The 70,823-nt window shown below is 48.5% G+C and overlaps 2 protein-coding genes across 2 annotated transcripts; both read left to right on the forward strand.

Annotated features, from left to right (window-relative positions):
• The first annotated feature begins 1,871 nt into the window (after window positions 1-1,871).
• LOC308059219 (heat shock factor protein 5-like) lies at window positions 1,872-42,130 on the forward strand. Its single transcript, XM_080376209.1, has 8 exons — window positions 1,872-1,910; window positions 2,020-2,212; window positions 4,977-5,351; window positions 8,576-8,673; window positions 13,692-14,210; window positions 18,913-19,072; window positions 24,979-25,156; window positions 42,104-42,130. Exons 2-8 carry the CDS (start codon window positions 2,092-2,094, stop codon window positions 42,105-42,107), a joined length of 1,455 nt encoding a protein of 484 aa, XP_080232335.1. The 5' UTR covers window positions 1,872-1,910; window positions 2,020-2,091; the 3' UTR covers window positions 42,108-42,130.
• A 4,322-nt stretch (window positions 42,131-46,452) lies between these two features.
• Window positions 46,453-54,230, forward strand: LOC308059140 (uncharacterized protein; the record flags this gene model as incomplete). Its single annotated transcript, XM_080376077.1, has 4 exons — window positions 46,453-46,555; window positions 47,346-47,586; window positions 47,704-48,259; window positions 54,180-54,230. 4 exons carry the CDS (start codon window positions 46,453-46,455, stop codon window positions 54,228-54,230), a joined length of 951 nt encoding a protein of 316 aa, XP_080232203.1.
• Between the last annotated feature and the right edge of the window lie 16,593 nt (window positions 54,231-70,823).

Genomic DNA, 70,823 nt, shown 5'->3' on the forward strand with positions numbered 1-70,823 from the left:
GATGCAAGCAGAGAGAGAGATCACCGCGCTCTTCCTTCCCCGGCTCCCTGCTCTTCTTTGCCTGTTGGTTCATAGCAGATTCCTGTTCTGCAGCGGTAAGGATGGTTCTGCTGGTTCCTGCAGTCTGCCTGCAGTCACAGCTGACAGCACAAGGCTGAGGAGAGGGCAGATCTGCACCAGTGCAGCTCAGGCACCGCCTCAGAGCTGTGCCAGCGCACAGTGCAAGCACTCGCAGTGACAAAGGTGCCGCTTAAGAGTTCTGGTCTTTGTGAATATAGCTAATCTTGTTCTTTTTATTCTTTCCTCTCTTTTTTCTTCACACACACGCACACCCCCACACCCTCCCTTAGCCAAGTAACATTGTGGTACCCAAAACATCCTGTGGCAATTAGTTCCCCGGTTTCCCTGTGATTAAGTACCTGATTTGATTTCTCCTATTTGAAAACCTCCATTAGCCGTGCTTGCCTCCTTTACACTAACTACAACTTCACTACCTATCTTTTTATACAATAACCGCCCCTCTGAAGATTCCTTCTTCAGCATTTCCTTCCGCTGAAGCTAGTTCTTATCCTCGCTGCTGATTTTCGCTGCCCCATTTTAACCCCACCTGATCTGTTCTGGTGTGGGGATCAGAACTGCACAGGTCTGGGGGGTTTTAGGGCAAATGTGACACAATTCCCGATTTGTTCCGCGTTCCTCTGCGCTCCTGATAAATTTGCTTTTCCTTTTGTGAACTGGCAGCGGTTTTTAAGCCGACACTTTGCAACACCTGCTCTGCCGGCAGCATTCCTCCCGGCGGGGTAAGCACCAGCCCGGTGCACCCCCGGCACACGGAGCAGCTCCCCAGCCCCCCGCTGCCCGCGTCCCCCTCTGTCCCCCCCGTCCCGTCCGCCCCCGCCGCCCGCACCCCGCGGCAGCCGCGGCGGCCCGGGCAGGTCCGGCTGCTCGGCAGAACCCGCCCCCGCCCCGCCCCCCCCTGGGATTCGATGTTGTGTCACGTGGCGCTGCGCCCCGCCCCCCTTCCGGCGCGCCGTCCCGGGGCGCCGGGCAGCCATGGCGGGGTGCGGGGCCGCGGAGCGCGTGTTCCCCGCTCTGCCCCGCCTGCAGCCGCTTTCCACGGCCCGGCGCCCACCCGCGCCGTGGTTCAAGGACCTCCAGGCTGCCCCCGGGACGGCTCTGGGCTGGCAGCGGGGCCGCCCCGAGCGGCAGCTTTCGGCCCCGGGCCTCAGCCGCCCGGTCGCTCACAGAAGCTACGGGAGATGCTGGTGGCAGCGGAGCTGAGGGGCCGGCGGGGTGAGGGGGCCGACGGGGCGGAGGGGGTGGCGGAGGGGGATGGGGGGGCTGAGGGACGTGGCCCGGCTGAGGGGCTTGGGGAGCTGAATGGACGGGGGGAGCTGAGGGGGATGGCGGGGCCGCGGGGGAGGGCGGGGCCGCGGGGGATGGCGGGGCCGAGGGCGGGCCGGGCTGCGGCCGTGCCGTGCCGAGGGACCGGGGCGCTGCGCGGACCAGCGCCGCGGCGGGGCTGAGGGCCGGGGGCCGCGCGCGGCAGGCAGCGCCTCGCAGGCGGGGCACGTGCCGTTCGGCGCGTGGCGGGGGAAGCGGAGGCCGCGCGGGCGGCGGTTGAGCGCGGCGTTGGTGCCACCTACCGACACGGACGCGTCGCAGCAGCCCGTCCCCGTCAGTGCTGACACCTTCCCCGCCAGACTGTGGCGGCTGGTCAGCAGCCCGCGCTGCCGCTCCGTTCGCTGGGTGCCTCCGGCCAGGGGCTGCTCATCAACCAGCCGCTCTTTGGGTGCGAGCTGCTGGGCGCCGGGCCGGCCGTCGCCGCGCAGCCGGGTGGCGACGGGGCAGCGGCAGCCGCCGGTTTCAGCAGCTTCATCCGGCAGCTCAGTCTCTATGGCTTCCGCAAGGTGGGGATGTTGCCGGGGAGCAGTGTGGTGGGGCCCGGGCCTGGGCCGGGCCCAGAGGGTGGACAAGGCAACGGTGGCAACTGCACCGGGCCCTGCATCACTTCTGCAGCCCCACTTCTGCCGCGGCCGCCACGACCTCCTCGTCCACCTGAAGCGCCTGACGAAAGGCAACAGGGCGAAGATGGCAGCGGGCCTGGCTGTGACCAGCCGCCCACCCAACCGCTTCCAGCGCTTGCTCGGCACGCCGCTGAACGGGCAGCCGCTGCCTCCGCCCTCGACGCTCAGCAATGCCAACAGGCCTGGTGAGTCGGAGTGGGCCATGTGGGGTCTTGGTGGGTTTTTGAGAAGCGCTGGGTGGCATGGGATTTGAAAATCAATGCTCTCCTGAGGGAGAAGGGTTACCTGTCCTTGCCGGTGGCATCTCAGTTCACCTGGTGTAGGGAAGCTGTTGTTGTTTATGCAGGTAGATCTGCTGCCAGTAAGCATGAGTAGCATGGTTCACATGTATTTCAGGCTGCCTGTAGACTACAGTACAGTCTCTGTTGCGTACTACACTAAGAACACCCTTGCTCGATCTCTGGAGCTGGCACAGCTCTACCAGATGAACGTTACTGCTTCTTGCCCGTCAGTAAGGATGCCCATCAGTAGGGATGCTTAATAAGCTGTCATTAAATGTGTGTGAAACAGTGAGTCATGTGAAGTGGTAACTAGAGCATCCTGTTAGTTTTGTGCAAAGGAGACAAGACCTGGTAGTAAGATTTTTGTCAGTTGTCTCCTGAAAAAGAATTCACAAGCTACGTAGTTTTTAAAAGGGATTGAATGAGTAGGTGAGAGCTAATTAGAAAATAATACTGCTGAAAAGCCCTAGAACGTGTTTTCTTTCTTTCTAACCCTCTTTGAGAGGATCTGAGTTTTCCCAAGACAAGTGTGAGCCCTCAGGATTACTCCACAAAATTTGTATCGGCCCTAAAGCTTTGTAGTTGGCGCTGTGTAAGGAAGATGTGAATATCTTGCTTTGCAGTGCTCTTGGGCTGCTGCCAGAAGAGCACTCCGGCTTCCCATTCCCTTGGTGGCATGTTAACTGTCATCTTCCTTGCAGCTGATACTGCGCTGAACCAACACGTTGCTGTGATCGGAGAAGACTTTAATAGCCTATTTGTGGCTGGCTCTTGGACCCGAGTGATGCACCCCATGGGTGCAGAGCTGTAAGGCGCGGTGTAGGAGAAGCGGCAGGACTGTGCGACCAGGAGAAGGGGAGAAGCAGTTGACGGTACTGCTCTCTGCAGCACCGGCTGGCATTTAGAGCAGAGTAGGGTATCCCCATACTCTTGGTTACTGTGTTTAGGGTAGGAACTGTCATCTAATTCAAGTGGTGTTTTCAGTGATGTGTGTGGAACTGCACATGCAATACCAAGAAGACAAAATGAAGCATCTGAGAAGGGATGGAACTTATTTCAGTAGGGAGGCTAGGAAGCATTTAAACTAATGATTTGATGTTAACCTTGTTAAGGCTAAGATGAGTCATTGCAGACTTCAGTGACATGTGGTTTGTCTGATGTAATGCAGACCATTGGTAAAGGAAATTATGAGAAAGAGATGACTCTCTCATTTTTTGTCCTCTGTTTTTATGGCTGCAGTTTCAGAGTTTTTGCTCTAGGAGTCTCATTTTCTAGAAAGACAGAACAAGGAAAACACTGGGGTTTCTATGCAGTCAAGTTCTGACAGGCTGACAATGCACTGTGCGCTCTGTACTGACTGTTCAGGGGCACGTCTGTTCCCAGTGTCTTGCAGGGTGTAACGCTCTGTTAAACATTAAGGAACAATTCCTGGACAGCAACTGGAGGTTGGTAACTTGGCATCCCGTGGTGTCTTGTTTACGTGTTAGAACTAGATAATCTTCATGTCCCTATCCAAAGGTAAAATATAAACAAAAGAATTTTCATACCCCTGCTCCTTCTCTGTTTATAAATGGTGAAAGTACTGAACAGGAAATAAACGGTCCTATACATTAAGTCTTAGCAAATCTTCAGGGTCAGCTGGTATTTATTTAGCGATTCTTAATGGTTAAATGTGAACTTGCAGAATAATGACTGTATGTTAGTGATTTCTTGAATTAGTTTTCATCAGAGGAGTGCAAGAGGTAAATGTGAGGCTATTTTTAAAAAAAGTCCTTTTGAGTGAGAATTGGAAACTACAGGTCTGAGAAAGCCTGGCTTCTAGATAAACCCCATTGACGTGAACCATCCTGAAACTCGTAATTCTCATGGCTAAATGCAATCCTGCAGGGGAGTCACAAATGCAGTAGTTCTTGCAGAAATCAATGAGCACAGGCGTTTGCGGTGTTACTGTCAGTGTTTCCACAAAGTCACTAAAACAGAAATTGAGCTGTCATGGTATAAAAGCAAATACCATTTCATGAAACAGTAACCGTCTGAGAGAGGAAACTATAAAATAATAGAGAAGAATAAAAGGGCTCTCTAGGAAATAACAAAATGGCAAAGTCTGGGATATTTTAGTCTGCACTGAACTAGTTGAGCTGACTGCGAAAAAATTGGCTTTGAAATTTTTTTCTTGACCAAATAAATGACTTGTCATAAAGTACTTGCAAAGTCCTTTGGAGGATTTTGACATTGCCCTTCCCTTAGCTGTTTGTGAGCTGTCAGTAGTGGAGTTTGGTCAAATCTTGCTTTATGATGTCCCTTTTTTAAAATGTATTGTCTGATTTAACACACCGTACTTTCAAAATTGCTTTTGTTTGGTTTAGTAAGTTACTACACATTTTGATTTATAGCACGTTTCTAAATATGGGTAACTCGTTACTGCCAGTTTAAGGAGATTTTGAATGCTACGCAGACACCTCTGTGTTGGCGCTTCGCTCGTGTGCCACACAGCAGTTACTGCATGCTTGGGTCTAAGAGTACAGTCTCCTTTCTGATTAAGTACGCTGGAGCAAAGGTCGTCTTCCCAAATCATGTTGTAGAGCCTTGGCTCCTCATATTGCCTTTCTTTGACTGTGAAAACTCCTTTCCTTAACACTTGTTTCGCTTTATTTTGTACCCACTGCAGGACTGCTGACTGTAGGACAGTTTCATCAACTTTACGGTCAAGGTGTTTTCTCTTCTTACTCCTACATGGCAACCTCGTGCCAAGCCCCCAGCACTTTACCAGCACAAAGATTAGATGCGACTCCAGTCCCTTCCACTTGGATCCAGCAGGGACCACTTGGGTTGCTGCCAGGGCAAGGGGCTTCCTCAGCTTTTCCAGATAAAGGGGCTGCCTTTCCTGTACTCCAGACACTTCCAACAGGAGCCACGTACACACTCCAGCCTGCGGCTTCTCTTCCGCCACTTCAGCAAGGGACCCAAAGCGTTGCCACATCCATTGCAAATTGCAGCAGCTCTGCATCTTCAGTGCCATACTCACAAGCCTGCTATCCAAGAGGTATGAAAAAAAATTTCTGCATTTGCTTTTCAAAAACAGATTTTAAAGTGAGACTTTCAAATATTTTTCTACAATACTCTGCCATGTGTATATCTCAAGTGAGAACTAGAAAGTGTCAAGTCTAAAAGGAAGATGGACCTAAAGCAAAAGGAGTTTCTGTTTGGTATTCGTGTCCTTCCTCCAGATTTTGTGTGTCCCCTGGTGATTTTCTGGATAGCCTTTCTGTTGAGGTAAAAGGCAAGGAGAAGAACATTTGTCCAAAACTAGTCGGTGTGAGGCTAACTTTCATTTTTGTTTTTTTAATTAAGCAAAACTTGGACAATGATATTAAAGCACTGAGACCTTGTTAAGAAGTAGTATCCTAGGCCTTGGTCTCATGTTTTTCCAGGTTAAGGTTTTAAACTCAAAGATCAGTCAAAAGTATTGTGCAGAACAGGGGTCCTCAAACCTTTTAAACAGGGGGCCGGCGCGCGGATTAGATGGCAGGAAGTCATCTGCGGCTGCTTGGTTTCCCCTCTCTAACCCCTGGCGGGGGTGGTGGTGGTGTGGGGGTTCTGTAAATACGGGGGGCTGGATTGAGGACCCTGGGGGGCCATATCCGGCCCGTGGGCTGTAGTTTGAGGACTCCTGGTGTAGAATATTTCATTCTGCTCATACTATTTTTGTATCTGAATTTTTTTTCTTGCTTAGCTTCTTTATGTTGTATTTTTTGATGCACTGAAGACTAGAAAGTACAAAAGTCCTGGCTCCTTTCTTTTTTCTAAATTATTTCTGCCACAATTGTCAGTCTCACTTAATCACTCAATTACAAAATAAATCAGTCTCACTTAAGTGTTTTATTCTTCAGAAGAGGAGTTGAAGCAAATTACTGTTCTTTTCCTTGCCCTTACCTTGAATGGGAAAAATCACATGATAGGGTATTTTCTGGGGAGTGGTGGTGTATTTGTTGTGGGTTTGTGGTGTTTTTTTTAATTTCTCTAAAACTTCTGAAATTCAGAACAGTGACTCTTGCCTTGAACAAACTAAAGCTCAGTTATTATTCTTTCCTTCTGCCTGCTTCTCCTTTGGCAGCCGCACCTTCACAAAGACAGCTATCTATCCCTGTTTAGAAATCCTACACAGTGAAATCATTACATCTTTTGTGCATCTCTTCTGAGACCTCTGCTGAGAACATTTCAGACAATAATCACTAGTTTCCGTAACATCATTTTTGTCAAGGAAGGGTTCTGAGGAGCTGGGCATTTCTTGTAGACACACTTAAATGTTTAAGAGACAGGCAACTCCTGCCACGTGCTCCTTATGCAGAGATTACTGTGGTGGCCAGAGTGTGGAGCCTGCCTTACCAGCTGCTAACTATTAAGTCTTCTCCCAGGAGCAGGTGTCCTGAGAATCATAGAATGGTTTGGGTTGGAAGGGGCCTTAAAGATCAGCAAGTTCCCACCCCCCTGCCGTGGGCAGGGACACCTTCTATTAGACCAGGTAGCTCCAAGCCTCATCCAGAATACTTGCTTCATTAAGGTGGGAGGTGGTCCCTGCTTTGCGTCTCTATTGGTACAGAGCATAGGCTGAAACTCATCATGATGAATTGTAGTTGTCTCTGTCTCAGCTAAGGCCCCAGCCCTCTCCCGTAGTCAAGGGAAGGAAAGGGGCGTCTCGGGTGCGATTCACGTAGCTCGGTTTAGAGTTTGTCTTGGGGTAAGATTACTGGTGTCCTGGAAGTGCCTGTTTTGAAGTACTGCCTGCAGGGGAGCTGAGGGAGACCAGCGTAGATTTAGACATGAATATGGAGATCTCTCTCACTGGATGACGCTCCTTTTGCTTTAAGTTTAAAGGACAACTTGGCTATGTTGCTCAGGTAGAATCTTCTGGGGTGGGAGGTGGGTGTGAGAACGCAGTGAAAACATACCAAATTTTGCAAGGTGTAATCAAAACTAAAATACAAAAACTTAGGGAATCTGAGGCGTTTGAAACCTCCAGTGAATTAATTAGCGTTTCTGAGAGTGTAAGTGACATTTCACTGGAGTATGATAAATCTTAATTTTCACTGTCACTCTAGGACTGTCTCAGCGGTTTTACTTCTGTGCCTGTGTATCTCTTAATCTCTCCGCTATCCTTTCTTCTATATATTATAACATACAGAATGCTGAAAGTGTGTTTCTTCATATGTCCACATGAAAAAGTCTGGTTTCCTTCATCATGAGAGCACAGCAGCAAGATTAGTTTGTTTGGAAAGTGATAGTTAACCTTAAGATATGTATTTAGTAAGTGAGAGAACTAAAGAATGTATGTTCAATCTTATGCTTGACTCTATTCATTTCACTTTTGAAGTCCCATTAAATGAAAATAAAGTAGAACTTTGTCAAAAGATTTCTTTTTGTGTGTATTCAAACTTGTTTGTTAACTTCCATGACCAAAAGATTTCCCTGGTTTTTCATTATGATTCTTATTGAAAAGTCAGTAACATAAAATATGCTCATCTAAGTCTTTTTTTCCCCACTAGCCTTAGACCATAATTAGTTTAAGGATTTAGTTCTGTTTACTTTCAACTATCTGCAAAACCTTTGACAGTAGTAGAATCGCGTCAAAGAAATGCATTGAAGCTTTATTATCCGAGAGTGTCTAATAATGAAAAATCAGTCATGGAGACCATGTGAGACATATTAGTTATTGGTGCCACCTGACAGTGCAAGTCCAGTCGCGCCTTTTGAATGCATCTGTGCCTGTAGGGTTCATTTACATATGGTCAGAAGACCTTTCTGGTGAGTGGTAGTTTAGGAGTAGTCATGATATTCTTCGGAATGATACACTCTTGGTTAAGATAATTTATTTTCTTTGTAAGTCTTAAAATTCACATGGTCACAAGTGTGTATGAACACCTAAGCTCAGCTATGTGAATACGTTTTCTGTGGTGTATTGTGACAAGAAACTCGAGCAGCCAAATCAGAGAGGTGATGCTAAGACACAAAAGACTCTGATTATGAAGTTTCTGCATGTATGTGTGTGTGTTACCAATTTTACAATATATATTTTTAATATATCTATACATATCTTAAAAATATTTAAGGTTAAGAAATTGGTCTTAAAATGACTTGGGAGGTAACAATAAATTTCTGGAATGTCGTTTACTGTGTGATTATTCAAATGTTTAATCAAAGTAAGCAATAGAACTCTGCACACCAGACACAAGTTCTTGCAGTCTGATAGCTGTGTTTGAATTCTTGCAGCCACACCACAGAGCTGTTCAGCAGCAGCCCACACAGATCCTCTGGCTGGCTGTGCTGGTCCTGCTGCTTCAGCGTGCACCCACGACAGCTTTGTCCAGGTGAGCGTAGCCTACTGAAAGGAGGTGAAAGCGAAGGAGACTGTATGAATGAACTGCAGGTTTATACACTTGTGAAATTACGGATATAAATTTGAGAATGGATCTGCTTGATAAAGTGAAAGTGATGTGGTTTACAAATACCTATTTCAAAGAACCACTGAATGTTAAACGGGTAGTTTTGTAGTTCAGGTTAGGTTTCAGGGTAGCAGCATAGTGGATGTCCTCATCAGTGGAGTGTTTTTGCTTGACTTCACCAGAATCACTTTTAGTTAATGAGCCTGCATTTGTATTTGAAGAATGTTCTTGCCTGGACAAAAAGAGACTCTTTAATATTATGAAAATACTGAGAAGCAGCTCCCCTTCTTTGTCCCGGACAGCTTCCTACAGTCCTGAGTTTGATTTGATGAACGAGAAAAACTAAGGTGACTTTTTGGAATGGGCCCCACCTCAGAGATCTCTTATTAAAGATAACTCCAGTACTTCCCGTAGATGCTTTATGTAATTTTAGTGGAAACTGCGCCTTATTTGGAGGGCCTGGCTTATCAGATATCAGAAGATCTGAAGTAAAAATGCAAGAGCTTCCTTTTTTATTACAGCATAACGCATATACTTTTTTCCCCTCACAGAGGACAAGCGAAGCAAGTTATGCTTATGTGTGTTGAAAAAGGGTTGACCTACCCAAGCTTGATCATCCAGTTTCCTGTCTTGCAAATATCAACCTTTCTCTTTTATTCGTGACTTCTTTTAAAAAATAAGCTTATCCAAGATGGGCAGGTTATGGCCAGGATAACACGTTAGTGTAAGGCTATAAATAGCCAACAGCCAGTCATGCCGTCGATATTGTAGTATTTGTTTTTCGCACAGTGCATCTTTGTCCTCTCACTTTGATTGTGAGCTGCTTTTTTCATCCAGGACATGAGGATCCGTCTGAGCGATGGGCAGTCACAATTAAATAGCTTATCTCGGAAGGCCGAGATCCATGGGATAGTAAATCATTCCAAAGGAGTTGTCAAAGGTGGTGTTGTGGCTAGATTGAAGGATAATATACAGTGTCCAAAGGGTCTAGTAAAAATCAGTTGTTTGGAGAAGCAAGTCCGTGGGCAGTGTGTGGAGTCAGAAGAGCTTTAGGCCACTTGCTAGTGGTTGCTTTGTTTCCTGGAACCCCCCAGCAAAAAGCTGCCGAGCATCTGGGCAGACTGCGGGAAGGCGATCCTCTGCGTGAGAAGGCCAAAGGCGAGCAGTGCCCTGTATCAGTTCCACCAGGTCAGTAACCAGCTGTCTCTGAGCAGGGTAACACAACTATCGTACCGCGTGGATCAACGGGGCTTCTTGAGATTTCTGAGTCTTAGCATAGCGTAGGTCATTTCTCCTGGAACATGGTGACAGGCTGTGCAGGTGGTACAGAAGACAGCAGTTTGCCTGCGGTTCTTGCTGAGCTGTGGGGAATAATCAGGTTGCCTTTTGTGTGTTCTGGGGCATATACTTCCCCAGACTTCTGCTGGGGGATGTGGCAAGCTGCAGTATTGAGCATCCTGCCCTGCTGGTGTATTGATCATCCATCAGTAACCACTTGCACAAATCCTCAAAAGCGATAAAATTCATCAGCCCTGGCTGACTAAGCATTTTTATTGTTCTTCACAAAAAATAGAACTATTGCGTGGTATATTTCCTATCGTTCCACTCAATACCTTCTACCAGTTACAGGAATTCAGTGCGATGCTGTTGAAGCGTGGTTTGCGGGGCGTTTGAGGCTGTTTGGTCACGCTGTGTGCTGCTAGGTAGGAGTGGCAAAGCCTATACGAAACTGCTGGACCAGTCCCGAAGACAGCGAACCGTATCGGCACGCTAGTAGTCAGCAAGCTGGTTACCAGCCCCGTTTCTGTTGGATCCAGACGGTGCTTTGTGGTCTCAGAAGGAAAAGCGGGCACTCTTGGACAAGGAAGCCTAAACCTTGTGCTGTTCCTTACTGGGTCTTGCAGAGAGCATCACTCTTAAGTTTAGGAGAGATTTAAGACAGGTGGAGTTTCTGGGTCTTGGAGGCCAGCTGCTGGGCTTGTACAGTACACACCTGAGCTGCTGAAAGTGTTAGGTGACCCTGACTGGAACATGGGCAGACCAGGCCCGTAACTAACTGGTTGGTTGGCTGCAGTTTGCTCTCCAGAAAAAGCTACAGAGAATTACTGCGTGGAATGGCAAGGGGACATAGGTGGTTATACCCAGACATGGTGGCTGATGATGGTGTATCTCACCAGGTTTCTGAAATCGGGGTTTCGGAGGTTTGTATTACACTCTCATCACGGTTGGTTACAAAACAGGGAGCTCAGGTACAACTTCTTACCCATTTTTCATTTGGGTTCTCTTAAGTGGGGTTTGGATTAGTGTGATGAATCAGTATCCTTGGGTAGGAATGAGTCTTTTGAGAGACCTCCTGCTATCTTCTGCAACAGCAGTGCTGGCAGCTCACAACCATTAGCTCAATACTTCCCCGCTGCTTTATCATAGATGTGAACTGAGGCTACATATTGGATTTCAGCGATTTTTTAAAATTTTTTTTTCCTGCCCCCACCTCGTTTTGTTTTTTTTTTAATGGCAGCCCTGCTGTTTGATTATTGCTATTACCATGGTTATTAAGCTGTCGGTATTTCCTTGTGGAACTGAAGCAAGAGGTAACAGGAAATGGAAGAAATAAACATGCAAGAAAAAAGAACTTTCTGACCTTAAAAGCAGTCCTAAGTAGTTTGCTTTTATTTGTAATAAGGAATGATAATCAGCCATGTTATTTCAAAAAGAAATCAAGTCTGAACTAATTCCGATTGCCCAAGCACTCAAGCCAGATTTGTGTAGTCCTAGTGGTCCCTGAAAAGGTGTGGTTGTGCTTTAATTCCTGCACACGCTACACTAATCTTATAAGTGAAATGCCCATCTTCTCTTTCACCACTTCTGCTAAGTCAGACCATTTTTCCTCTTGAGCTTGAATGACCAGCAAGCTATTAGTCTTTCAGGCCCTGACTTCTCAATCTTTTATCGGTTTTCCTTGTTTCGTTGCTGCCTCCCCCCATCCTTCTCCAGGTGAACTAAAAAGATTTAAATTGTACCTTTGCGTGGCCCCTTTCTCCTGTTGGAAATACACACGAGATCCTGTAGTGCATCCAAGAGGACAATATGTGCTGTAACAGCTTCAAGCTGAGGTCCCCTAAGAAGAGGCAGAAAAAGATTCAGTATGGGTGGGTTGGTTCATTGGTTTTTGGCAGGGATGATCTTATTCCTGGACGGTTCGGTAACCCAGATCTTACTTAGAATCCTGACTACTTATGACACTAAACAAGCAATGCAACAGAAATGAAACACCTTATTAACATTTAAAAAAAATAGAACTGAAAAAAAATCAAATGAGAGGAATAATGTTTGAACCTATCTCATAAAAACATAAAGGTGGCTTAGCCTTTAATGAAAAGATTTTGCTTAACTTAACCTAAATTTCTCAAATTCCAGGTTTTATTTCCCCCTCCATTTCCCCCCACCCTCCACAGTTTGTGGCTATCTGCAAACTGGCACATCTACACGAATCCACACTAGGACTTGCCTTCACACACCCAGGAGACAGGATCTCATCTCTTTGTGGTATCTCCATCAGGGAGAGACCAAGTCCTTCACTGGCATTTGATCTGATACGGCTTTCCTAGTAGGTGATCCTGTAGCTTCCTGTTCTCTAATTTACTCGTCTCTGGAAGTAGCTTTTCATTAACCATGAGCTCAGCTAAAAGGTCTAAGGATAGTCAGGCACTAAGGACTACTCCTTCATACTGGATCTCTTCCAAAAGAAGGCTGTATTTTAAATAGACCTGAGTTTCTGTTCAACATCATTGTATGACTTGTATTTGTCAGAAGAAATGACCCTTCTAGTGTCCTTCGACTGAGTCACCTCCAGAAGAAGTAGCAGTACAGACACTGGCTGTTAAAATGTCATCTATCATTTCACTTGGGTAGGACTTGCTGCTTTGGAAAAACTCTTTCATTGTCTTCATTCTGTTTTAAAGGTTACTCGATATATATGAATGCTACTAAAAAAATCATCACTGGATTGCTGATTGTGTCCTGTCGTCCTGTGATGTCATTACAGTGAAAAATTTTAGTAGTGTTCAGACCTGATCTGTGATGGCAAAGGCAGAGTCTCTGTAGGTTCTACAAGAAGTGTTTCTGACCTGAAATTCTGTCGGGTTTTTATGCAGATCGATGCAGACTTTGAGTTGTGCCTCTGTGGGACACTGTCATGACAGGAGAGTCCAGATGTGAGGCTGTGACAGGCAGGGCAGTTTTGCAGTATTTGCTTTCACCGGTATTTGAACTCCCACTCATCCTGGGACTGGGGCATCCCTGGGGGGCACCCCTTGTGTAGATGTGCCTATGGACAATCACTTGAGGAGGAAAATGGTATTATTGGTTAAGAAGCGGTGAGTTCCTCAAGTTGTGTTGTCCATATGCACATTTACAGCATATGGACCTTTTTCTTTTGCTTAAAAATGTTGTGGTTTATACTGATTTTTTTTTTTATACAACAACAGGAATGCTTGAGTTTTAGAAGGAACTGAAAGCAGATGGATTTTCTCTCTCATTTTCTATTACGTATGGGCACGTGAAGAGGGTGGTTCTAGTGTACCCCCACAGGTCCTACTAAGACCAGAAGTCTCTGATTTGAGTGCTTGGGTATATTTAACACCTGCGGTGCAAAGGGTGTGCAGACAATGCATCTGCAGGCATACACCAGCTCCTAGTAAGTAACCTTCTCTCCAGGATAGACCATGAATAGAAGAAAGGAAACGTGCCGAGAGTAAGGTGGTTAATGAAAACCAAGACAAAGCAGTAGCTTTTTTCTTTTTTCTTCTGGTTAAACTTGCTATTTTAACTGAGAATAACGGACAATCTTTCAAGCTTTTGGATAAATGGATAAACAGAATCAATACACATCCTGTCACGGTAATTTTTTGATACAAAAGTTCACTGCATTTTGCTTTTTCCAGAATCCTCCAATGCAGTCATCTTACGAAGCTGAACTGATGCCGTCTGACTGGCTATGTAATATATCTGAAGAAAACAGGAAGGCAGAAGTCAGTCTTGAAGCCACGTTTCAGGTTGCCGCTGAGGTGCGTTCATCATGCAAAGCTGAAAAGGTGGGAGTGGCACCTGCAGAGAGCCAGTATTCGATCCTGGAGTTTAATGGAAATCAGGCACTGCCTGTTAATAGTTACGCACCTTCTTCAACTGAGGAAAGCCAGCTGGAATGTCTCACTCCTGTAACTTCAGACACATCATTTCTGGTGGAAGCAGATGGAGCGCTGGATTTGTCTCCATTACAGCCTTCTGACATTCTTTGTGCTGCCAATACCACTCTGTCTATAGAAACTGCTGCTGCTGCTAAAATACTACAAGAACTTCTGACCACCCAGGAAGCAGATGAAAAACGGAGCAAAGAACCAGATCACCGCCCAGCTGAGTTCTCCCTCGTGTTTTTTGAGGAAGAATTGTTCAGTCCAGAGCAGGTAAGGGGTAAGGGGAGGTAAACCAACATCTTTCTTGAGCTAACTATATTTGATAGTAATGCTAGGGTCTGGACCGATAGCTTTTCAATATTCTTGCCTGCTTAAGAACTGAAGGCTTCTTTAATTAAGCTTTTAATGGACAGTGAAGGGTTTGCTTGGTAAAGCAAGATATAAAAAAGAAGACGGAATGAAAAAGTATCCCATGTTTCCCATGTTAATGAGCATGACATGTGTCAGCCTGTTGGCCGAGTTAGGGTGCTCATTTGCATGGGAAACATGCGTAGTGCAGGTGTATTCGGGGTGATGAAGTGGATGCTTTTTTAGGTTGTAACATACCATCTTTAATCTCCAACAAAGAAGAGTATTTTGAGAATTGCCGCTGGAGGCAGATTTTTGCTTAAATTTAGATAAACGGTTAGATTGTTTCTGATAAATAGTTGTTAAGTTCTGTTTTCTGTGGAAAGTATAGTTTATTGACATTTGACTGGTATAAAGCATCTTCATTGGTTTATACTTTGTGGTGTACAACAAGTTGTAATTGTACTTCGGTCTACCTGTACCTGGTCTTCCCGGTATGTAAAATTGTAAGTCTCATGAGGGGTGAGGGGCATTCTAGATGTTACTCTGTTAAGGCAGCAAATGCGTGCTCTGCTTTTTTTTTTGTTTTGTTTTGAAAACAAGGTAAGCTCAGGAGATTGACTGCATCTGTTTCTGCTGCATGAGACCTACCTTGCATGTAGGCACTCAATCTCATTTTTGTGTGTGCATTGAAGCTACTGTTTTATTGTTCTGTCGGTAGCTTGACGCCTTCACTGAAGTTTCTAGATTGGGAATCATCAGCTGGCGCAAACCTCCCATTGTTGCTTTTAGCATTATAAAGATTAGTCCTCTTCCTCTTGGGTATCTTTCTAGAAAGGGATGTGTATTCTGATCAAGCCTCTGCATAGCTCAAGCCTAGACTAGACTGTTCTGCCCAGTACCGTGTAGGGAAGAGCACATCCCTGTGCTAGTGCATAGAGTTGGCAGTACTCCCTAATTGGTGCCCACTCATTATATTAAGTGTTGACCGCACTTTAAATGTTGTCAGTTTTGAGAATTTTTGAACTGCATTTTTAGAATGATAGGTTGTCCCTTGTTGAAGGCCTTTGGAGTCCGTGACCCGAACTTCCTTGTCAAGAACCGGGGGAATTAAGCACACGAACCACGTAGTTGTTTGGGAGGGAGGTTTTGTATATTTGTGAGAATCCTGATGTTGGTCCTGGACTGTAACTGGTTAAATAACTGGCCTCATTTTTTGAGCAATTGAAAAGCAATTCAGGGAATGTTCAGCGTTTTGTTTGACAGATTCCCTCTTTCTGTTAGAACTACTCTTCAACTAGTCTCCTCCTCCCAAACTCGGGAGAGGGAAGGTTAACTTAACACCCTGCTTGTCCAGAGCCTGGGGTCATGGCAGGTGCAGAACTCTCCAGAGGAGGCTTCTGTGCCTGTACTCCTCACATCAGGCTCCAGCACAGTTTTCTTCCTCATCCCCGAATCTGGAAGCACTCAGGCTTTCAGTGCCTGTTGGTACCATGTGTTTTAGGGCAAGCTTATGACAGAATAGTGGACGTGCACAGAAGACCGCTCTATTCCTCTCTATACAAGCAGAGGGGGAGCAAATTCCTCCACCGTTCATACAAGAGCATCAGAACAGCTCTGCTGGGTCAGATCAAAGGTTTGTCTTGCCCAGCGTCAAGTCTCAAAACAACAGCTGTAACCTGATGTGTAGGGAAGAGCAAGAACAAGGAGCGCAAACAGAGCAGGGCATTCCTGCTTACACATTCCAGCTACTTTCAGCCCAAAGACTTGCGATGATACCGTGTACTTCATCTCGGGTTTCTGCTCTGTGGACTGAAGTCAGCCCTTGAAACTGTCGGTTTTAGCATACGGGACCTTTTGACCAAGCTGGTACTGTTTTGTTTTCTGTTTCGTTCACAGTATTTCCCAGCATTTAATTACTTTTGTGACCAGCACTGAGCCTTGAACTGTCTTCCTCATAGAAGTAACAGTTTAGTAGAAACCTGCTTTATTCTGCTTTCCCGATTTCCTAAAAGACAGCAAATTAAAGAGCAGCTCTTTACACGAAAAGAGTTAGTACATTCAACAGTTCAGATGCAGCGTTGTCCTCTTAGCCTCAGTCAATTTCTGTCCTAGACTTCTAGAGGCTTTGGCCTTCAATGGGCATCTCTTATTCCACTCCTACTCCTAAGAAATGTTTTATTTTCTTGTTAAAGTGGAAATAGAACATTTCTGTAATGCTTGATCAAGAGGAATTTGCCTCCGATTTCGTTCAGTCTCCTTGGCAGCATACCTATGTGAAGGCTGAAACGCTTGCTTTCTTTGGGGAAGGTTAATCCAGCAAACCCCATTCCTGCGAGTTGCTAATTTTAGTGCCTCAGCTTCCCATCATGGTTCCAGCTGGGTATAGGTATAGCCCAGTCAGTGTCTCGTAAGTCGTGTAAGTAGTGAGATGCAGCAGTTTTGGCGTTTTTCAGTAACTGAAGTGAAAAGGCAAAACTTTCACGTCTGTCAGCTTTGGTAGCTTTGCTTGATTCTCTGCCAAACAATGCTTCGGACTCTGAAGTTGCAGAAGTATTAGACCTGAGTGGAGGGTCTGTCCACAGGTGCGGTGAATCCATGGTCAGAAACATGCTCGCTTAAAAGACCAAACAATAAAAAAAAGGGATAGCTTGGGAACCAGACTTGTGTGGGCTAGGCTGATGCTGTTAGGATGAAAATGGTATTATTACCTATTACATTAGATTACTGAAGAGTTGGTGTGTAAGATTCTATAAACACAGTGATAAAAAGAAATCTGAAAGGGGTGCTGTGCAGTATGACTGCTCTTCAGTTTCCACACACGCAGCTGTGAGGGTTAAAATTGGACACAGCATTGGAAGTACAGGTTCACCAGTGAGGGGGAATGACATTTCCTCAGTTTGCTGGCCACGCTCGTCCCGGTGTAGCCCAAGGTGTCGTTAGCCTTACTGGGCACTGCAGCACCCCCAGGTCCTTTGCAGAACTGCTAGTTAGAGTGTCTAGACTACTTTCACCACATAGGCTAGTAACAGTGTCTTAATAATGGTGATCCCAATATGCATGTTATTTGTTTTTTCTTTATCAGACACTGCAATTTGGTTTCTACATCCCCTGCCTGGTATTGCTTTTCATTATTCTCTTCTTTTTAAATAATGAAGTTTGCAGAATTGTTTCTAGAGCAGTTGTCCGGTGGAATATCCAGTTTAGAATGCTTACCTGAGAAATCTTCCCTTCTCTCACTACTTGATGAAGGCTGCTCACTAATTTTTCTAGAACTTGCTATTATGTAAATGTCGCCAGGAATAGAGAAGTCATCATCACTCATGAGACTTGGATTCTAGCTGGTGAAGGTAGTGACCTACAGCCTGCCTTCCTTCTTTGTTTTTGTGCCTGGGAAGGGGTTGTGGTTCAGACATCAGACAAAAGGCACTGCTAGCCACGTGTCTTTCACGTGGCCTTGTTAACAGTACTAAAGCAATACATCCAGACAGCACATTTCAAAGAGGAAAAAAAGAGTCAAATGGGTATCCAGCAAGTGCAGGAGGTGTGTGGGAGGGAACTAGTTCTCCCTGGAGTACTCCATTACTGTATTTGCACAGGCCTTTTTGAATGTTATTATACAACTTTGTCAAGCAATGTATGTGTGTTTCTATTGATACGTATACACATAGCCTGTTATATACTCAACATTGAGTAATGACAGACTCAAGGTGGTGAGCGTGATTTTTGGAAAGACTATCTTATTACCAAGTGTGACCTCTTGTCTTCTGTAAACTCACACATAATGGTTTTCAAAAGCTTTTTTTCCCCTTAATAGAAGGAAGCATTGCAGGCTCTGAGCAGTCATTCATCTTTAGGTTATTGATGGATGAGATATTTGCAGAAGAGATGACTATTCTAGAACAGGTGATACTGTGAAATTTTTTCTGTCTAAAGGTAGATTCCAGGTGCTTAACTTTGGGCCTGTACTGCCTCAGTGAAAATGAAACAGAACTTGGTTGTTCGGGCCTTTTTTTTTTTTTTTTTAAGCTACAGGTTTTTGCCACATGATCATGGAAATGTACCGGTTTGCCAAATGGTTGCCTGCAAAATACATGTAGAGCAGCAGCAGAGGGCTCTAAAAAGCAAGCAACACGTTATAACTTAATGTCTTAACGACTGGATGGGGTGGGGTGAGATTCCCAACCAGAAATGTGTGGTTCACATGTGGTTCTGCATCACACAGCTCTGTCAAGTTGTTTGAGCTAGATCTGTCATTATTATTACACGTGCTGGTAAGAATGAGTGCACCTGTATTTCTTGTAGCTAGTTTAATAACTGAGGGAAAAGTTCAGACTGTGGGGGCATGTACCCTAACTTTGTGTATTCTAGTTTTCTGATCTCATGTTTTGCTTAATATGATGTTTTGTAAGAGGTTGTTTCAATTTAGCAACCTTAATTCTGAGTTAAAAACACTTACTATGTCAACTGTCTAGGCAGTGTTCACCACCTGCTAGATGCCCTTTTGGAGTGGAGAAGAATAGCTTTTATTTTGTTTTATTGGTTTTATATTAGTTTTATTATAAGATAACATTGAGTGATCTTTGGTTTTATTTCTTTTGTTGTTGTGTTGTGTTTTTTTAAGGAGAATACTAGTGTTAAAAGTGAATCCAGGACATCGGAGACAGAAGAGAGACAATTCACTTCAGGAGCTGAGCCTATGAACGAATCTGTAGAACAGACAGATTCATCTGTAAAATCTTTCTCCCGGAAAAGACGCAGTTCAGACACAGGCAACTCTCTCGGTAAGAAAGATTCTACGTTTTCTCAGAGATTATGGTGACAGCTGCTCTGAAACTAACTATTACAGAAAGGGGAGAGTAGAAGAATTTACTTGTTGTCTGCCGTGTAAGTACCTCATTGTTCCTTCAGTTAAAATACTAAACTTGTACAACCTCTTAGTGTACTTACCAACACACTTCAATAGAGACACTTATGATGTGGGCAAGGGTATAAATTATGTAAGTAAATAAAACTTGTTCTGGGAGTTGTGCCAGAAACCTGGATGTCACAATGTTGAGATTAAGTCCATAGATGTGTTTGCTGGAGGGCGACAGTGCTGTGAAGGAAACACTGAGTAATGAGGTAACTATGGAAGTTCCAGGGGCAAAAACCACCGAACTGATGAAGCTAGTGTAGAAGTCTGAACTCTTTGTCCCAGATCACTGAATACATTGTACCAGTCTGATAGTGTCCTGAAGCACGTGAGAAAAACAAGCCGCAGAGTATCTGAGGCTAAAAACTTCACAAATCTAGTAACTGAAGGGAAAACCTAAATGTCCACAGATTAGAGAGACATAAGAGGCCACAAAAAGTACTTGGGATCCATTCTAGAGGGGAATTTGGTTCAGCCTGCAAGTCTCTAAGAGGCTGTTTCCCTCACAGCTGTTCATCAAAGAGCCGATGGTAGAGTTTGAAGAGCTGTTGCTCACTTCAAAGGGTAGTTTCTAGATTCCAGATCATGATGCTAGTTAATAGTTCAGCTCATAATGCCCATCAGTTTCAAACATTTAAGTAAGGAATAAAGTCTTTCTGTCAGGAAGCTGAGAAAAAAGGTGGGATGCCACCTTGAAAAAAGACAATTTTTGTTTAAAACATATAATCGAGAGTTCTTGTTCAATTACTTCCTGGTATCACAGATAACTAGCAAACTTCTCAGCTTTCATATCTGAAGCAAAACATTTGCTTAACGTGCCAGTTGTAAAGTTATGTACAGGAACATGTTGGAAAGCATTCCCATGGGATTGTTCCACAGGGACGAAACACTGTTATGCTAACGCTAATTAGCAACAACTGGCATAGTCTGCTCTCTGGGAAATGTGACGGTCATCCAGGCCTGCATCTCCACGGTTGTACCTTTGAGGCTTGGTGTGCGTGTTAAGGGTAGAGATAGACAGCACAGCGGAGCCAAACATGATCAGGCTCAAGCTAGCCCAAAGTCAGTTGGGTGCGTGATAGAAGCCTCCAAGCTGGCGTAGCCTGTCGGCTGCATGTCAGCTGTAAGCCTGAAGCAGGCAGGCTCAAGTGCAAGCTGACTTCTGCTGCTCTGACTACACCTTTGTCTGTCAGCACCTCCTGTCCTCTGTGAGACTTTGGAAACAACTTCTTTTTTAATCTCTCTGTGCTAAAATGCATCACGATGATTTCCAGGTGTTTCTTGGCAACTTGCCCTCTGAGTGTGATGGAGTCCTCTCTGTTTTCCTGTTTTCCTTTGGGCACTCCTTTGCAAGTTTTCTGAGCCTGCAGTTTGATACATACACCCTGCTGTAAAAAAGGCTCTTCTTCCATCTATTTCAGTAGGCTGGTTTTTTCTGTTAACGTCACTTTTCTTTAACATCACTTTTCTTTGTTACGCGGTGACACCAAGTTCTAGATACCACACAGCGAGAGCCAATATAATGTGGTACATTTCAGTGACTGGGAGCAGCTCTGAGCCCAACCCAAGGTGTTAATCTGTAAAAACGCACCAAGAATCAAACCCCCGCCTTTGTGGAGAAGGCATTGCTTCCCTCCAAAGAGCTGGACTGGACTTCTTTGCATTTCACAGCTGTTCTGTAGCAAGAAAAGGCGAGCGTCCTTTCACTAAAACACCGTCCCCAGGGTTTCCCTCCATAGCTGCCAGCCCATCTCTGCAGCACCATAAATCACTGAGATGGGTTATCTGCTTCCTTCAAATGGAAAACCAATGTATTTAACCAGCCTTCTCAGATAAATTCTAGTTTACCAGTTTTAAGAACATTCTGCCCCGCAGAATCTAGATGAAAGGTGTCTCTAGTTCATTGTCCTGTCTCCAACAGTGTCTTCGGCATTTCTGTACCGTTAAGCAGAAAAGGCCTCAGTAACCTTCAGTTGATTTTTAGAGTCCCTTTTTGAAGCTGTGCAAACATTTAGCATCCACTGTGTTTTTTGTAAGTTAATGTCATTAATGCAGATTAACTACACAGCGGGTGAAGAACCCTCCTCTTCAACTACTTCTGAGTCCTCCCGGGAGCCAGAGTCTGCTACAAAGGGTGCAGAGCTTAACTCGGCGCTAAAATACATCATTGCAAATGATTACGGGCTGTGTCATCTGTTCCCTTCCCACTCTTTTTTCTTGAGAGGTGATGGGTATGGTGCTCTAGCTCCTGCCGTGTTTATCACACAGAGGTGCAAGGAATAGTTCACCTTTCAGGGACTGCTTTTTTTCAGCCCCAAGCTCACTCTTAGGACATAGATTTGAAGGTGCTGATGATGCATCTGCTTTTCCCACTACTTTCTAGCTGAGCTCGTCTGTTAAAATGGGAGTTTTGAAATAAATCTGTCCGCTTTTGTTGGCAGCATACGCACTTGCAACAGGAGTCCTTTTGGACTTCACAAAGGATTGAGAGGAACTCTGTAAATACTTTGAGTCTCCTTCCCCATCTCCTCTGCGTTGTGCTCCACAGGTACACTCAGCTAGTGAGCACAGCTGTACTGGACCTAATATCTGTGGCTTGTGCTTCCTCTTCTAAAAGAGCACGGGAGAAGGACCAGATTCTGATGGGAGGAATTTTTGTTTGCAGCCCGTCTTTCTGGAAATAGGCATCTCAGAATGGAGCAGGGGGAATTTGTTACTTCTGGATTGAAGCATTTAAGCTGATGCTGAGACATTAAGGAAAAAAACTTTCTTTCTCGATGGCTGACCATATCTTTTCTGTGAGTCGTCTAGTCCTGCAAATAATCTGATGACTGTCTCTGACTTTTTTTCTTTTTTATGCTGCAAGGTGCCCTAGACATTTACCACCCACTCCCATGCCGCTGCAGTTGTGTCACTGTGTGTTCTCTCTCATTCCCTCCAAGGTAAATAGATATCTAGGTGCAATTGCTAAGGGCAAATCTTCACTCAGGCAAGGTCTCCCATGCTGTCGTCTGTTCCCTTGAACTGTTTCCTGCACCTTCCAGCCAAAAATATTGTTAATGTTCATTTAGTTTTCCTATCCGGTCACAGTGAGATCTCTTCCTACAAAGGTGTTAAGAGTTAATGTGGGGACAGGCCTGGCCCTGAACTCTCGAACATCGGTGTGAAGCCCAAAGCGAAGTTGCTCTCAGGAGTCCGAGCGGCAGCTGCTTGCTCCAGCTCGGTTGCCATTACCTTGACGTCATTATATATTCATTGAAGGCATTTCAAATTGCCTGTCCTGGCAGTCTGCTCTTTGGGATGAGTGGGTGTCATACCCTGTGTCTTAACTTGCCATAATTTAGAGGTGCATTGTTACAAGCCCCCTCATTTCTCCATCCCTATGCGTTTTCAAGATGTGTTCCCAACAGTCTGCTTTGGCAGGAGGCAGGTGTCAGAAAGTGCAAAAGTGGTGCCTATTGGGCAGGAACTCCGTAGTACAGAGAACGAACAGAGGCTGGAAGATGTGAATGTGTTTGTTTAGAGGTTAAATTTCTTGTGGGTGATGTTTGCAGTGGTAGCGCTGTTGTGATTTATCGGGGTACTTGTTTGCTTTCTTGACCTGCAAGATCTGGCCATACGTGGGAAGTATCTCTGTTTTGCTGTGGATCGAGGTAACTGTCAAAAAAGGAGCCTCTTGTCTGTCCTCTCTGTGAGGCCACGAGTTTTTTCTGGGATCCTGGCGCTGGCTGTGGGGTGCTTTGAGGCAATTGTGCCTTTTCTGGGTAAACAAAGGGATATGGCACAAGCAGGTCAGGCCTTTCTGTAGATACTGCCAGGGGCTTATAGTAATTAATGTTTGGCTTTTGGTATCCATGGTGGCAAAGGCATTTCTAAATAATACATACTGAAGAATGGGAGCACTTTTCTTATAATCTGCTTTGGGTTTTTATATTTAAATTTTTGAAAAATTGGAAGAATTCCTGTTTCTTTAAACAGTAGGCCTCAGGTGATCAGGTTATAGTCTGACATTGAAAGCATATTTTATAGTACCTGATAGAAATGAAATTGCTCTGTATGCTGCCAAGGGAAACATATCCGAGCACTGATAGGTGCTCAGTGTTCCCTTTTCTTCCTAGATCTCCGTCTGCCGGTGGATGTACCTCGGAAGCGGGGGTGCTTTCTGGAGGACGAAATAAGAGAGTGAGAAGTGGGTGACAAATGTGCAGCAGCTGCCAGCTGGATTCCCCTGTCAGACTCCAGCAGCAGTGGAGCTTTGCCCACAACGGCCACTTTGGATCATTTCAGCTGTGTTTAAAAAAAAAAAAACCAACCAAAACCAAAACCAAAAAAACCCCAAAAAACCTCCAACAAAACACCAAAGACCACACACAAAAAAGCCCAAAACAAAATAACAAAAAACCAACAACAAAACCAGCCCCACACCACTCTATTTTTTGCTTTCTTTTTAACTTGGTAGGGTATTGTTTAGTAGGCCTCTTTCATTACATTTTCTACCCGTCAAATTATAAAGCACCGAGTGGTCAGAGTAATTAATATGAAGTAATTCCTTAGCTGTTTGTATTCTTTAGATTTGGAAAGTCTGAACTTTACAGGAACCCTTAAACACTTTCTCGAGACATCCTTACTGGGAAGCAAATGGGTTTTAGTGCTCTGTTAGGAATCTGTTTCACTTATTTATCTATTTAACGTTGTTGGGAGCTACAGTATGCTCGGCATAGGTGGTGGTTGGTGCTCTCGCTGTCTTTGCTTGCAGTCGTACCGTGGCCCTTTACTGGGGATCGTGTATGAAACAAAAGCATTGGAAAGTCGCAAGGTTCTGGGTCTGAATGGGTCTGAGATTTCAGGAGAGCAGCTAAAGGAAAGATGAGCTAATTTTCTAAGTGATTAACCGGGAAGCCTTCTTCCTTCCTGAACCAGCTCTCTGTTTCACCGGCAAGTGTATGTATGTCACAGCTGCTGATCTTTTACGTTCCTGGGGAATTCTTCTGGTTTAATAATTTCCTTTTGATGCTAATGGTATCTGTAATGATAACTTATTTATTATTCTAGTACTCTGTTCTAATTATGTCTTGAAAATATTTTTTAAACTTTTAGAGGAAGATTGTATTTATCTTGATAGCAGATCTTAAGTTTTTAATAGCTATACATTTGTGTTCATGTTAAAATACTGTTTGAAGGATAAAGGGGACACATCCTCTACTTGTGGTGTTCAGGAGATCCATGTGGAAGAGCACCTGAACCATCCATGTAATGGCTTCATGTGTGTTCATACGAGCCAGCCCTGAGCGAAACGCACGAGAAGGGAGCAGAGAAGCTGTCAGGACCGCCTCAGCTTGTGTAGCTCCCAGCTGTGGCCGGGATGTGCTACGGGAGCACCGGGCAGTAAGATGAACTGAGGCGAAACCTTTCCTTACAGCTTCTGTAATGAGATCTTTCTTAACCAGTAGTAACTTCTGTAACAAGATGCTACTTTTTTAAAAATAACTTTAGTAATAAGATGTTTTGTAATAAGGTATTTTAAATAAGTAGCACCTTCTGTAATAAAGATGTTTTTACTGACAGTCTTGTTACCGGGAGCAGGGCGGGATGTGGTTTCCCGTGTGTGCCCTGTTGTGCCCCTGCCCAGGCAGGGTCGGCCTCAGGTGATCAGGTTCTAGTCTGCCATTGGAAGCGTATTTTGTAGTGCTCGACAGAAATGCGGTTGCTCTGTATGCTGCCGAGGGAAACATACCCGAGCCCTGCTGTGTACTCAGTGTTCCCTTTTCTTCCTAGATCTCCGTCTGCTGGTGGACGCACCTTGGAAGCGGGGGTGCTTTCTGGCGGTGACAGACGTGCAGCAGCTGCCAGCTGGCTTCCCTTGTCAGACGTGTAGCGGTGCTGCAATAAATGGAGCTTTGGCACGGCAACGGGTGTCGCATCGGTGTTCTCTCCGTGTTCTTGATGACCAAGGGTGAGCGTGTCACAGCTGGAAGAAACAGCTGCTTCCTGTTCCAGCGGTTCTTGCTGACACGTGTATCACCCAGCGGCTGCTGCCCGGCGGAGCAATTCCCAAGCTGGCGGCCGCTCTTCCTCTGCGCCATGTCCCAGTTCCTGTGGGGCAGCCGCGGCAGCGAGGGGGGGGGAGTGCGTGGGGCTCACGCTGCTGCGGACACTCTGCTCTGCTCCACTCGGCTGCGCTGCCTGCGGCGGTGGGTGCTGCCCTTGATGCTGCTGGGGGCTCTGGGCTCCGCTCGCACCTGCCTGCCTGCTGCCTGCGCGCCGCGGGGCTGCCTGCTGGCTTCTAACACTTTGTTATTAGAAATACCGACTGGGGGGGGGGGGGGGGGGAGGGTTTAAAAACAACGACCAGACATCACCAGACCCACGCAGTTTTCTTAAGCTGCAGGAAATAACTTTGGCCCAGGATTTACAGCCCAGTTTCCACCCGCCCTGGCCCTGGGCTTCCCGGGCTGCAAGCACACGTTGCTGGGCCAAGTTGAGCTTCTCATCCACCAACATCCCACAGTCCTTCTCCTCAGGGCTGCTCTCCATCCGTTCTCTGCCCAGCCTGCGCTTGTGCTTGGTATTGCCCCAGCCCACACGCAGAACCTGGCACTTGGTGCTTCTTTCCTACTTTCCGTTAGATCTAAAGATGTGGGTGACTTCCCTTCTACGGAACATGCAGCAAGAGCACTATGTCAAATCAAGGTTCTCTCTCTTTGACTTTCAGATTTTTTTCACAGATTGGTACTTGCGTAATGGCTGCTTAGAAAAGAAATCTTTGCCCAGAGGAGCCTGCTGTGTGGCCCAGCTCTCAACGAGGTGTTCAGGCCTGGACATAACTTTTAATACCAAAGTGCAAACCAGTTCTGTTTTGATGGAGTTCTGAGAGTTCTGCCACCGTTTAGGTAACAGCATGAAACGTTGGCATGTGGCTGAACTTTGTTGATTCAATAGCTGGTAAATATTCCCTGGCCAGCCTTCCAAAAGTAATCTGCCCAGGGGGATGCAGGAGGCTTGGCAGCAAGTAAAGCAGGGCTTTGCAGGGTGGGGGGGTGGTTTCTCATTGAACGCGTCCTCAGGGAGACTGACATGTTTGAAGCAAACGGGAGGCTGGTGGAACAGGTGCACACAGCCAGTGTGCATGTTGTAAATAGATGTTGTGATTGCTAGCCTTAGGCTCTGTGTTAGCAATTACTATATCCAAATATAAAAAAATTGAAAAATATCAGAGCTGCACAACAAAGGACAGCCCTGGGAAGCAGAAAAGCCAGGAAACAAAACCAGTGCATTTACAGGTACCTTAACTCCGCATCTTCACGTTATATGGTTTGCTGTTAGGTGCTGGCGAAACGGAGTGTATTACTTCTGGAAGAACTAAATTCTGCAGCAGAGTAATAATGAGTGCTGCTTATCGTATGGAGCCTTTCCCTCTTTGTAGACAAGTCAGCTAAGAAGTTAATTGTATTTGTGATTGCTTTTGCTAAAAATGGTCTGGCACTGGAGGCTGTCCCAGTGTGCCTCCCCAGCCGAGGGCAGAGCCGTGTCTTTTTGCTACTCTAACGTTGTTCCTTACGTGATAATACCGCTGTAAGGGTACCCAGTAATTCACAAGTGGAGCTGCAACCCTTTGCAGCCTGGGATCAGATGAGAAGATGCCAACAAGTGATGTTGCAAGGTGGGACAAGTGCTTGCCCCTGTGTCTCTATCACTTTCATGCACTCTTCAGCCTTTGCCCTCAAGATCAAAGTCTTTTGGCCAGGAGGCTCCGTGAGGCCATGGCTGCTTCTGGAGTGCCTTGTGCTGCATGGAAGGGGAAGAAACGAGAAGCCCTACGCTCAGTTCCTCCTCCTCCTTGCTCATAGTTCAGGAGAGAGCGCAGAACCCAGCTGGAGTGTGTGCATCCCTGTAGGGACTCTGTAACCGTAAGACTGGTAGACTTCAGAGCTTTTGGAGAGCAACTCTGAATTCATTGGGTCACAGATCTATACAACTTGACACCAAGGGTACCACGTGATCAGTTTTCTATACAAAGTATAATTTAGCTGTTAGGCAAAGCAGAAGTTCAGGTCTCCATCTCTGGGTCCTCAGTGGAGATGTACAGCAGAGATGCAGGAGCCTCCAGGCACAATAGTGAATTGTGTAAAACAGCGCCAAGGATGCAATTAACCATTTAGCTGACTGCAGAGGCAGACGGGCACTGTATGCCAGCCGCTCCTCGTTACTACTCTCTGTCTGCACAGCCACCTTGAGAAGACCTTGGGACTATGTTAGCGAGAGAGCTCCTCACAGACACTCAGCATCACCTTGCCTTGCTCATGCTGCAGTGGCTGTCGGGGCAGCAGTGGGAAACCAGTGGGCGTTGCTCCAGCACCATGGCTGAGCGCTCAGTCTCGGGCTCTTCAGATCACGCCAGAGTGAGCCAGGAGTTTAGTTGAGGCTTGAGAAGCGAAAGCACTTGTAGACGTGCCTCTCAGCTGGGAACCTTTAGGTGACGGCTGTGTAAACCCTCTCTCGGCTTTTTCTTGTTCTTGTTTCAAGCTAAGCTGTTTGGCTTTGCATTGTGGATGAGCACTTTTACGGCCAGAAAATAACAGAGAGGTTACTTGATGCTTCTGGATGATTGCTGTGGGCTAAATGGCATGTGCTGATGGTATCAGATGCACTTTAGCCTTGTGCTCCAAACGAATCTGGGAGTAAAAACTCAACTGATAAACTACAAATGCACCGCATACTCTGGCTTTGGGTTCTTGAGTCATTAAAAGTAAACTGAGGCTCTCTAAAGAATAATTTTGTCCACATATGTTAAAACACGATGGCACCTTCTGCCATTCCACTTTCAAGAAAGGAGCTTTTTCCTTTCCCCCCCTCCTCCCCCTCCTCCCCCTCCTCCTCTGCGGTGCGCGGTGGGCGAGAGGCGCGGGCATCTCCTCTGCCGGGCAGGCTCAGCCGGCAGCCTCTGCACTGCGAGGCCCAGCCAGCTCGGGCGAGTCGCCAGAGCCCCGGCGCGGCAAAGTCCCTTCAGTCCCTTCTGGCCACCCTGTCCGGACTGCGCGGCCGGGCTGAGGAGGGGGGGGCTCCCCCGTCTCTCCCTCCCTCCCTCCCTCCAGCTCCCGGGCAGGACAAGCAAGCCAGCACCAGTGGGAAGCGCGCGAACACCATCATGTCAAAGAAAAAGAAAAATGGACTCCGAGTGCGGGGTGTTCCAAGAAAAGTGGACTTCTGATTATTTTTTCACGGAGTACAAAGAAAGAGCTGTTTGTCTGATATGCCAGAATTCAGTGTCTGCGTTCAAGGAATACAATTTGCATCAACACTACGAAACTCAACATAAAGGTAAATATGATTCTTTGGTCGGAGAAGTGAGAAAAGTTAAAATATTAAGACTGAAACATGGGTTGACAACTCAGCAAAATACTTTTGTGAAGCAAAAGCAGCTCAATATATCATCACTTTGAGCAAGCGATCAAGTTGCCAAGCTCATAGCATGCGCTGGCAGAGCATTCATAGAGGGAGAATTTGTTACGTGTTTCGGTAAAGCACTTAGAAGAAGAATTAAATTATTTAAACTAACCCTGGTACTGAATTGGAAATTATAATTAAAAAACATACCTGCATTGTGGCAAAATACGTAGATACACTATTCATGGTGGGTGGGTGGGTTTTTTTGTTTAGAATGATCTACGCAAGTGAGTAAAGTGCTTCATATGTGAAACTGTATTAGGAGTCATCTGAAAATACTGAGGAAAGATAAAACATTGTGGAGGCAATATTGAGGCAAACCCCATCACTCGGATGCCTGGAAAAGGCAAGAGCACGCCTGCAGTCCAGGCGGTGAGGCTGTAAAGAGGCTGTGTAAGGACACCGGTGATGACTAATACCTTGTCCTCCCTAGATGCAGACTTGTGTGGTTTGCAGCAAAACAAAATAGCACGTCAGCACAGGATACGGATGCATTTCCACAAGTCATGCCAAAACGAGCTGGTTTGCCTTTACAATTCATTTATCAAAGCCGCGGGGGTCCCGGTCCGAGCCCCGTGGTTCCCGGCCCGGTCCGAGCCGCAAGGGTCACTATCCCGGGGTTCCCGGTCCCAGTCTAGGTCTCGACCCCTAGTCCAGTGAGTCCCGGTCCGAGCCCGGGGGTCCTTGTCCCGCTCCCGAGCCGCCGGGGTCCCTGTCCTGGGGGTCGTGGTGCTGGTCCGAGCCGCGGGGGTCCCAGTCCTGGTTTCGAGCCGCGGGAGTTCTGGTCCCGGGAGTCCCGGTCCCGGTCCCTGGTCCGAGCCGCAGGGGTCTCGGTTCCGAGGATCCCGGTCCCGGTCCCAAGCTGAGGGGTCTCCCGGTCCCCGGGGTCCGGTTCGGTCCCGAGCCGCGGGGTCACGCGTCCCAGTCAGTGGTCCAGGTCCCAGTCCTGAGCTGCGAGAATCCCGGTCCCGGTCCGAGCCGCGGGGGTCCCAGTCCCGGTCCCGAGCCGCGGGGTTCCCCGTCCCGAGCCACGGGGGTCCCGGCCCTGTCCCGAGCCGCAGGGTGTCCCGGTCCCCGGGGTCTCGTTCGTCGTCCCGAGCCTCGGGGGTTCCAGTCCTCGGGGTCCCGGTCCTGGTCGCGAGCCGCGGAGGTCCCGGTCCCGAGCCGCGGGGGTCCCGGTCACCGGGTCCCGGTCGCGGTCTCGAGCCACGGAGGTCCCGAGTCGCTGGGGTCCCCGTCCCGAGCCGCGGGGTTCCCCGTCCCGAGCCGCGGGGTCCCGGCCCCGTCCCGAGCCGCAGGGTGCCCCGGTCCCCGGGGTCCCGGTCGCGGTCCCGAGCCGCGGGGGTCCCGGTTCGAGCCACGGGGGTCCTGTTCTCGGTCCCGAGCCTCAGGGTGTCCCAGTCCCCGGGGTCCCGTTCGCGGTCCCGAGCCGCGGGGGTCCCAGTCCCGGTCCTGAGTCGCCGGGTGTCCCGGTCCCGTGGTCCCGGTCTCGGTCCCGAGCCGCCGGGGTCCCAGTCCCGGTCCCGAGCCACGTGGGTCCCGGTCCCGAGCCGCGGGGGTCCCGGTCCCGGTTTCGAGCGTCGAGGGTCCCGGTCCCGGGAGTCCCGGTCCCGGGAGTCCCGGTCCCGGTCCCTGGTCCGAGCCACAGGGGTCCCAGTCCCGGGGGTCTGGGTCCCGGTCCCTGGTCCGAGCCGCAGGGGTCTCGGTTCCGAGGGTCCCGCTCCCGGTCCCGAGCTGAGGGGTGTCCCGGTCCCCGGGGTCCGGTTCGGTCCCGAGCCGCCGGCGTCCCGGTCCCTAACCGCGGGGGTCACGGCTCCCAGTGGTCCCGGTCCCAGTCCTGAGCTGCGAGAATGCCGGTCCCGGTCCCGGTTTCGGTCCGAGCCGCGAGGGTCCCAGTCTCGGTCTCGGTCCAAGCCGTGGGGGTCCCAGTCCTGGTTTCGAGCTTCGAGGGTCCCGGTCCTGGGAGTCCCGGTCCCGGTCCCTGGTCCAAGCCGCAGGGGTCCGCTCCCGGGGTCTTGGCCCCAGTCCCGGTTCGAGCCGCGGGGGGATCCCGGTCTCGATCCCCAGCCGCGGGGGTCCCGGTCCCGGGGTCTTGGCCCCAGTCCCAGTCCGAGCCGCGGGGGGATCCCGGTCTCGATCCCCAGCCGCGGGGGTCCCGGTCCCGGGGTCTTGGCCCCAGTCCCAGTCCGAGCCGCGGGGGGATCCCGGTCTCGATCCCCAGCCGTGGGGGTCCCGGTGCCGGGGTCTTGGCGCCAGTCCCCGTCCGAGCCGCGGGGGTCTCGGTTCCGAGGATCCCGGTCCCGGTCCCGATCCGCGGTGGTCCGGGTCCCCGGAGTCCCGGTCGCGGTCCCGAGCCGCGGGGGTCCCGGTCCCCGGGGTCCGGAGGTCCCGGTCCCGAGTCTCGGGGGTCCCGGTCACAGGGGTCCCGGTCGCGGTCCCGAGCCACGGGGGTCCCGGGTCCCGGTGGTCTAGGTCCCAGTCCTGAGCTGCGAGAATCCCGGTCCTGGTCCCGGTCTCGGTCCGAGCCGCGGGGGTCCCAGTCCCGGTTCCGAGCCGCGGGGGTCCCGGTCCCGGGAGTCCCGGTCCCGGTCCCTGGTCCGAGCCGCCGGGGTCTCGGTTCCGAGGATCCCGGTCGCGGTCCCGAGCAGCGAGGGTCCCGGTCCCCGGGGCCCCGGTCGCGGTCCCGAGCCACGTGGGTCCCGGTCCCGAGCTGCGGGGTTCCCAGTCCCGGTCTCGAGCCGCAGGGTGTCCCGTTCCCAGGGGTCTAGGTCCGGGCAGGTGTAGTACCCACTTCTGGTCGCCAGGTGGCAGCAGCGCCCCACCAGCCCTGTGCTGAGCACTGGCCGGGCGAGCCCTGCGCGGGGTCTCAGCCCAGTTTACGCCACCGGACCCCGGGAGTGCTCGCTGCGGCTGCGGGGTTCCCTGCGCTCTGCCCTTTGCCCACTCGCAGCCCGGGCACTCATACTCATTGCCTCCGTATGCAAAAGCATCCACGTGCCTCAAGCATTTCAGTCCTTTGCGTATGATGCGCTCTGTTTCGCTGTGGGAAACGGGTGCATTTGCTCTGTTTGCATTTGGAAGCAGCTGTTAGTAACAGCACCTTTAAATTATTTTTTTACAAAAGAGAAGAGACCTTGCAAGACTGCCCTTTTTGAGTAGGGAAAAACGAGCGGTGTAAATATGTGGCTTAGGAGAAGCTCCCACTAGGTTTCCCCTTGCACCACTAAGCCATCACGAGCTCTTGTGTTCACAGCCGCTCCCCGTGACGGGAAAGTCAGCCGTTACCGGAGCAAAGGGGTGCAGAGTACGCGGCAGGGCTGAAAGGTGGCACAAGGGAGCGGGGTCTTTCCTCCTCCTGCCTCCCTCCCTCCCCCCACCCGCCCCCGCCCCCCGGCAGCGGGTACCCTCCGGCGAGGATTTGCTTTCCGCTGTGCCAGCCGGTCGGGGGGCAGCTCGGTTGCTCTCGGCAGCGCGTCTGTAAGCGAGTGCAGCGCTCTGCAGGCGGAGTCAGCGGCGGGCGGGGGGCTGTGACACCGAGCGGCAGCTGCTCTCGGCCAGCAGCTTCGCCTCGGGACCGAGCCCCCCCAGGCAGCCGCTGTGGGCACAGCCCGCACCCCCCCGCAGAGCCCCGGGGCCGGCAGGCTGAGGGGAGCCCGCGGCGGCACCGAGCCCCGGCCCCGCGCGGAACGGCAGCCCAGCCCCCGCCCGCCGCAGCTCGAACGGGCGGCTGGTGCTTCTTCTCGTGCTGGTGCTTCTCACTTTGCCCCGGTAGCCGTGCGGAGCGCACCACAGGAGCTGTGCTGCCCGCTTTCTGGGGCGAGATGCGGAACCGCTGCCTTTGCACTTGTCCGCAGCCAAAATGCTGCGTAAGCCGGGTTTTGGCTAGCTAACGACTATGAAGTCGTTCTCGAAGCAAGTGGTGGAGTCATAGTGTTACCGAAATCTCGGGATGAAGAACTTATCGACACCAATGTGATGTAGATAAGCAGACACTTCTTTATTGACGGCCGGGTGCGTGAGCGAGTCCTCTCACGATCAACGCACGCCAGGTCTCAAAATCAAATACCATATATAGAACTTATTCATACATATTCATTAGTTATTCATGCATAATCATAATATTTCCAGTAAATCATTAACATACTCTCCTCCTATATCCGATTCTGCGCAGTAGAGCTTAGAAAGGTCTAGAAATGGGTCTGGGGTACGATTTGGGTAGGTGGTATGTGAGTCGGTGGTCGCGATCTCCCCCTGCCGGAATTACCTGCTACTAAAGTGCACGGTTTCTTGGCAGGTAACCACAAGCTGTTCCAGTCGACTCTCCCCAGTTTCCATTAATCTCATATTCTGACATCTCAATACACTTTCTACATACAGAAGACTGGTCAGATACAAAGAAACCTTTCAAACCCTAAATTATTACCGAAGTTTCAACAATAATTCCAGCCCATTCTTCTGGCCTTGGTACGGGATGTACAGAGGGTCTCATAGCAGCTTTTACTGAGCAGTTATAAGTTTCCTCAAAATATATTTTTATCCTTCTATATTTCTATTCTATAAAATAATTCTATAAAATCAAAGAATCAATCAAATAAAGTCAATCAATCTTAACTTATTAACAAATCGATAACATTTCCCCCCTTGAAAGTGTTGAAAATCATTATTTCAATACTTTCACATTATTTACATATCATTTGTTTCAACATATTTTGGTGGTGGGCTATACCTTGGTGGACTAGTAGGTACTTCTCTCATAATCATACGATTGACTGCAATCCTACTGGTAAACTGCTTCTTCAAACATGCATATACTAGCATGATCATCAAAAAGACAATCAGTAACAAAAACAAAGTTTTGATTATGGATTGTATCCAAGAGCTCAAGTGTTGCAGAATGGCTGTGTGATCACGGCCATGACTCCCTTAAAGATCTTTGTGAAACAAAGTTAGCGTAGCTGAAGCAGGCCTTGCAGCTGTGCTGAGGCACGCTGATAAGGAAGCTGAGAAAAACACACTGACCTTGTGCCTAATGCTGTAAATAACTTTGAGGAATTTGCATAGACAAAAGAGAAAAAAAAAATGTAGCTAGCTAACCGCAGAAACCGCAAGTAGGAGGACGTATGAAAATGTAACCCTTTAGAGCTTAGCCAATCAGCAGATGACTAGTAGGCATAATTAACTGGAACTGTATATGAGACATAATCGCGCCGTAATAAATCGAAGCTTGCTTTATCACTCACATTGAGTTTGCCCGCTTGACTTCCCTCACCGTCAACACTCAAGTTCCATCCTAATTTGTTAAAAATTTTTCCAAGCCAATCTTCTGACATATCCTTTTGAATTGTTTCAGTTTCTTTTTCAATTTTTCCTAATAGGTCTAGATCATATTCCACATCCTGAGTGACATTTGGAATGTGGATACAACAGTGGTCCAGTTCATCCTTGAGATATCCACATACTCCATGTTCTTTAAGTAAGAGCATATCTAGTGCCATTCTATTTTGTAAAGTCATTCTAGAGGTCGCCTGTAATTGTATGTTCAATTCCTTAAACCCCTTTTTAGTAACGTTTGCTAATTTTTCCACTCGACCAGTTAACTGATAGAGCCATGCTCTGTTTCTGTATGAAGCTATAGGATTTAAAAGTGATTCAAGTGCCCAGCCAATTTTCACTCCTGTAGATGGTTCATTCCAATTATCATCATTTGTCTCAGATCTCTTTATTCGTTTCAGTTCTATATTCTCTAGGAATCCTCTAAATGGTGATTTCTTCCAAATCGGACACAATGTTGGCATGCCTAAAGTAATTTGTTTCACTTTACCATCTAATGGTAGATGAGTGGTCCAGGTTCCATCTCTTAATGCCAGAACTGAATATCCTGGACTTCAAATAGTAGTTTTACTACAACTAAACAAAGTTCCTTTTCTAACTATAAAAGTGCTGGTTAAATTGAGAGTGTTCTTAAGACCTCAACAAAAACAACCATATTTTAAAACAGTGGCCTACGGAGGAATTCTTTGGATTACCAAGTCTGCTTTACTGCAATCATACACTTTTTCACATTTCCACCATGGCACTATTTTATTTTCCTTCTCTCCCGATGAAGTTGATCTATCATTGACCCAGGGTAATACTGAAAAAACTGTTCCATCCCAGGTAAAACACCAAGAAGTTCTTGCCATATACTGAAAATGAGAAAATATGGACATAGACCACATAGAGTCCCATTGTTCTACTAATTGGGTACCTTGGCCAGTTTTGTTACACTTCCATTTCATGATACTTCTGCTCACATTGGGTTTAAGTTGTTCATCATAAGAACACCATCCTAACTGGAGATTTGGACCCCCAGGAAGAAGAACTCAAGCTATGGCACTAGGTCGGGATCCTGTTATAAAATCATAATTCAATAGTTTGGGTTGTTTTTTTTTTTTTTACAATCTGTTTCTTTACCTGGCGACTTCCACTGTTTTCTAATAACCTTTACTTGTTCATACCATCGAGCCACTGGCCTTTGTTCACAATAGGTGGTTTCATTTTTATGTTCCAGATTAGTCAGATTCATAGTTAAAATTCCCCATGGAATAGATTCACCTACTGCCCTTGGTATTGGCAAACAAGCAGTGATCTGCATGACATTTTGTAAATTGGCAAATTCTTTAATCAATCCTACCATCAAATTTTCCTCAGCCATTTGTTTGGGAATGTCAATTACTTGTTCTGTTTCTATTTGTCTTTTGTTCCTGTCCACCAAGCTGGCCCATGATCCCACCAACACTACCGACCAAAATAAAATCCAATATAAAAATTAGACATGTTTCAGAGTCAATTTTAAAGTCTCTGAGTCACGATTGACAATCTTCCATGGAGTAGGTGCTCTCTTCACTCGAGTACAATGTATCCAAGCATCTGATTCTGCTATCTTGATAGCTGTAAAAGTGGTTAACAGTATCTGGAAAGGTCCTCTCCAGCGCTCCTGCAAAGGTTCGGAGGCCCAGGTCTTCACATAGACATAGTCTCCTGGTTGGAAATCATGCACTGAATTTTCCAGGGGTAAAGGTCTATTCCAAATTACTACACTCCAAATCGCAGCCAAAGTTTTCCTTAGAGAAAGCAAATAGTAATACACATCTTGTTTTCCTTTCACATGTATGTTTAGATTTGGTTCTGGAGACTCATATGTTTTTCCATATAATAATTCATAAGGACTGACTGAGGTTCCACTCTTTGGCTGTACCCTCATTCATAATAATGCCAATGAAAGTGCCTGAGGCCACTTTAGACTGGTTTCTTGACAAATTTTACTTATTTGTCGTTTCAAAGTTTGATTCATCCTCTCCACTTTTCCACTAAATTGTGGTCTCCAAGACGCATGCAAATCCCAATTAATACCCAATGCTTTGCTAACACTTTGGACTACTTCAGCAACAAAGTGTGGACCTCTGTCAGAGGAAATTCCAATAGGAACTCCAAATCTCGGAATTATTTCTTGTAATAACCACTTCACAACCTTTTTTTGCTTGTGTGGTGCGACAGGGAAGGGCTTCTGGCCATCCTGTAAAAGTTTCAACCCTTACCAGGATGTACTGGTACCCATTTTGTCTAGGTAGCTCTGAAAAATCTACTTGCCAATAATCTCCAGGTTCTGTACCAGGTTTCAGTCTACCCATTTGAACCTTTTTCTTAATCACTGGATTATTTTTCAAACATACTTCACACTTTGCAGTTACCATTTTAGCTATTCCCAACATCTTAACTGATATTACTTGCTTTCGTAAAGATGTTACTAAGGCTTCTGCTCCCCAGTGACATTCTTGATGTCTTGTTTGAATTATCTCTCTCATCAAAAGAGGTGGAATTACTACCTGTCCATTAGGAGTTATCCACCATCCAGCTACGTTTTTCTTAGCATTTAATAACTGACCCAATTTGTCATCTTCCTCTGAATATTTCGGTTTTTCCCTGGGAAGGGTTACTGTTTTAGAAGGAATTATTGCCATTTGCAATGCTTGTTTCTTTGCTACCTTTTTTCTTTTTTTTTTCTTTTTTTCTGTTCTATCAGCTAAATTATTCCCAGCTATTATTTTTGTATTCCCAATCTGGTGTGCCTTACAGTGCATGATTGCTACTTGATCTGGCTTTTGAACTGCTTGCAATAATTGTAAAATTTCTGTTTGATGTTTAATGTTTGATCCCTGAGAGGACAATAACCCCCTCTCTTTCCACAAAGCTCCATGGACATGCACTACCCCAAAGGCATATTTTGAATCAGTCCAAATATTTACTCTCTTGTCTTTGCTTAGTTCTAAGGCCCGGATTAAAGCGATGAGTTCCGCCTTTTGGGCTGATGTGGTACTCGCCAATGCTCCTGCTTCTATAACTGTAGTCTCTGTTCTTACCGCATATCCGGCATATCGGACTCCTTGTTCCATAAAGCTGCTTCCATCAGTATACAATTCCCAGTCTGGTCGCTCCAGTGGTACATCCTTCAGATCTTCACGACTGGAATAAACATACTTGATGGCAGCCAAGCAGTCATGTTCCAGTCGTCCTTCTTCCTGTACGGAACTTAAAAACACTGCAGGATTTACCAGGTTAGTCGTCTTTAGAATCACATCATCTTGTTCAGTCAATACCACCTGGTATTTCATCATTCGGCTCGGAGACAGCCAATGTCCCCCCTTCTGTTCTAGGTCAGTTATCACCATGTGTGGGACATAGACCGTTACTGTTCTTCCCAAAGTTAACTTCCGAGCTTCTTGTATGAGCATCACTGTTGCGGCCACTGCTCGAAGGCAGTTTGGCCACCCTTTACTCACTGTGTCCAGTTGTTTAGAGAAATATCCGACTGGTCGTTTCCAGCTTCCTGTCCTCTGGGCTAACACGCCCAGTGCAAGGTGTTGCCTTTCATGAACAAACAGCTGGAAATCTTTGGTTAGATCCAGCAGTCCCAAGGCAGGTGCAGACATTAAGGCACGTTTCAACTCTACAAAAGCCTTTTGCTGTTGTGGGCCCCATACAAACGGGGAATTCTTTTGGGCCTCGTACAGCGGTTTAGCTATTAGCCCATAGTTCATAATCCAAAGACGACACCACCCAGTCATTCCCAAAAACGCTCTGAGTTCATGAATGTTTCTCGGCTCAGGTATACCACAAATAGCTTCTGTGCGATCTTTTCCTAATTGCCATTGTCCTTTTGAAATCTCAAAGCCCAGATATATCACAGTCTGGCAGGCTATCTGGGCTTTCTTCCTGGATACCTTATACCCATTTAGTCCCAGGAAATTCAAAAGGTCAATAGTCACCTGTATACAAGTAAATCTTTCTTCTGTAGCAATCAATATGTCATCCACATATTGTAAAAGTAAATGCCCAGGTCTTGATTTATCCTGTTTCCAGATTTCAAATTCCTTTGCTAACTGATTTCCAAAAAGAGCTGGACTGTTTTTAAATCCTTGGGGTAATCTAGCCCATGTCAGCTGCATCTTTCGCCCAGTTTGAGGATTTTCCCATTCAAAAGCAAACAGTTTTCTGCTTTCCTTTTCCAAAGGTATACAAAAGAAAGCAGCTTTTAAATCAAGCACTGTAAACCACTGATAAGTCTCCCTCAATGCTGTTAACAGTGTATAAGGGTTTGCTACTACAGGATAAATATCCTTAACTATTTGATTTACTGCTCTCAAGTCTTGTACCAGTCTATATTCACCCGAAGGTTTTCTGACTGGTAAAATAGGAGTATTATACTCAGATTCACATTCTTCCAAAATTTTATACTCCAAAAATTTATCACTCCATTTCTTCAATTACTGTCTAACTTCCGGTTTGATTGGATATTGTTTAATTCTCACTGTTCCTGCGCCTTCCTTCAAATCTATTTTAACAGGTTCTGCTAGTTTCGATTTACCAGGAATATTTGTTTCCCATACAGTAGGGATCACTGCCAAATCCACCTCCAGTGGAATTTCTTGTTCCTTTACTTTTTCTTGTATCATCAGGATTTCTCCCGGTTTTGACTCAGGTATTTTCAAGAAAAGTTCTCCTTCGTCAAAAACAATCTGTGCATTTAATTTGGATAACAAGTCTCTTCCTAAGAAGGGTATCGGACATACTGTTACATACAAAAATTCATGTGTAATTATCTTATTTCCAAATTTCAAATCCAGGGGTTGCAGGAATGGCCTGGTTTTGTTCCAATTTTTCCTTTACAGGTATTTAATAAAAAAAATGTTGCTCCTGTATCCACTCCCAATCTCACAATTTGAACAACATTTTTTTCCACTTTCTTATTATCAGAAGTTATAGCCATTACCAAATTATCTCTAATAGCTAGCTTACATTCATCCTGCCAATCCTTTCTTTGTCTTAAGTAAAAAAAAACAAATCCACATCTGGCATTTTATTCCATTTCCCTTCTCTTTTACAATACAGCATTAACTGCAGAATAGTGTTATAATTCAGTGTCCCATTCGTGGGCCACTTTTCCTGATCATCCAATATATACAAAGGCCACCAATTATTACAATACTCAAATTATTACAATACTCAATCACCTGGCTCTTTTGCAGATCATCCTGTAAATTTCCCCAACGTGTCAATAAACATCCCAACAAAGAATTTTTCGGGATTTTGTCATTTACAGCAAGATTACCCATGCTTTTACTTTTAAACAACCGAGTTAACTTAGTTGCCATGGTGTAATCACTCACAATACAGTACACAATTATTCAACTCTGTCACTCCGATCCGTGGATCCACACCCCACACTCGCTTTCGTTCTCAATTACACATCTCACCCTTACAGCGACACTCACACTTTCCCACAGTTACTTTAAACAAACATATAACACAATATTATACCTCTTAATTTTCTTCTTAATACACAAACTCACAAAACCAACAAAAAACCCCAAAAACTTCTTCTAACTTCTTGTTAGAGGCACTACCTTAGAGAACACTATAGCATATAGTTTCTCTTGTTTCCACTTTTGTCCAACCCTGCAATAGCTTTCGCTTATGTCTTACGGGCAGATGCCTAGGCTTCCACTTCCACAAGGATCCTTTTAGTCCAACCCTGCGCAGCTTTCACTGCGTCTGACAGGCAGACTTACTCAGTGAGACTCAAACTCACTGGTGGGTCTCCAACCCACTCCTTACCATACACTTATTATAGTGGGACTCCTACCCACTTCCTCTAGTGCACTTACTCACTTACTTTAGTGGGACTCCAACCCACTTACTACAATTAAAAAAAAGAAGTGTCTTACCAAAAATCCAGGGAACGTCGCGAAGAGCCTTACGGATCGGGGATTGATGGGGATCCCCGAGAAATCCTCGGTGCCAGCTGGAACCGATCAGGTCCCCGACTCCTCCGGTCTCCTTCAGCGAGGTCCCATCTGGGTCGCCAAAACTGTTTCCGAAATCTCGGAATGAAGAACTTATCGACACCAATGTGATGTAGATAAGCAGACACTTCTTTATTGATGGCTGCGTGCGTGAGCGAGTCCTCTCATGATCAACGCACGCCAGATCTCAAAATCAAATACCATATATAGAACTTATTCATACATATTCATTAAGTATTCATGCATAATCATAATATTTCCAGTAAATCATTAACATACTCTCCTCCTATATCCGATTCTGCGCAGTAGAGCTTAGAAAGGTCTAGAAATGGGTCTGGGGTACGATTTGGGTAGGTGGTATGTGAGTCGGTGGTCGCGATCTCCCCCTGCCAGAATTACCTGCTACTAAAGTGCACGGTTTCTTGGCAGGTAACCACAAGCTGTTCCAGTCGACTCTTCCCAATTTCCATTAATCTCATATTCTGACATCTCAATACACTTTCTACATACAGAAGACTGGTCAGATACAAAGAAACCTTTCAAACCCTAAAGTTATTACCGAAGTTTCAACAATAATTCCAGCCCATTCTTCTGGCCTTGGTACAGGATGTACAGAGGGTCTCATAGCAGCTTTTACTGAGCAATTATAAGTTTCCTCAAAATATATTTTTATCCTTCTATATTTCTATTCTATAAAATAATTCTATAAAATCAAAGAATCAATCAAATAAAGTCAATCAATCTTAACTTATTAACAAATCGGTAACAATAGTATACTACTGTGTGTGGGTGAGTGTCCCGCAACCCAGGGGAAAAGTGTCTGAGCTGCAGCAACAGCAAACTAGTTGTCCGATACAACAGTTGAAGGGAAAGTCTCGCGCTTCCCCTGTTCCAGCCCTGCAGTCCTGCTACTGCTTGTTGTGTTTGGTGAGCATAAGGACCGCTGAGCTGGCTGGAACTGACTGAAATAAGGACTGGTTGAGCTGACCAAAGAGCGAGTCTCCCCTAGAAAAAGACCATTACTATAGTTATACAGCAAGCACCCTAAAAATCATTCTTCTTGTTTAAGTTTTATAAGAAATATATATATATATATAAAAAAAGAAATATTTAAAGAACTGTATAGATCTGTGCTAGAAAACCTAGGACATCTACTTACAGGTAGTACAGTAGAACTCCCTAGTGATTCAAAACAATCCATCCAAGACACAAGCTGAGGGAAAACTTCTGCTGTTTTTGAGTCGGTTACTTACTCTGTCAGCAGCACATTGCTGGAGACAGAAGAGAAGAATTAATGTCTTCTGGAAGAATACAGCGTCCAAAAGAAATGCAAACCCAGCATCACTAAATTTGCACCCCAATCTAGAATGTTAACTGTGTCCTCAGCAGCATCAAAACAGGTTTGCAAATGCACGAAATTTATAACTATTGCATGTATTGTTGCGATGACGTAATGAAAATAAAAAGGCATGCCCAGTGACTAATGTTCACTCTGACTGAATACTTATTTCCATTGAATTTTAAACTCACTAGGTGAAAAACTTGCTCAACAACTTTTTTTTTTTTTTCTGGAAAAGAGCCCTTTAGCAAGTGTTGTGACCACTCCTTAAATGGTTTTCAGTTCAGTGGTCCCCCTAAAGAGTTCTCCAGTTAAGCTCGTTCTATTTTGCACATGTGAAATATTTTTTTTCTTCCTAGCCTGAAGTTTTCTTTTAACCTAAACGTAGCTAGCTTAAATTGATATCACCTAGGCTCTTTTACCTTTATGCTACTCTTTTCCAATAGCCATGATGTTTTGTTCGCCTCTCAGATGGGAAAAGTGTGTGCTTGTAGAATGGTAGTGCATTTTTGTCCATGGGGTACAAAAACAAGGGCGTATTGGAACCACGCTGTTACAGATCTGAATGTTAAAGCTTGATCTAAAAACAAAAGAGTTAACAGAATAGTGATTTGAATTAAAAAAAAAAAAAGGGAAAGGCGGGGGGGGGGGGGGGGGGGGGGGCGAGACACGGACACGACACGCACCAGAATACAGCAATATTATCCCGAAATCCTGCGTCTTTGCATCTCACGTACATTCTCATTGTTTCTTCACTCCTTTCCTGTTTGCACAGGTGAAATGGATCAGCACTTCATCTGGCAAGTTGTTTTTCTTCCTTTCCTCCTGAAGGGGAGGCAACTCCCTGCTACTCTTGGACTTCTTTGTTTCAGCAACACCTTGATGGAGCGGATAGAGATAAGGAGCATTAGATGCGGGAGCTGGAGCAGTATCAGAAGACTGAAGCCTATAAATCTTTAGCAGGAAAGCACAGGACAGACAAAAGGCAAATCACACAGACAAGGTATTGAATGGGACAAAAATATGTGCCTGGAACAACACAAGATTCCCAGCTGGTTGTGCAGACTGACGCTCGTTTACAGCCTTTGATGTAAAGGCTTGTTAAAACGTGGATGCTCATCTCAGGGAGCTCATCTGTGGGTGTGAAATAGAACATTTTTCTTCGGGCAAATCCTAGTTTCATAAATATGACATACGGCAACCTACACCAGAAATAATAATTGTCATTATTTCGTCACAGCAGTGACCAAACCATTGTTAATTGTTCTCCATTGTTCTGGTATTGCTTGTTAAAGAAAATGTGTTTTGAATTCAGAAATTTAAAGTGCTAAAGCAGCTAAGTGGCAGAACCAGGCCTCGTCCCCAGTATAGCCCTAATCCAAGGCTGGTTTAACACCCAGTCCAGTTAATCACTGGGAGAACAGAGAAACAACAGATGATCAACTTGTGCACACAGGTGCTCGCAGAAACGCAGGTGTTTCAAGAAAAAAAAATCAGTATATGTGAATAGGAATTGCTCAAAGACTAAGTGTGCTTGAAGGAGTGTGTGAGTTAAAGCTGGCAGAAAGAAGATCACGATCCGAGGAGGAACCTGGAACCGAGGCAGAGACTGGAAGCAAATAGATGAATCAACAGGGACAGGGTCAGGTGATGGATTTGCGGAATGGACAAGACCAAAGGAAACTTCTAAAAGCCTCGGGCATTGACTAATGATTTGATAAGTGTATATACGCCGTGCTGTATCCCTTTGCTCTCTGCCACTCGCTGGGGCGGTGGCCCAGCTCTGAGGGGCGATTAAAGCAAACCCAGTGGTACCCACGTCTGTGTAAATTTCTCCTTTAACACTATATGTGAAGCATATGACGGAAGTGCTGGTAATCCACCGGTGTTGTGACTGTTGACTGATGTCCCGTGTTAGAATAAATACAAGTACAATGGCTAACAGGCCTCACATGCATGAAGAACATGAGAACGGTGATGCTGGGTCAATGGGTCTGTGCTTTTCTCTGGTGCTCTCCTTGCTACCACCTAGCACTCAGCTGGCAAGCTCATGGGCACAGCCAGGACCAGTCCAGCCTCTTGTTTTCCAGGGAGCCGATCACCACACATATGGGAAACAGACAGTAGACAAGACCTAGTTCTTCATATCCTTTCCGTTGTTTTGCTAGAGAATCTAAAGTTTGATAGACCTTATTTTGTTTGTATTTACATTGGCACTTCAGTGGGTCCAGACTAAATGGCCACTCTCTACCTGACTGCTACAAAAATTGGTTTGAGCCCTCGGTTAGTAACCAGCCGTTGGTTAACTTCGTCTTTGAAATACAGCAACCTATGGTGGAATAGGAAACTGAGACAGTTAGGGACATCGGTTGTATTTACTTGAAGGAGGTGGAAAATTTTCTAGGGAAATTTTTTAATAGTGTTAGCATAAAAATCCTGTATGTGGCACATGAGCGACTGCTCTAGGCAAATGGCTTTTTAGAATTAGAAGCCATCCCTGCCTTAAGTGACGCATTTAGAAAAAGTCTCTGCATGAATATTAAGCTCACACAGCAAAGCTGCAGCTACCTGATAGCACAGTTTTTTTCCTGGTTTGGAGGATTTTTTTATTCACCTAAAACTTTCCAACGGTCGTCACTGCTAGTTTATTCCCTGTATGACAAATAAGTAGTAAATGAAGGTGTTTTCATACAATGGAACAATCTGCATGCTTGCATTTTTTTCACAGCTGTTGCAAAGATGTACTTGAAACCCTGAAGAGCTTTTGCTTTTTATACTACTGAAAACCACACTACACAGCTTTTTGCAAATTTCCAGTCTGGAGAATCGCAGAGTAATTGTTCGTTTGTTTCCGTGAAAGAAAAAAACCCCAACACATCTTCCTTTAGAGGCAATATTTTGCTGCAGATTTTAGTTCTATCTTTTCTATTTCATCTACCTCTTCTCCAGCTCAGAAAGGTCTACTTCTTTAGAAATTCTTTTCATTTGATGTGTTAGAATATCTCTGTGTAGTAGTCGAAAAGGAACTGGACCTGCCCTTTGTCTCACTAAATTCTCATTTCTATAATACATGCAGTTTTCCTTTACTTATTAAAGAAAATTACCAAATCCCATACAGCTACCTGGGATCATGGATCAATCTGAATATGCGTGGCCCAGCACTACTTTTTGCAACTGATCTAAAATTCTGTGCCAAATTCTATCATAACCCAGGAATGGAAATAATAGGGATAACATACTTTGCATATCTTCTCTGCAGGTTGTTACGACCCGCTGCAAGTAAATAAGAAAAAATACAGGTAGTGGACATTTCTAAATAAACCTCTGACATCTGAAGAAGTCATTTTAATATCAGATTTATTCTCACCATACTTTCTGCATGGAAGACCAGAAGAATCTATGCTTTTAATACAATTTGTGCAGGAAAGCATTGGCAAAAATACTAGAGTACTTGTAATGTTTGTTCCTACACCAAACATGCTGAGGTGAGGCTTAAAAGCCCACCTGTGAATTCACATTTGCCGCAGTGCTGTTAGTAAAAGCTGTAACTATCCGTATTTTTTTGAGAATGCTTAAAATAAAACGCAACCTAACTCTCAGTTATAGAACAGTGTAGCACAGCAAAGACGTTATCATCTAATTTTTTCATTATAAGATGTGGGTGCATAACCAGGAAGAACACTAACAATTACTTCTTAGTAAACCTTTACAGCATAAAACCATTTAGTGGGGCAGTGCAAATCAGAACATACTCTGACTTTAACATGAAAGAACACTTCTGCTGTATAGGTAGACAAAAAAATTGACTTAGTGGGGTATTTTCGTTCTCACAGTACTGTTTCCTCTCCTTTCATTGTCAGTAACCCAGTGATTTTTGTGGGACGTTAGGGTTAGCATAGATGTTAGGTTAGCTTTAGATGCTTTACATGTTAGAGATGCATTCCTCGTGATTCTGCTCCACGCACAAGAAAAAGCCCGGCTTGCCTTTGCCTGGAGCGGGACTCAGTATGTTTTCAAACAGTTTTCCGCAAGGATACAAACACTGCCCCACTATCGCTCACAATGCTCTGGCCACAGCCTTAGCACAGGTCACCATTCCACCTGGCCTCACAGTGTATCGATACATCGATGGCATCCTCAGCGGGGCAGAAGGGCCAGAAAGCATTACAGATGCAATGAAAAACATCTGGGCAACACTAACCAAGTTGGGACGGGAAGTCCCAGAGTCAAAGTGCCAAGGGCCAGCACGAGAAGTTAAATTCCAAGGAGTCTGGTGGGTTGCAGGAGCTGCCTCTCTTCCACCAGACACACTGGAAAAGAAAGAATCCGGGCACAATCCATCCAGTACGCTGGAACTACAACAAGTTCAAGGGACTGTGAAGTACTGGCGTAACCATAGTCCTGCCTTTTCCGTCATTGCTCGTCCCTGGTAGAATTTGTTATAAAAGGGAAAATCATGGCAGTGGACATCTCATCAGCTCTGTGGTACCGTCAAGTTCCCCTTCCTGCAGGAGCATAACAGAGCCTGGCCGCGGGCTCTCCACTCCGCTCCAGCCCCCGTTACCCCTGTCAGCACGTGCTGAGGTTGCAGGCTGCGCTGCTTAGGGAGCCGTGGCAACACACATTTAGGATGGTGAATGCCGGCCATCCTGAAAGCGACAGCTGTCTCTTACCCTAAAAAGCTTCCTGTAATACTATGCTTCTCTGAGGTCCCACTTTTCTCGAATTGCCCCCACCCCAAAGCAATTTCCCCACAGGGTCCCTAAGCAAGGCAGTGGAGGAGTGGCTCTCTCAAACTCCCTCCCAGCCCTGCCCTGGCTGAAAGAAGGCAGAAAGAAGCCTTCCAATGAGGAAAGTTCTGGCTGCAAGAGAATACAAGCTGACCAGGTCTTGGGATCCACTGACATCAACAGAAATTTAGGTGAAAACTCCCCTTTGACATGAAACTCAACTCCCAAACCAAAAAACAGTTGTGATGGGAAACTATGGTGGGGGTGGGAAATCAGCACTGAGGGCAGGAAAGCATCAGCAGGATGGGAAACCATGGAGTTGGGAAGTTGTTCTGTCATTAAAAGTCAAACCGTCACAACGCTGGCTGACCCAGGTGCTGGCATAATGATCGCCATGGAGACGGAACCCCAGAACACTGTGTGCCCCAACAAACGCCACACTGGCCAACTGCCGCGGCACAGAGCAGCACGCTCCTCGTGGTGCTCCTGCCCTCCCGGTAACCCCCAACCAGCTGTGCCGGCCAGCATCTCACCCCATCACCCCCCTTCGCTTCTGCCCACAGAGAGGTTCCCCCTCCAGCTGCCGACAGGACCAGAGGTGCCCAGCACGAGCTTCACCACCCTGACCATGCCGCCACCGGTCACTGCTGGTGTGCTGCCCTCTGTCCCAGGGCTGCTGATCACCATTCAGCCTTCCCAGCTCCACATTGTCACCCACCAGCCCGCCCTGGCAACCTGGCAGGGGGTGCAGGGGCCCCTGGGGGACTCGGGGCAGGTCGTGCAGCTGCCACACGTGCTGCAGCTCCCCAGCGGTGTGCAGCTGCCCCCTCTGCCTGCTCCTTGTCCCCCTGCCTATGGCTGGGGACAGCAAGTGGTGATGGGGACACTTGTGCCCCACCAGCCAGTGGGGCTGGGCCCATGGGACGTGGGCCAGGGGCAGCCCCTCTACCCTAGGGGCTGCACTGTGCTGAACGTCCCTGCCCATGCTGGGCCCCTGCCACCCCAACACCCTGCGGCTCAGCATCGCGTGCAGGTCCCCCCTGTGCTCCGCACCCATCCTGGCAGCACCCAGAAGCTGTTGGAGGCCTTTAACAACGACGTGGTGGCCAGTGAGGATGGCGTCCCTGCTGCCACCCCCTGCCAGCCCGCCCTGGATATGCTCTCTGGCAGAAGCAGGACCAAGCACCAAGGTGAGGTCTGCAGGGTGGCAGAGCCCATAGGGGGTGACCTGCACCAAGGAAGGCTTGCATCACCCTGGGGGTGGCTTGGCTTCGTTTGCTTTTTCAGAAGTGGTGACCACCCCGCCAAGCCCAGAGAATCTCCTGGACCTGCCCGAGCTGGGGCCAGATGCCTTCAACGAGGCCTTTCCTGAGCTGGCAGAGGACAACCTGCAGTTTCAGGATGAGCATTCGTCCGCCATGGACAGCAGTGACCCGCTCGCCTGGCTCGACAGCATCCTGGAGCTCCCTGAAGTTCTCAGCGGCTCCTGCTTGACCACCCTCCTCAACGAGTTCCCGGAGTTCTCAGAGTAAGTGGCAAAGGGTGGCTGCTCCAAGGAGCAATCATTGGCGGCAGGGCTGGGGGACAGCGAGGACACCGACCGTGGTGTCCCTGATGTCCCTGTCTTGACCACCACCCTCAACAGGATCCCTGACATCTTGGAGTGCATGATGGAGGGCAACTGTCCCAAGGACCAAGTGGTGGCCGCAATGCAGGAGGACACCAACCCCTCCTGGCAGAGGGTGGCAACATCCCCCTTGCTGGACACCAAAGGCAAGCAGGGTGGGCTGGCAGCGGTCTTCCCCACCCGGCTGCCAGAGAGCCCCATGGAGCCCTCTCAGGAGGGTCCTATGGACACTTCAGAGGAGAGCCCCTTGAAGGGATGCCCAGAGGGTCCCCACAAGGGTCTCCCAGAGAGTCCTCAGCAGATCCTGCTGAAGAGTCCCCTGGCCAGCCCCCCGACTGCACCCCAGCATCATCCGCCCCGCATGGCCCAGCTGGTGGAGGAGGTGCTGCAGAGGCAGACCCGGGTCATTCTGACCCAGTTGCCACCACCACCGGGCATCTCCTCTTGCCGGGTGGTGCCCAGATCAGGCAAGGCTGCTGGCAAACAGGCCAAGCGCCCCCCATCGGCTGACACCCTCGGGATGCCAGAGATGTCCCCATGGGGCAGCATGCCACCCAAGAAGAGGAAGAAGATGGTGGTGTGCCCGGTGGCAAAAAGCTCCAAAACCCTCTGGGAGGGGAAGCCACACAGGGATGCCACGGCAGTGGGCTGTAGTGGGGAGCAGGGGGGCAGCAGCAAGCAGAGGCCATCCAATAGCGACTATGTGCCCACCAAGCGAGCCAGAACCCTGAGGAACACCAGGAGACAAGGTGCTCCACGCTGCCCCAGTCGCTGTTGATATATTGATAGAGAAGGTGTGGAGCACAGATCCCTCTGACGTGTGACCTGCACCTGCCCACTGCAGCCCCGGCCCTCTACCAGATCTGTCTGTCTTAATTCATTAAAGGTTTGATGTTCCTTGCACAGTGCCTCTGCCTGTGGTCATTCGCGCAGCGGGAGATGAGGGTTAATGCAGCCCCTGCCACATGCAGAGACCTGACACTCCACCTTCCCCTCTGGCTCCACCTTCCCCTCTGTCGAGGTGACACCTCCACCGAGCTGACCCACTCTCTAAAGTATTTACAAATGAAGGGACTTCTCATCAAGGGAGGCAGCCTTGGCAGGGGTGATAAACAAAGACCAGGCAGTGAAAAGAGCACCGTTATCTAAGTTGCGCAGGAAGAAGACTTCCAATGGGGAAAGTTCTGGCTGCAAGAGAACACAAGCTGATCGGGTCTTGGGATCCACTGACATCAACAGGAAATGAGTTTAAAATAGGACAAAGATAATGGTGGCAGTGGGAGATGGTGACCTCTAGCTGAAATAGTTCTGCCCCAAAGAGGCCAAAATCCCACTTGGGGAGCATGCGTAGTCCGTAAAACACTTCAGCAGTGCTACTGCGGATGCGTACGCGTTTGCATTAGAAGCGAGAAACCAGTCACCAAACCTGTGTATGACACATGACCATGCAACGTGTGGCGCTCTGAGAAAGGCCCCGAACCCCTTCTCAGTGTTCCAATTGGACCTAAAAACTTTGCACGCACTTTTTAACCGCTGCCCCCGAAGCGATTTCCCCACAGGGTCAGTAAGCAAGGGGGTGGCGGAGTGGCTCTCTCAGACCCCCTGCCAGCCCTGCCCTGGGCGCCGGTGCCTCCGGCCCTGCCCCAGCAGACGTTGCTGCGCTGATGGAGGGGCTCCCTCCCTCTCCACTGCATTTGCAAAGGGAGTGGCTGGCCCACCCTTTGCTGCCCACGCAGCCAGCCCTCACCTTTAGCTGCTGTCATTCCCAGGGGCGCCGGCTCTCTCCCAGCACCCTCACACCTTCTCCCTGCGACACTGCGAGAGAAGCGTTCGCCAGGCACACGGGTGCCGTCACTGCCCTGCGCAGCTGGGCACCCCCAGAGTGGCACTGCCTGACTGCCTCCCTCACCAAGCACCTCCACCTCCACAGTCTCAAGCTCCATCCCTTTAGACGGAAAGGGGGTCACTTTATTTCAAAGTAACCGTTCCTCATGAGGAACACAGTCTCTTCAGGAGGCAAAATACTTCAATAGCACTTAGAAACAAAGCTGGGGTATCTGGGGGGCCACCTCATCACTACTCCAAACAATGTGTCCTTTGTGGAGAAAAACTGAAGAGCTAGACAGTTTCCAGAGGACAGCAAAACCTGACCTGCTGAGAGCTTAGGACAGTGCACGTCATGTTCTTCTTCACACTTGGTGCACGTTTGACAAGCTGCGAGATGATGGTAAATTACTTCCTTCAGAGAGGACAGCAAGACACTGTTGCCAACTCAGCTTAGGGTTTTTTGGCTTTTTTTCTCTGGTTGGCTAAGCAAAGAAACGGAGGCAGTTTCAAAGTGCGCAGAAGCACAGCTGCAGACATAATTCCTGCTGTCACGCAGGCAGGAGGAGTGAACTTCATCCCTTTGGGTCCTTTTGAGAACACCAAGCACCCAGATTGTGCTGAAGGATGCTTTGTACATAGGGGACCCTCGGAGAGAAGCAGACACGTCCAGTTTTATTCCCTGGGAAAGTGCCCTGACACTGTCCTGCCTCTCAGGTGGCGTAGGACAATTAAAATACAGGAACTTATTAGTAAGCATGGGCTAATTCCTGGCCCACTGTGATGCTAACAGTAGCCCACAAATCTCTCAACTAGTTTTGCTCAGCCTGTATTTATGACAGTTACATTGCTCTATGTTGTGGGGGAAAGCAGGTGACACAGCTTGCCCCCTTGATGCACAGGGCTGCGTTTCAAAGGACTACGACAATCCCAGAAGAGCACAGCATAGAACAGCTTATACGTAATTAAGTATCACATCACAAAACATACTGCATGCATCTATCCATGAAAATGGGGTTTATGTAGGCACATGCAAAATGGGTCTCCTGCTCAAACCCCAGCAAATCCTGATTTTAAAAAATCATATACTGAAATGTAAGACGACATACCTTTGGGTTTGTTGCTAAATCCCCATGTCAATGTAATTCCTTCACTGCCATCTGAAATCGTTCAGCTTAAGGCACTTTCCACATCAAGCAAAGAAAGCTCAACTCAGAAGGGAAAGATCCTTCTTGATGGGACGCATCATCTGTGACAACCAGACACCCTCCCTCTCATTGAAACATAGCAGCCGAGTTAAAAGCAGGTTTTAAATTCCAAGTGGAGAGGTGCAAAGTTTGAAAACTACAGGACATTCTCTTCCTAGCACAAAATAATCAACTTTTTCCCACTTCTCTGCAAACCTTAACCCCAGTGTTTTGTGTTTTTCACACTGCAGCACAGAAAGCCAGTACCCACAGCTGCACAAGGACTTCCAGTGCCAGTGTGCAAAGTATTGAGGAGTCTGGGCTCAGTCTTGGCAGTACAGGAGTGATCCACCTCAAATGCACTGCACAGTCTGCACCTGGGGGTATCACAGGTCAATAGTTAATCACTGCTTTTCCTCCCAGTAACAATAAAAAGAGAAAAAAAGAAAATCTCCTTACATCCATGGCTCTTCTTTACAGGCTAGAGGTTTATGGAAGTGATGACCCATTTCACCCAACATTCAAGACACCTTTTGAACAATTTTCAGAACTGTCCCCAAACCTCCAGATCTTACACAACAATCAGTCCAAAGAAAGTACAGAGGTCTCTGCGCTACTGGACACATGCAGGAACACTTGTGTTTACTGGACACCTTTGTAAAGGGAAAAGGCATTACACCAGCGTACCAGATCCTTGCCCAAAAGACTTTTCAAACCACCTGTTTGTTGACGCAGTCACTGCACTTCAACCCTTCCACCCACGACAACATCCTCTCAGGGGGCAGACTTGCCTGCTCTTGATCACAGAATCAGTCAGCAGAGTTCATATTGAACCAAGCTAAAAACTGGGCCCAACCTCTACGTTCACGGTTGGGATACACGGCTCCTATCACAGGGCTCACATGGCAGTCCCACCTGGGTTACGTATCTGAAGTTGCATTTCCCACGGGTCAAATATTCCTCTTCATATCTGCCTTGAAACTGAGGACTCATGGTCAGCGAGAGAAGAGAGTTCCTTGCCTCCTGTGCAGTCAGGTCACGTTCCCCTGCTAAAGGCAGCCTGCTCAGGCCTCCCATTTGTGTACAATCTGTAAAAAGAGTAAAATCAAGTCTGAAGGTTATTCATTTGCTTCCTTAAACATTCTACCATTTGCAGCATTCGGCCCACAGAAGACGACTTCTGACATAGCAACTTCTCCAAGCAACCTGCTATAAAAGGCAGGTCAACAGAGTCACCAACAGCCAGGTCTGTACCCTTGGGGAGACACTTTCAAAGCTCTTTGGAGGATCGCACTGGATCTGTGCGCTTTAGACCCCACTGCGTGGATTTACTGTTTTACTGGCAAAGGTTTTATGTACCACACGTGAACATCTTCAAATCACCTACTGTAATGGTCTCATGCATAAACAGACACAATGATCCTCTAATATCACACATGAAGAACTCAATGGATGCTCCCACCAAGGCAGTGGCTCCCTTCTGTAGCCACTGAACAAGCAAAAGGATGGATCAGAACGACATTATCAAGCTCTGAAGCAAAACTTCTGTCTTCCTTTAGCTGTAATTTAGAGCTTCATTGAGTGCTGAAGAGTGTCAGCCTGACAGCTCTGAAGCATGAAGAGCTTGATCCTCTGTGCCAGAACCACACCGGCACTGGCCACACAAGCTGCCTGCGTACTTGCAGGGTCAGGGTCCGGGTCCGGGTCCGGGTCCGGGTCTGTACTGCCCTGCCACCGCAACACAGAAGTGAGGAAAGTGAAATGGAGATAGAAGTGTTCGTTTTCCACGTAGTTGATGCTGGCAGCTTCTTGCCTCCAGCATTCCTGCACCTCAGGAGCCTGGGAAATGACAACAAATGTGGAAGTTTCTGAAAATAACATTTGCCTAACACACCACAGCGTAGCACTTCCGTATGCCCACACGACACCTCTGGCTCCCAGCTGCTCTCCTGTGCTTCCCTTTAGCTACCTGGGAGGCACTTTTTCCATCTCCTCAGATCTGGCCAGCTGAAGAACACCCAGCTCATGGCTCTAACATTCTTCCCCTTCCTCTCAACATCTTCCTGGTGGTCTCAGCTTTCTGCCCTCCAGATTAGGGCCTTATCATAACAGGACAAGGATAGCACTGGGGTTTTTTTCTGTAAGGAAGCCAAATACTCTTTATTAAAATATAAAAATTAAGAGGAAGGGAAAAGCCAAAATGGCAGCCAAGTGGAAGTTTCATTTGGTGCTCAAACCACCTGAATACTTATGCTGCAGCTGCAGCCGAGAGCTGGCCCTTAGATACCTGATCAGGATAAAGCCCCAAATCCTGCCGCTAAGGTTTCAAATGACAAAATAACATCATCTAAGGGAAGGCAAAATGCATAAACACAAACATTGCCGTATGTTTACAGGGCCTTCACAGCACAGTGGTTCTCTGATGGCACCCAGAACTTAGCAGTATGAAGAATTACAAAGGTCAAGTGCTATTTATAAGCAATGCACCCTTAAATCAACACTAGTGACAAAAGAGCCAAGCACTTGACTTGCAGAACGGCAGGTGATTCGTGACTTTCTCCACAGCTTCTACTACTGATGAAGCTTACAACCACCTCACCATTTGGGAACGACATCCGTTGCTAGTGTTGCTCTGGTTGGAAACTCAGCACGCTGGCACGTTCATTCCTTCAGAGCCAGAAGGAATTTGTCATTACAGGAATTCTCATGCCACTGAACTGGCAGCAAGGTACACAAGCCTCTTAATCCCTTTTTATACTTCTACGCTTGTGCCATAAAACCATTCTCCACTCTCCGTCTCACCACCTCTCCAAGCAGACAAGTCCCATCTGCCACACACTTGTCACAAACTACGCAGGATATGACACAGGTTTCAAATACATCAGAAAGTATCAAATCAGAAACTTTTAAGAAAATTAAAAAAAGGTGGCAGTGGGAAATTATTTTCTACCTTGACTGTTAGGTTCACAAGCTGCTAGTAGTTAACATTAATGGCTCACTATTTCAAGGTCATGATGGCAACAGCTCTGCCATGTGTGGATATCAGCGAGAGAATTGCTGCCTTGCACCAGTTCAGGTGCTCCACCTATACCTTGTCACAGATTTTTTTGTTGTTGTTTGTTTTGTTTTAAATGCTTATCAGGGTAGGATCTGCCTACCAAGACCAGATTTTAAGTGAAGTTACATTATGCTCCTCTTGATTTAAATACAGCAAGATAGCGCCACTGCTACATTCAGCCACAAGAACGTAAACATCTCCAGCTTCATAGACACCCATACATTATTTTTGTAAGGAACAAATGACTAAACATGGAACAACACTATGAAAAAGCAAAAGAATGCACACAATCAGCATTTCCCTATTTGGACCAAAACCCGAACATCTCTAACAGCAGATAAGTCTGAATTAAAAATCAACCACATCCAGATCCCAAATGGGGTAGGGGTTATTGTATGCCACAGACCCGGACTTGACTGTTGAAGGAAATCATGCACTACGGAAAATTTGAGGTGGTTCTGCGGAAGTTTAACTAGAGCCTTGGCAACTTCACTTGGGACATGAAAGGTACGTGTGCTACAGTACCACCCGCAATAAAGGAAACTAGTCTCGCAGTTTGAGTTCAACACCACATCCGCAAACCAAATGAGGCTGCTACATTTGAGGAACACTGATGGAAACCTCACCTGCCATCCCAAAGTTATGCTACGGCATTTCTTCCCATTTTGCCACTTTCCTCAGCCTTGGTACATCTTTTGCAGAATCTGAAGCAAGGGCCCATAGCTTCTTCCTGTTTCTAACAGTGAATGTCTGGGTTTCACACGTTGGTTTCTTGTGCGGCGCCAATAAGACCCAACACTTGCCTTCATAAATGCATCCGTACACTAGGCAAGAAAAGGAAAATTACCAGTCACGACACTGTACTGCCCACAGGGCAACAGAGTGCCCCACTCGTAAGAGGATTGAAGACAGTAAATAACCCTCAAATATCTTCATGAACAAGCACAGTTTAATCATGTGCTTTTAATCTGACCACCGACACAATCTAACAAGAAGACACATTAAGGGAAGCAGAGCTGTAGTTAAAAAAGTGGGGCTTCTCTTTCCTCTCCTGAGGGTTTACCATCCAGAGCTGGCTGAAGTTCTGAACCTGTAAACCGCTCCCCCATGCTTGTATGCTCGCTCTGGGAAACAAAGACGGCTGTTTGAATTCTTTTGCAGGTACAATCTTTCTTTACTTTTGAGTTGGAATGAAATGAAGAACTGCCATCAGTCCCTCTTATGGCACAGAGACACACCTATGTTCCATGCACATGCCTGCCCAGAAACGCATGCAGAGGGAAACCATCCCTTGGGTATCAAACACAGAAACAGCACTGAAAACCTTGACTTCTGAGAGTCCCTGCAGCGTTCTCCCAGGTCAATACACAGCATGCTTGTGGCAGGATCACCACTGCGTGTGCGTCACTTGCTTTCATTTCCATCTTCATCTCTAACCTGGCACTTGCCACCTCCAGAATGCAGCATGCATAAAAGCAATTCCGTTTACTACAAGCACAGCACCGTGTGAACCTTCTGCATGAAGCCCGGTATTTAAAGAAATTGCTATAAAGAATAAAAATCTGCCAGCAACACTGACACACAGACATGCTGTGTTTTCTGAAGAGGGACGATACATTAAACCTGCAAACTAAGGACTGTGACAGCTCGCTCCTTGCCCCTCTTCTTTTGCCCTCAGGCTGGTGCAGGAGCTCCTTTCACCAGAGCAGGCACACCACAGACACAGCCTCACCAAGGGGAAGGGTGGGGAGGGGATAAGGGCAGAGGGGGAAAGGAAAGACCCAGAGAAGCAGCTTTGCTGCCCACTGCCAAAGTCACAAGCCGCTCACGGATCTTGTCCCCTCGCCCTGCCTGTGCTGGTCTGTGCCTCTGTCCCCCTTCCCGCCCCTCCACTCCTCTCCCTAGCCCTCTCTCCTGCTGCTGATCCTGCATTCCTTGCGGCACCCTCTGCCCCTCTGTCCCGCTCCATCCCTCTGCCCGCTCCTCACCAGTCCCTGTCCTTTCTCCATCCCTGCCCAGCCCCTCCTGCTCCCCCTGCCCCTCTGGCCGCCTCCTGTCCCTCTCCGGCCACCCCTCCGCCTTGACTCACTCCCTGCTGCTCGGTGCCTCCCTTCCCCTCGTCCCTGCCCCACCGGGCTCCGGGGCCTGGGCCTGTGCTTGGGCAGCCCTGGGAAGGGGCCCTGGGGCCTACAGGGCCCGGGCTGGGGGCTGGTGTCCCCCCAGGGCCCGACTGCAGGGCAGGGATGTCCCATGGCCTGCTGGGAGAAGGCGTGCCCCAGGGCATGATGGGAGCTGTAGGCCGAGGGCCACCTCATGGCCAGGTTGTTCCCGGGGCATGCTGGGAGCTGTAGGCCTGGGGCTGCCTCATGGCCAGGTTGTTCCCAGGGCATGCTGGGAACTGTAGGCCCAGGACTGCCCCATGGCCAGGTTGTTCCCGGGGCATGCTGGGAGCTGTAGGCCCAGGGTTGCCCCATGGCCAGGTTGTTCCCGGGGCATGCTGGGAGCTGTAGGCCCGGGGCTGCCCCATGGCCAGGTTGTTCCCGGGGCATGCTGGGAGCTGTAGGCCCGGGGCCGCCCCATGGCCAGTTTGTTCCCAGGGCATGCTGCGAACTGTAGGCCTGGGGCCACCCCATGGCCAGGTTGTTCCCAGGGCATGCTGGGAGCTGTAGGCCTGGGGCCGCCCCATGGCCAGGTTGTTCCCAGGGCATGCTGGGAGCTGTAGGCCCGGGGCCGCCCCATGGCCAGGTTGTTCCCGGGGCATGCTGGGAGCTGTAGGCCCGGGGCCGCCCCATGGCCGGGATGTTCCCGGGGCATGCTGGGAGCTGTAGGCCCGGGGCCGCCCCATGGCCAGGTTGTTCCCGGGGCATGCTGGGAGCTGTAGGCCTGGGGCCGCCCCATGCCCAGGTTGTTCCTGCGTCATGCTGGGAGCTGTAGGCCCGGGGCCGCCCCATGGCCAGGTTGTTCCCAGGGCATGCTGGGAGCTGTAGGCCCAGGGTTGCCCCATGGCCAGGTTGTTCCCGGGGCATGCTGGGAGCTGTAGGCCCGGTGCCGCCCCATGGCCAGATTGTTCCCGGGGCATGCTGGGAGCTGTAGGCCCGGGGCCACCCCATGCCCAGGTTGTTCCTGCAGCATGCTGGGAGCTGTAGGCCCGGGGCTACCCCATGGTCAGGTTGTTCCCGGGGCATGCTGGGAGCTGTAGGCCTGGGGCCGCCCCATGGCCAGGTTGTTCCCGGGGCATGCTGGGAGCTGTAGGCCCGGGGCCACCCCATGGCCAGATTGTTCCCGGGGCATGCTGGGAACTGTAGGCCTGGGGCCGCCTCATGGCCAGGTTGTTCCCGGGGCATGCTGGGAGCTGTAGACCCAGGACCACTCCATGGCCAGGTTGTTCCCGGGGCATGCTGGGAGCTGTAGGCCCGGGGCCGCCCCATGGCCAGATTGTTCCCGGGGCATGCTGGGAGCTGTAGGCCCGGGGCCGCCCCATGGCCAGGTTGTTCCCGGGGCATGCTGGGAGCTGTAGGCCCAGGGCCCCCCCATGGCCAGGTTGTTCCCGGGGCATGCTGGGAGCTGTAGGCCCGGGGCTGCCCCATGGCCAGGTTGTTCCCGGGGCATGCTGGGAGCTGTAGGCCCAGGGCTGCCCCATGGCCAGGTTGTTCCCGGGGCATGCTGGGAGCTGTAGGCCCGGGGCCGCCCCATGGCCAGGTTGTTCCCGGGGCATGCTGGGAGCTGCCATTGCCCACCCTCAGCCTCCTGGCAGCCGTGTTGGGCTGGGCAGGCGCAGCCTGTGCTGGGGCTGTGGCCCAGCTGAGGGGACCTGTGGCCGGCCGTGGGGCGAGGGATGCCCCTTGGGCTGGCACAGGGGTGTCTGCTGCCTGCTGGCTGCCCGGGGGTTCTGTGGGGAGGTTCCAGCCCCCCGCTGTGCCAGGCCCCGGGGCAGCTGGAGTCAGGCCTGGCCGGGGCAGCCCTGGGGGTGAGCTGAGAGCTAAGGAGGGAAAGAGGCGCCGGCAGGTGCCCCGGGCACAGGCACCGGGCACCCCGACTCGCAGAGCCCCCTGGAGCTGCCCCGGCGTCTGTAGTTCCTGCAGGAATAGGGCTAGCGTGTTTTCCTGCTGACTCCGGCAGGGCTCTGGCTATACCTGTCCTGCTGAGGGACTGGGAACATGCAGCTGCCTGGGAGAGTCACCAGCCAGAGTATGAGTGCTCCAGCCTTGTTTCCCTTACTGGAAAACACTTCATTTTTAAATACGGCCTCTCAGCGGCGAGATCCAGGCAGTCGGGATTGCTTCCTGTCGGGAGCACGCTGGTGACTGGAGGCTGCTGCCTTCAGTGGCAGAGCTGGACGCTTCTCCTCGCTGACAGGACTAAGTTATAAAGAATCACTCGGAGAGGCTGCAGCTAAAGCAGTGATTGACTCGACCTATTGAATAAGCTCAGTAAGGGGTGGCAAGCTTTCTGAGGCACCTGGGCTATACCGATAGATGAGGGTAGTGGGGTAACGGTGTGTTGCCTTCAAGACCACACAGCACAGAGAATAAATGAAGGTCTATTACCACACGTAGAGTACAGGTGCCCCAGGAAAGTTCAGCTGAAGTTCACCAGGTTGTTGACCACCAACGATCTCTAAAGACCGCAAGAAAGGCCCCCAGGAACAAAGTGACATATGCAAGTGCCTTATGCATATGTAAATAATTTTGAGGAAGTAGTTAGTGCAAAGTACATCTTCCCATCTGAACATGCTCAGAAAGGACCCTGAGGGGCTGGATATTGAACGGTGGAGTGCGTTGATGGGTTGTAGCATGTTTTTTTTCCTTCTCACACAAAATTCATTTTGTTTTGTGGGTAAGCAAAACTGCATATTGCAATGTGTTTCCTTGATTGGCAGTTTTTGCATAACACGTGGGATCTCCAAACCTGCAAACCTGTTCTGCAAACGTGTTATGCAGTTTAAACCCTGGTGCCTGAAAACAAGGACACATGCCTGGAATAAGGGTTCGCAAGTCTGGGGTATACCATGGTTCTATTCCACGATTCACAACAAATCGTTCACGAACAATTCCTGAGCGGAGTGTTCTGATGGGGTGGGGGACTTATTCCCATGTTTCAACTCTGTTATCTAGTTTGGACAAAAATGTTTAAGGCACCAAGGCCATACCCCATTTATTAGCCATTTGAATATGCCAAGCTGGGGATAACATGACTTTCTATTTGTGGTGTATGGATTCACCGTGGGGTCTCACTACATACTAGTTCCCCCCTTTGCAAGGGGCACAGATCCCCTGCCCAGTAGGCAGCTCGTTGAGGGGCCCACCAGGACCTTCTCTGCCAAGCTTCTTTCCAGCAAGGTGGCCCCCGCCTGTGCTTGTTCCTCCTGGGCTTGCTCCTCCCCAGGGGCCAGAGTTGGCACTTGTTGGACCTCATGAGGTTCCTGCTGGCCCCTTTCTCCAGCCCAGCCCGGTCCCCACCTGCCAGCACAACCAGTGTGGTACCAGACACCCCCACCCCCCATTCTGTGGGTGCCAGCAGTGCCCAATGCCAGACCATCCCCACTGGGTTCAGGCACTGAGGGTGAAGCAGCCCCAGCTGCGGGATGGATGGATGAGCTCCACAGGTAGATCCATGGATAGAGGAAAGATTTAACATTTCAGATGAGGGGGCAGGCCAGGGGGGTCCCAGCCCTGCACCCCACCAGCCGCTCACTGGCAGGGGAACCCATTGCTCTTGTGGGAGCAGCGCTGCCACCACGGGGGCTTGCAGAAACGGACACAATGGAGCCGGCAGTGGCATCTCCACCAAGCCTTTGGGCAGCCCCACAGGCAGGAGCAGCCCTCCTGCAGGCACAATCCTGCCCAGCACGGTCCTGAGGCTGCCTGCCCACGTGCCCTGCCCACGGGGATATGGTGCCGGGGACTGGGGTCTGCTGGGGTGCTCCTGCCTGGCCCCACGTGGATGGTGCTGCCCAGGCCCATGGAGCTGATTCTGTCTGGAGTCATGGGGCTCCTCTTCCTCATCCCCATTGGTCTCCTTCTTCCCACCTGCGCTGGGCTGCTTCTGCTTGGCCCCGTGTCCTCCCCTTGGTCTTTGTCCTCATCTGCCATCTTCTCCATGTGCGCATCTGCCCCCAGCAGCTCCACTCTAAGGCCCTGGGGAAACCCTCTGGGCTCCAGCAGCCCTGGATAGAGCTGCTCCTCTTTCCTGCTGCTCCTCTTTCCTGGCGGGGGGGAGGGAGACAGCTGTGGGGTGGTGTTGTGCGTGGTGTGTGTCCCACTACAGACCGCCTCTTGCCACTTGGCCATCATTACTTGCAGAAACTTTTGGTACTGCCTGGTCACTATGAGGGTGCCCTGGACGATGCAGATGAGCTCCCCAGTGAGGTTCTGTGTGACCGTGGCCATGGCTGAGGGGCTGCCGGGGGTGGCTTCACATCAATGGGGCTCTACGCCCTGTCCCTGCCATCCAGTGGGGAACTCCTCATGCTTTGGCATCCCTGCCATCCACAAGGAATTCCTCCTCTGGCAGCTCCAGGGAGAGGCCCTGGCCAAGGGCAATTCCCAGCTTCCCACTGGCACCCAGGTTGCCCTGATGGACCAGGAAGGTGCAGTGCCGGGCAGTGCCACTGGCTCTGCCATCACACCAGGCCAGTGGTCTGGGACACAGTAGAGGGAGCCCAGGTAGAATGGTCAGTGCATGACAGGGAGGGCAGCAGGGCCTGTGCAGGCTGGTGCTCCCTCCACAGAACATCTGCACTCGCCCTGCAGTGGAGGACGGGGAAGAGAGAGAAGGCTGTTGCCCTGCAGTGCTCATGCACATCTGCAAGCCCACATGTGGAGGTCCAACTTCTGTTAGGGAGGACCGGCAGGTTTCTTGGGCAGGCACTGGGAGGGCAGTCAGGTGTTGTGTTGCCTGAAGATCCTGACTTCTTCTTCCTCATCCAAAGTGCCAGGAGTCACAGAATCACACGATGGTCAGGGTTGGAGGGAACCTCTGGAGATTATGCAGTCCAGCGCCCTGCAAAAGCAGGCTGTGCTAGAGCAGGTTGCACAAAATCCTGTGCAGGTGGTGCTGGAATGTCTCCAGAGGCCTCTCTGGGCAGCCGGTGCCAGGGATCTTAAGCTGGAGTGCTGTGCAAGGGTCCCTGTGCGGGTGGGGGGCAGTGCCTGGACTAGCTGCAACGTCAAGGCACTGCAAAGGGGCAGGGAGACGATGAGCACAACAAGCCCATGCCACGCTCCCTGCCTCCCCACATGACAGTGCCTGTGCCCAGGTCCCTGATGGCTGCGGAGGCCACCTGGCCCTGGGCACCCTCTACCCTGGGGTGCGCTGGAGCTGTCTTTGCCCTGGAGCTGTCTTAGGCTCGCGCTAGTCCACCCAGGTGGACTAGCCTCCTGAGACCTTCCTTGCACCCCAGACCCCTCTCCAGAGCCTCAAGCACTCAAAGGAAGCCCGCTGGACTGGGGGCCTGCCCCCCTAGACTCGACCATTCCCCTTGAGTCCCCGCGGCACTCCTCCATAGGTGTCTGTAATGCCCCAGAGCCTTCTGTTGCTCGACTAGCCAGACCTTGGGAGTCCTCCCGAGGCCGTCATGGTGACCCAGGCACTCTGTTTGTCCCCCAGTCCCTCTGGCCCCCTTAGCACCTCTGTACTCTGCGTGGAAACCTTCCTGAGTGCATCATGGTGCAGGGACGTGGCAGTGCAGTAAAAGCAGATACTGTGGTGTTGCTTGGGTGCCCGGAGAACTACAGGGAGGTCAGAGCTGGGACCACCCATCCCATGCCCTCTCCTCGCTGCCCGTCAGTTCTACTTGGGAAAGACACCCTGGGTTCAGGCTTCTTGTTCCAGCTTTATTGAATTGCAGCCGTTCTCTGGAGAAGAGCTGCACCTCTGCCTGGCTTAGCAGCACCAGCAGCACAGTGATCGCAGGGTGCATCGTGACGTTTGCCGCACCCTTGGAGTGCTCAGGATGGAGGTGGTCTGGGCTGCCAGGGAGCAGATGGAGGGTCCGCTGTCTTCCTCCAAGGCCTGAAGGGCTGTGATGGAAAGAAACGGAGCAGAGATGAACTGCCGTGTCTGCGAAAACCACCGGGCATCCCCTCCAGCCCATGCTCCCTACTCCCTGCTGCAGATCTCAGCCAGCTTCTCCTCCCTTTGGTCCCTCAGGAGCTGCCCAGCAAGCCCTAGGGACAGAGCTTCATCAGACCCCCCCCTCCCCAGTGTGCTCCCAGCAGCACAGCCCCCAGCTCAGCTGGCTGGGCTGCACGCCCTCCTCCCCCTCACCGGGCTGACCCCAGGGAAGAGCAGTAGCTGAGGCCGGTGGGACTGAGCAAGGCAGCCACCAAGCCCACCTGCATGGTCAAGGGTGGGAGAGAGAGGCCAAGGCCCTGCACGGGGCAGCCGAGGCTCTGGCAGCCACAGGGCTGCTCCTTGCTGCCGGTGCAGCGGCGGGACTGGGGCTGGGCTGCCAAAAGCGGGACCCTGGGGGCTGTGGCTCACCGATGAACCTGGCGGCCGTTGCTCGCAAGGTGGCCTGAGCATCCTCCAGGTATGGCAGGCTCTGATTCAAGTACTCTTCGGTCCTGCGCCTGTCCCGCTGTAGCTGGAGAGAGCACAAGGGTATGGGGTGTCACACAGCCTCCCCAGCTGGCCGGAGCAGTCCCGCCTGCCAGCCCCCGCCACTGCCCAGAGCCCTCCCTCCCGCTGGGTGCGGGGAGAGGGGTGTGGAGAAGAGCCCTTGGGGCTCTCTTCTCGAGGACAGGGAACAAGGATGCAGCTCCAGGCTGTGGGCTGCGGGCTGCAGCAGGGCAGGTGAGGCACAGCTGCAGAGCGCACAGGGCAGACCCGTGGGGCAGCGCTCCTCCAGGGGTTGTCCTCACCAAGCACTCTGCAATCCTCCATGCCTGATGGCTCTGCAGAGGTTTTTGAGTGTTTTCCACTTGAGGAGCTCTGCTGCAGCGAGGAGGGCTTCCCTGGAGGCCTGCAGAACAGCAGAAACTGGGAGGTGGCACCACGGCCTGGGGAAGGAGACCTGGCATCTCCCTGCCTTTTCCTTTCTTCCTGGGGTCATCCTGCCCTTAGGAAGCTGGGAGGTACCCTGGCCCAAACATCTCAGGTTTTCATCCCTACATCACTGCTTAGCTTTGGAATCTGTGCCTTGGCCACGCTGTGGATTTGGTTGCTCGTGTGAAAGATGAGAGGGAACAAGCCCATTTCCACTTTTGTCTTCACCTGCCTCTTGTTTTTCCTCACCACAGTCTTCATTAGGTCTCTGAAGAGGCTGATGGAGAGCTCTCTCAGCTCGCCGAAGCCCTGGTAGAGAGAAGCAGAGTAGGACTTGCGTCCTTGTAGGTAGCTGTCCCCGACCAGCGCCTGCCTGCCCACGAGGCTTGGGCTCCCCATCAGCCTTACCGCAGCAAAGAGGGGCAGGAGCTTCTCCATCAGCTGGACAGCGATGGGGCTGGCCTTTGTCTTCTTCAGGTGACCCATGACGTTTCGTGCGACCGCCAGGGACTTCATCTTGATATATCCACAGTGCACATCACACCAGTGTCTCCGCTCGTGTGACTACGTCCTCAAACTGCTGTTTTTTCTCACCACTGGCCAGTACTCGCCCCATTGATGACACAGCCAATGAACACACAACCACTTTCACAGTGAGCCTGTCAGCAGCACCTTATCGTTCCTGGCGATCACCTTCACCTCCACCAAAGGCCCTCGTGGGCAGCAGAGACACCACTGTCAGCAACCTCTTTTCTTGTCAGGGCTGTGCTTCCCAGTCGTGTTTCTCTCTGCTGTTGAGGACAGCAGCGTTTGCTCACGTCCTTGGCATCCAGTTTCAGCTTTAAGATTCCAGGTGCCGTCCCCTCGGCCTCATCTGCTGCTGCTGATCGTTTCCCAGTAAGGGACAGACCTTACGCACTGCAGGTGCTGCAAACTGTGCCTTGCACAAAGGCACAAAATCTGTCTACAGCGCTGTCTGGGGTGCCCTCTACCCTGCCTGGTGAGGCTGCATCTGGAGTGCTCTATCCAGTTCTGGATTTCCTAGTTCAAGAGAGATGGGGAACTACTGGAGCAGGTCCAGTGTATGGATCCAAACATGAGGGGACCTGGAGCATCTCTCTTAGGAGTAAAGGCTGGGAGCTGGACCTGTTTACCCCGGTTTTCACCCTGCCCTGGTAGCCATGTGAAAGACATTATAAAAGTTTTGCTACCTGCTTTCTGTGTTGAGAAATTTAAGCGCTCCCTTTTGCATTCGTACAGAGCCCAAGTGCTCCGTGGAAACCTCCAGCCACAGCTCCCCCAGAGAAGGTGTCAAGAAGGTTTTCTCTTGCTGGATCTCACCTTGCCCTGGCGCCTATGTGCAGGACACCACAAAAGTTTGGCTACCTGTTTTCTGTGTTGAAAAATTTAAGAGCTCATTTTCGCACTCGTACAGAGCCCAAATGCTCCACTGAAATATCCAGCCACAGCTCCGCCACATAAGGTGCCACGGAAGAATTCTCTTGCTGTTTCTTACCCTGCCCTCCTAGCCATCGAAAGGCACACCGCAAAAGTTCTGCTACCAGCTCTCTGTACTGAGAAGACTGGCCACTCACCTTTGCACTCATGCAGAACCCCAAAACACGTTGGCAAAGTGCAGCGCTGCTCCCCTGGAGAAGGTGCCAGGCAGGAATTCTCTTGCTGCTTCTCACCCTGCCCTGGCAGCCATGTGAGGCACAGCACAAAAGTTCTGCTCCCCGCTTTCTCTGGTCAGAAAACTGACCCAACACTTCTGCACTCATGCAGAGCCAAAAAAGTACGTCTTGGGCAAGTGCAGCACTGCTCCCCTGGAGAAGGTATTTAGTGGCTTTATTACTTTTGCTACAGAAAGGAGACGATACAGCTGGTCCGGGGAAAGGAGAAAGCCGACAGCTTAAAACAGGCAGGGGAAGGCAGGGCGGTTAGGACTGCCTTTGTGGAGTTCGGCGCTGTTCGCATAGGCACATACACCTTTTGGCGTGTCAGTGAGTGTAGGGAGTAGGGTTATGGCACTGGCTGCATGTGCACAAACTCGTGCTCTCCGTTATCTATGGGTTGCTTTTATGGCGTGTAGAAACTAGGTTGCAAAATTGAGCCTTGGAGTCCAGAACGAGGCAGCACTGTATTTGCGGGAATCCAAGTAGTGTCTTCTCTCCCCAGAGCCACACCTCACTTGTCCCCCTTCAAACCTTGCAGCCGGTCACTTGGTTCACATGTTATCAGAGAATACCAAACAGGTGCAAGAACATGCTGGTACCTACTCCCTGTGAGAGCTTGTTCAGCACTGCTGTCTTTCTCAGCTGCTGGTCAGCCAAGACGACTGCCTCTGTGTGTGACAGCTGGCATTCCAGCGGTGACCTCTGCACGCCGCACAGACAAAAATAGGTGTGAAAGTTCACTGAGAAAGATCTATGGACATCTTTAATGACTGTGAGCTAGAGAAAAGAAAATTTCACATTCAGAATTCCAGGCTTCCCTTGAATATGGAAGGGCTTTGCAACATTGCCATGTAACCTCTGTATTTCACCCCAAGAGAAACAATTCTTACTAGGAGCGTTCATGTCTTTGTCACATAAATGCCAAGGTAAAAACCCTAAAAGGTTCAGTAACACCAGAAGCGCCCCACAACCTTACCCATTTTGTTGGGCAGTTCTTTCTATCGTGGCCAGGTTTTCCACAACGCAAGCAAATGTTCGATGGTGGAGGTGGATCCCAGGGGTCTTTCATGTAACTAGAAGTTTTTTGAAAAAGAAAAAAAAAAAGGAAAACGTATGCATGTATCTTTCTTCTTAAAACAAACATCTCTACAATGTTCCCATAACCTTCAAAGAACATACCTGACACTTCCTTGACTGGGCTGTATTCACAGCAAGACTGTATCATCATAGCCTGTACCTTATCCTCTTTGGAAGCATTGGCTTCAGCCAGGTTGTCAGTCTGTTTAACAGGTACTGATTATTTGACATTCACGTTAGGCTACAAATAGGCTCTCTTTGTACCTTACATAAAGACTTGTGTAACCAATCCAATTTTCTTCCAAGTGGACTGAAGCTATGTGTAGAAAAAAGTACACCGCCAGCATTTTGAAGCTGGCCTTTAAGCTCCAGACTGGTTGAAGAAGCGAGCCACGGTACATTTAACTGAGATGCATGCAAGTAGCATTATTTATGTTTTGCAGCATTAAAAGGACACACAACTTCAGAGTCCTGGCAGTTGGATTTGCTTGCTGAAATTCAGCTTCAGACCCAGAAGCACTAAAAGGAATCAAGCTTTTGATAATCCCTTAGCAAGGGATTTAAGAATTTTCTGTTGGTACTGGATTTTCTGTTGGTTTTTGTCTGCCCACAAGCTCTGCTTCTGGCCAGGAAAAGGAGTCCTTAACAGCAGCTATTGCCAAGTGCAGTGGAACTGCAGGTCCAACACGTACTCAGAAGCTGCTCTTTGTTGATCTTAAATGATTCCAAAACCATCCTCAGCACTCCTTTTCAAAACAATCGCCCTTTGACACCCAAAAGGAAACCTTTGGGATCAACGTGTCCCCAGGGAGGGCTTGACACAAAACCTCTGCGCAGACCTGCTGTCCCGTGATGCCTGCCAGCAGAGCTGGTGACGTGAGTGCTCCTTCCCTGTCTCTGCTGAGGATACTAAGGTTAGCAAAGCCCTCCTGTTTGTCTTGTTGACAGGCGTGCTCAGCCTGAAACGCGGTGAGGGAGCGCTAACAGGCAGCCCTGCCAGCCGGCCTGAAGGGCAGGGGGGATGTGAAAAGCAGCTTGGGGCCGCCTGAGAACTAGCACAGGCATTTACGGAGGGAACGCGCGGGAGCAGGGTGTTCTCTCGCCTTCACTCGCTGGGAATGTGCAATCCATTCCTTCCCCCGGAATCTCTCATCTCTAAGTGAGAGATAGTCAACGTTTTAACTAATGTTTTACAAAATGCCTCTTTGTAAATACCTACACATACATACACGTACATGTTCTGTTAAAGTAGCAAAGAGTATGTTTCCCAGAAAAGAAGTACCTGAATTTTGAGAAATTTTGAAGACTCTTTGATGGCCATCTGAATTGTGGACCGCATCATCTGATTTGTGGACCCCATTTTAAACTCTATTTAAGGAAAAGGAGGTATGGGAATGATACCACTATGGAAATAGACAGTTAGGCATTTCACAGGAGTCAGAAAATGGTGCGTCAGCCACAGCTGGTGACTACCAGCTCCAATATTTTGAAGATTAGGAAACTATTTCAAAAACTTGTTGACAAGTCTTCCCTAGAATTGTAATGCTCTTTCTAAGAAATCATTTGTGCAGTGCATTGCAAGAGTTGAAAAGCCCCTCATTCTTCTTCCTTGCAAAAAAAAAGAAAAAAACTGTTTACAGTTCTCTTCCTCTTCATTGTACTCCTCATTGTCATCTTCACCACTGTAGATGACAGTGGTGAAGACGTTAAACAGTGCAGAGCATGTTGGTCTTAAAATATTCTCTTGAATTCTGCGTGATTATTTATGATGGGCTGGATGCAGAATCCCTTCCTGGAGACCCCGTTGCAATGGGGCATCTACAGCAAAGAACATTCTATTTATTTTGTTAGGAGGGAACTAGAACATGAAATCCAGGTTCAGACCAGCAGGCACAGTTTTTAAATCATTATCAGGCTGAAGGAACACTTAAATGGACAGATTATGCCTTTTAGGAAAATTTGTCTGTGGTGGCTGGCAAAAACACTTCTTCCAGCTACAGAAAATCTGAAAAAAGATGGACATGACCTCCTCTGAATGGACAGGGGAGGCACTGCTGATTAAAGCCTTTAGATAGCATAAAAAGCATGACAACCCCCTGATTTCTCATTTTTATAAAAAAAGGAGTAATCTAAGGAGTTCTATAAAAAAGAAAGAAATGTTGTGGTTTATCTGTTTTTAAGCTTTTTGTGAGCTTTCCCAATCTTAATGGCTGTCCATTGCACGTTTAGTTAGAGCTCACAAAACAGAAGCCACTCTGTGTAGCTGTGCCCTCAGCCCTCTGCACTACTGGCTTCTGCAGAAGCAGCAAAGGTACAAAGAAAAAACCCAAAACTCCATTGGTGAGGGGTGTATGTATTTACTTGACACAATGTTATTATTGTCCAAGGAATTGCATTTTAAAGACTGATCTTCAGTTTTTGAAAATCACAGGCGGTCTTTACACTGCAGCACAGTGAAAATGTCACAGAGGTACCTTAGTGCCAAGAACACAGCTCATCAGAGTGGTGGGCTTCTCCTCTGCCTCATTTAACCTGCTACCTAATAGACCTTGTGCTGGCCAAGTTCCGTGGTTCCCAGTGATGATCCCAGATTGACCGGAGCCAGATCAGGAGCTTCTACCCTTTAGGTCTTAGGGTTGAGTCTTAGGGTTAAGTCTTAAAGGTTAGGTCTTTAGGTTAAGACTTATGTCTCAAGGTTAAGTCTTAAAGGTAAGTCTTAGAGACACGCTGAAACTCGCCGGTATACTTTATTTATTGAGAACTAACATTAGAAAGACACGGCAAAACCACAAGTCAGTAATATCTACTCATGGTGGAGGAGAGGTCTGTCTTGAAGAAGGCTGGAAAACATGACCATTCAAACCATGCTGATGCAGCTGATACAGAACTGGACTGTACGAATACATCGATGACAGCAACAATGCTGTAGTCAGGCTTACATTTGAGTATCTGCAATTGTAATCAGATTCTCTGTCCTCCATAAATCTGAGGAATACAGCAGTAATACCTGGAGCACAGAGAGCAGCTTAGGGTGAAATCAAACTTAGAAAGGTAACTACCAACATTTGGGAATGTGCTCAACTGCTTTCTGAGCTTCAGGTTTGGAAAAGATCAACTGTTCCTTCACCGTCCTGGCACAAAAGGCAATACGCTTTAGGACGTTGCTCTTTTTCTCTTGCCCGACACAGGCATTGTCTTTAGGAAACTAATAGGAATCACTTAAGAATGAAACTTCTTGTTTGCACGGTTTGCCAGCTGGCCACTCTCAGTCTTTCCTCTGGAGATAGCATGCAGCCCACACACCCCCCCCCGCTCTGGGGTGTAAAAATACCCTGCCCCTCCGCCCCCAAACAACGGAAGCAGTCAAACCCTGAGACTCAGACTGCTGGCAGATGGGAACCAATTACCAGTTCACACTGCAATGTGTCTCTCCGTTTACTCTAAAAGCAATACAAGCAAAAGCATAAAATAAGGAATCTCTCTGCATAGAGGAAACAGGATGGAGAACTTGACTCTCGGAAAAAACAACCCCAAGAACAAACCCAATTCAAACATCAGAACAGCTACCACTGTTGGAGTTTGAATGCCACGTCCCAGCGGGCTGAAAAATCTAAGTCTGCTTTGGGACAGATACATTCAAATCTGCCCTGTCACAACACAATTTAACAGCAGCTTTAACAAGAAAGATACAACCGGAATGCCTCCGTAAACCAACAGCCACAAAGAAGGTGAACACACTGAAACCCCTCCCACAGGACACAACGCGTTATGGCTACTTACCCAAGGTCTGTCTTGCCGGTAGCTTTAACTCCTCTAACAGGGACTCTCCTAACAGTTACCGATGAGTTCCTTGGAATCAGGGCATTGTCATCTGTGTATTCTGGAAACAACATCAATACAGAGAAAGCATCAGTCAGTTTGTAAGAGTGATATTAATATGTCATGACATAGCACCTCAGGGAACCCCTTTACAGATAGAAAAGCAACATTTTACACACAGCGTCATGCTTTTATCATGTCCACACACTCACGGTACCTTTCCAGAAATCTTCAGGTCTGATAGTCAAACACAAGCAGCAAAATCTTTTCCATTTGTTTTGAATCGTTTCAATGCCAACAGCAAAATGGTCTCTAAAGTCACTAAAGCAGAGTCTGCTACAACATGAGGCTCTTTCCTGATCTAACTTTCATTGCTTTTGCTCCTGTTAGCTTACAAAACCCTAGAACATGTCTCTATAATAGCGAGCACGGAAGAGGACACCCCCACCCCGCCTCCCACCTTTTCAAACACATCCCAACCATCCATTTTGCCTTCCCACCATCTTCAAAAAGAGTCCACCATCTCTTTTTTTTTTTCCCCAGTGATGTGTAAAATCCTGTTTACTTTCAGCTTCTATTAGCATTGCTTCTATTACGAGATTTCCGTGATCACGCAGCTCAGAAAAATCTGAACAATTGGCCATCTTCACTCAGGGTTCACTGAAGGGTCTTTCCAAGATCATGCCAACATTTAGTCAGGACTCCTGCACAAAGTTATAAAACCCACGACCGTATCTCCACAGGGAAGATCTCCAAGAACCCCCTTTAGGCAGGACATCCAGGCCTAGTTCTTTCCTTCATCTTCTGAAGGTGACTTTAGGCACGCAGATGCTGTTCAATAAAAACGGAAATTCACCGTTATGTATAAAACCCCAAAATCTGGCATACACATAAATGACACCGAAATGTATTCCTTAGCTTTGCTCTGACAACCGCTGGGGGATTTTTGCATTTTCACAGGGAAAACACCCTTACAGAAGTTCCAGTAAGCATCTGTGTCACAACCTGTACCTCTACCTGCATGTCTGTCTCTACCGCTGTATATGACATGCGATCCTGTAACACCCCCAAGACCCCTAACACCGTGCTGTTAAGTCTGCTCACAGATACTCTCCTGAACATACTTTACCTATCTGTAGGTAAACAGCGTGTTTAGGTCCAACCACTTGAAAGGCTGGGGCCAAAGTTACAGTTACCGCAGCAGGCATGTCATTCTGTTTAAGTTTTAATACATCAAAGAGGAAGAGGAAAAAATCCTATGAGTACACATTGTAAAGACAAGACTGTTGTGGGAATGTCACAGAACCACAGGAAAAAAGAAAAAAAACCCAACCGATAAAATTTGAATGTTTAAGGAATGGAGACGGTTTCCAAGTCTTTGTATTTCTGACAAGTCATATTCCAAAGTCTTTAATCACATGCAAGCTTTGCCAGACGGTAGGTTACCAAGCTGAAACAGCACGCTAAGTAATACAAAACCATTACCGTCTCTGAGAATCAAGCACCATT

The sequence above is a fragment of the Falco punctatus genome (assembly GCF_963210335.1).
Source record: "Falco punctatus genome assembly, chromosome: 2".
Classification (NCBI taxonomy): domain Eukaryota; kingdom Metazoa; phylum Chordata; class Aves; order Falconiformes; family Falconidae; genus Falco; species Falco punctatus.

Excerpts from the sequence above, each read along its gene's own strand:
- LOC308059219 (XM_080376209.1), top strand. The coding sequence starts at position 2,092 with ATGGCAGCGGGCCTGGCTGTGACCAGCCGCCCACCCAACCGCTTCCAG. Across the intron at positions 5,352-8,575 it reads ACAAGCCTGCTATCCAAGAG|CCACACCACAGAGCTGTTCA; the intron begins GTATGAAAAAAA and ends GAATTCTTGCAG. Across the intron at positions 14,211-18,912 it reads AATTGTTCAGTCCAGAGCAG|GAGAATACTAGTGTTAAAAG; the intron begins GTAAGGGGTAAG and ends TGTTTTTTTAAG.